This window comes from Haemaphysalis longicornis, unplaced genomic scaffold (assembly GCF_048455015.1).
Source record: "Haemaphysalis longicornis isolate Haplotype H1 unplaced genomic scaffold, Haemaphysalis longicornis Haplotype H1 scaffold_13, whole genome shotgun sequence".
Lineage (NCBI taxonomy): Eukaryota > Metazoa > Arthropoda > Arachnida > Ixodida > Ixodidae > Haemaphysalis > Haemaphysalis longicornis.
This window is the reverse complement of record NW_027526233.1, coordinates 72,108,541-72,177,357: the sequence shown is the minus strand read 5'-3', so window position 1 is coordinate 72,177,357 and position 68,817 is coordinate 72,108,541. Positions and strand designations below refer to the sequence as shown.

The following is a 68,817-nucleotide window of genomic DNA, read 5'->3' as shown; positions in this document are numbered from 1 at the left end:
TCAAGGGTTTCTAGATCCCAGCATTTCGGTGGCCTACCACCAGGGACCGTGACCCAGCTATAATAGGGATGTCATCTTGGGAATAAGCTCTCTGGTGAATTCCACCTTAAATGTGAGCGTTCGCCTCTCTGCACGCTACAGTGGAGCAGTCAACTCTAGAACCGCCGACAAAGTAAGCACTGCTCATCTCTCAAGTAATGTGTAAGCAGTCAAACAGAAAGCAAGTTTTCTTTCAATGTAGTCAGCACTGGAAGGCCACGACGAACTCGATAGGTGCGTAGGCCTACGACAAGGCCTTGCGATCACAAAATTGTCCATCTTGCAACGAGCATCAAACAGATTCAGCAAGCACCGGGAGCAAACCAAACTCCAAGGCAGCGAGAAGTCGCACCAGGTATTCATATTAATTGAGCAAAGGTCACATCGCGCCGTTCAGCAGTCCACCATTGCAACTTCCTCGGCTAAGAACAACAAGGCTGGCATTGCGCCGGAGGCAGCGAGGTTGCACGAGGCTACATTCTGCTGGTGGCCTGTGGCGGCAGTGTTGCTATGCTTGCATGTTCCTTCTTGGATGTATGCAGTGTCCTGTCATGCTTCAATGTCGAATTAGGTGGCTTAGGAACTAACTGTGGAGCGTAACGGCTGCAAACGACGACAACGTGTCAAAGACATGAACGGCCATCGATGTCGGCACCAAGGTGGACATCAGTCGCAAAATACACTCAGGGGAGACAAACACCCACGTCTCCAAGAAGTATGGGCTGTTGACATCTACAGTAGGTCACAGACTTGGCGAATCCAGTGATGATGAAAAAAGGAAGTGTTTACGTGAGGTGATATAAAAGGAGGTAAAAAACGCCCCGTACTCATGATTTATGGACGTCAAAGGGAGAGACACCCCTGTCACTGGTCCTGTGCTACTGCAGAGGACACGGGAATTGGCCTTCCTTCTCGATTACCCCATCTTGGACTTCAAGGCGCGTGGCTCGTGTAGTAGACACGCACGTCATACTGCATGCTGAAGGTGCCATACTCGGGCAGTTCCAGTTACCCGAGCTGCTGGATGTATGACACGCATGACTTATCGTGTTCCATGCCTCCACTGCACTGTCGGGAAGGGGGTTTCACTTAGTGTTGTAAAAAGTGGAGTAGTACAAGCAACCGATCGGTGCGAACGCTTCCATCGTCGCTGGTGAACCGTAGCATGGTGTCAGATCGAGTGACACACTGATCACTTCTCGCTAGTGATCGGTGAAGTGCGTAGCCTGCAAAACACTATGGCAAAGAAGAGACCAAGCCTTCTATCCAGGCCGCAGGGCTTTGAACCCCAGCTATTTGGAAAAAAATGGGTCTTCCTATTCGTCGTCTATTGCTATGCAACTGGGCTCTACCAAGCGTTGGGTGAAGTACAGGCCAGAACGCTTCTTTACGCCATAAGCTCCCAAGACGCCTGCCACGTTCTCGACACTCTAGCATTGTACGGCAAAGACTGGAGCTCACTAGAAGCGGTCAAGAAGTTCACCGACTAATTCATTCACCTGGTCAACGAGGTCTACGACAGTGTCTGCTTCCACCGTGGAACACAGGGTGCAGGTGAGACCTGAGACAAGTTCTGCACTGCGCTGTGTAAACTTCTCAAAAAGTGCAACAGCACCTCTGTGGGAGCGGAAGAACAACTCGTTCGAGGCAGGTTCATCGTTGGTCTCCCGGGGGGGACTCGAACCTTGTGGACAAAGTGTGGTGAACACAAAAGCTTACCCTTGAAAAAGCAAGACTACAGGCTCGCATCAACAACGATGCCATGAAAGCCTGTGCGGCAGTGTTCCAGAAGGAGCCGAATCTGCAGGATAGCCTTTCCAGCATTTTTTTTTTTTTTGATAAATCAGAGATGCGCTCTTCATCTCGCAAAAACAACGCCTGCAAAAAAAAAAAAAAAAAAAAAAAAAGCTGACAGGGCTATCCTGCGAAGAGTGGGGTCCCCCCTGGACGTACACTTAATTACTGACTAAGTGCTGACTAAGTGGACATGAACCGAGAAGTACAAACAAGACTGCGAAAAGCAAAAACGCCCGTGTGTACGAGATTTCGGCGCACGATAAAGATCCCCAGGTGGTCAAAATTAATCCGGAGCTCTCCACTACGGCGCGCCTCATCGCCTGCGTTGCGTCGGCGCGTTAAACCCCACAATCAATCAATCAACAAACAAGACTGAAAGTGCTCCCCCCCCACCTTGAAACATGGACACCTACCTGCACAAAAAGAGAAGAGCACGAGTAGCCTTCCTACGGAAACAACTTAAAAACAAGAAAACTGTCATCTACATCAACAACCTTGTGGCACGGAAGCCCAACACTGAGGCAAATACAGACAAACACTTACCCAAACAAACCCCGGCTATCCAAAACGTTCCTCATACACTCACAAACGCATGCAATAAATGCGGAAACCCTCGCAACTTACCGTAAAAACCCGCGTATAATACGGACCCGCGTATAATACGAGGTGTATTTCGGGGACAGCAAAATCAGAAAAAAAGTTTTCATCCGCATATAATACGAGATAAAGAGCACAGAAAACATTTATTTGCACTGCAGTTACCCTTCAGTCATAGTCAGTTTTCACTGGCACTGTCTCCCGACGTCCGTTCAGTCATAGCCAGGTTCGCTGCCGCTGTCTCCTGAAGTCGCCTTGTTGCAAATGTCTTCCCACAGAAACTGGTCCTCAGTGCCATCAAGGGCGTTCGAGATGCCGCATTTTTAAAAGAGCGACTGACGAGCTCCTCTGGGATGCTGGCCCACGCATCCGCGATCCAGGCACAAAGCACCACTGGAGAAGCCCGCGTCAGCCATCCGGTAGCAGTCACTTATGGGTCTCCTGACCTCATCCACTCTTGGTAGCAGGTCCTGATGTAGTCTTTGAAAGGCTTGTTGATGAAAGTGTCTAGCGGTTGTAGCTGGGATGTCATTCCTCCTGGAATGCAATGACTTCGATGCGGGGTTCGCGCAACAACTTCTTCACGGAATCGGCCAGGTGGCAGCGAAAGGCGTCCAACACGAGCACTAACGGGAACCCCAAACAGTGCTCCAGGCCGCCGACACCACACAGACTTTATCCAGTCAAGCACCAGTTGCTTTCTCCACCCGCGAAGACTGCCTTCGGTGACGCCGAACTGCCGTCCTGCGGCGCAATTACTGATGGTCTGGGCACATAAAATAACTTTTCGTTTAATTGCCGCTGAATACTGCCTTCGTGCACCCGACATCGTGATAGACTTGCGGTGAACGTGCCGATATTTCGCGTGGTCAAACCAATCAAAATGGCGCCGGCTAAGAGAAGCAGCAGCCAACTAACGTCACCGCAAGAAGGCCCACCCTCCGCTGAAACCGAAACCGAAAGTGCAAATTTTCGTCTGAAAACTTTGGGATCCACATATAATACGAGGCACAGATTTTACATAGTAAAATTTGGAAAAAAAACCTCGTATTATACGCGGGTTTTTACGGTATTTCATGCAACATGGACCTGCCCTATCACCTGGCCTTCAGTAAACACCACAAATACGCTTGCGCTTTGTAAGGCCGCTCTGGCCAGCTCTGACTTGGGGATCCAGAAGGACTCAATTCTTCAAACCTGGAGAGGAGCAGAAGAGTCTGGGGCCCTGGAAGAAGGGCACCACTCCTACGACAATCGCAACACCTCCTTTTTTCCCCCCTAATAAACGTTTCTCTCTCTCTCTCTCTCTCTCTCTCTCTCTCTCTGCTCACGTTATCATCGAGGCCAAAGTTAACAAACCCTTCCAAAAGCCGTGACGTGGCTCGGACTCTCAGGGGAGTTCTGCCAAGGGCGTTGCCAAGTCCAACACAAGCGACGGTACCATGAGCTGCAGATACTGCAGTCAAGCAATGCATCCTCGAGCAGATTGCCCGGCTACGCAAGCCAAGTGCAAAGGGTGTAATAGAATTGGACGCTTCAAAGATGTCTGTAAAAGGTAAAGTAAGAAGAGCATGGGTGTTCTCACATTTCACTCTGTATCAGCCATCACCAGAGCTAAGTTCGTTTAAGTAGCCGTCAACAGTTCCAACGCTAAGTTCAAGGTTGACTCAGGTGTGGTGGTGACAGTGGTACTGGACTGTCTTCCAAGCATACCGAAGCAGCTGAAAAGCCAGAAGGTGAGCTTGCGGGCCCAGGAAATTACTCCGTCACTGTTCTCGGAACATTCCAAGCAAAACTAAGCTGGAAAGGCAAGTCTCCAGTGCAAACAGTGTACGTTGTGCCTTCGCAAGACCCTTGGTTTCTTGGGATTCCCAGCGGTACAGGCTCGTGAGAGTTATATGATTCGTGGACAGTGTAACGGATTCTACGATCACTTTGAAGGATAGTCTCTTCGATGGCCTAGAAAGACAGATACGAGATGTGTCTTCAATTAGGCTCTAAACTGTTCTCGCTCAGGGTGCTGAGAAGAGTAGCAATTCCACTTTGGAAACCAATTCAAGAGGATCTCGGCAAGCTCGAATCCTAGGGTGGACCGTTCCAAAGGGTGTACCATTCCACACCACGGTGTTTCAGTATGGTAGCTGTTTAAAAAGTTGGGAGAGGCTACCAAGCATGCGTTGACCTCACCTGACTCAACGAAGTCGTGCTTAAGGAGCATTTACATGCTACCCTCAGTCGAGAACATTCTGGGACACCTCCGGATACCATTCAACAGGTGAAGCTACCCGAAGAGAGTCAGGAACTCACTACATTCATAACACTAATGCGAAGGTTCTGTTTCCAAAAGCTACCTTTAGGAATCTGCACAGCGCCAGAATATTTTGAGCAACAGATGACCAGAATTCTGGAAGGCCTGGATAGAGTTGTGAGCATGACTGACAACATTCTCGTCTTGGGGGCATTGCAGCAAGAGCACGACCGTCGTCTTCAGCAGGTGTTGCAGCACTTGGAAGAAGCAGGATCAAGCTGAATCGCAAGAAATGCACGTTCTCTGCAAACCAAGTCAAGTTTCTTGGAGTCTTGGCTAGCACACAAGGCATCAGTCCTGATCTGGAAAAGGTCGAGGCCTTGGCCAAGCTACCAACACCATCGGACGTCAGCGGTGTCCGAAGACTGCTGGCAATGGCGAACCATGCCTCATCCTTTCGGCATCACAGCAGTAATCAGGGCATTGCTGCAAATTAGAAACTTATGGCTTTGGGCACCACTCCCGCAAGCTGCTTTTAACAAGCTAAAAAGCTCGCTCAGTTCCGAGGTCTGCATGGCCCCGGAACTCATCATCATCATCATCATTCATCATGGAACTCAAAACCCATCATACCCCACGGTTGTGTCAGCTGACGCAAGCTCATTAGGTCTCGGGACTGTGCCCTGGCAGTCGGAGTAGCCATCACACGATGAAGTCCTAGCCATTGATAAAGCTGTCCGAAGCAAACAAGGCCATGACTTCAACTGTCGTCATGCCGCCCATCGACTCCACCCACTCTCTGAAGGCGAAGATGTGTGGGTGCACGATGTTGTGTGCAGTGAAGGCACTTAGCCCAGCAAGACGACCACGCTCATATGTCGTTGAAACACCAATGTGCACCGTTCAGCACAACCGTTGGCATTTGGTGCCATTCGACGGTGCGAGCATGCCTGATGGCCTCACGTCTGACACTTCAAGCAAAGACGAAACACCAGCAGTGACTGTCGAGAGCTCTGGATCTAAGAGGAGAGCTAAGCTCAAATCAACGCACCGAACAGGTAGGAGCAATGACTGCAACACCAGCGATGTCAGCATCATCCACGTGCGACAGTGGCTAGGTCCGGCCGACAGGTCAAGTACCCGAAAAGTCTGGACTTGTAAAACCACAATTCTCTCGGAAAGGGGTATGTAGTAAACACGCACTTCACACTGCATAATGAAGGTGCCTTTCCCAAGTTGTATTCAGGCAGTTTTGAGTTACCCGAGTCACCTGTTGTATGACGTGTATAAATTATCATGTTCCACGCCTCCGCCACGCCATCGGGAGGGGAGGGCTTCACTTCATGTAATAAAGAGTGCAGTCCCAGCAACCGATTGGTGTGAGCGCTTTCATCATCACTCGTCAACCAACAAGACAGCTCCAACGACAAAAAGGTAGCACGGTAGCACACCTCAATACTTGTCTTTCTTCTTCTTAATTTTAAAGGTAAGTCCAGATGTAACGAGATAGTGATATAACGATGACTTTTGTCAGAATTATCGCGTTTGTTACAACTGGGTTTGACTATACTGTGCATGCGAGACTTTGTTCCGTTGAAATGTTCAATCTTACCACTTCGTCTATGCATTCAGAGTCACCTACTCGTTTGCTTTTAACACTCCCCCTTTTGTTCCGAGCAATTACTGAAGGGGGTCCCGCTGTTCAAACGGAGTAGCCTAGGGGAAGAATCGCAGGTTTTGGCGCAAACAGCCCAGGTTAGAGCCCCAGCATTACCAAAATTTTTTCAAGACCCGTGATTTCTTCTTTTTTTTTTTTACTGTACAATGAACTTCCGGGTCACTTATACACATCGTTTTCGTAAATAAGGGTGGTTTGGCATCTCTCGCGTCAGTTTAGGAGTGGGTCGCAGCATGTGAACAGCTTTAACTAACTTCCTGCATTGCAGTGCAACTTCCTGGCTTGTACCTATCTCCGAACGAGACATTGCATTCTAGATTATCCCCTCAATGCTCCTAATTATTGGCCAATCCCCCAAGTTGGTATGTGCCACAAAGAAAGAAACAACCACAACTTCTGTTCTACCACTGGCAATGTGCAGAGGCAGCACAGTTGGTAGAGATCTGGGCAGCCACTGTGCGGACCGGGGTTCAAATCCCATTCGGCCACATTGTCATGGTTCACGAGGCAATTCCCTAAGGTGGTTTGATGACGAGTCATTCAGCAAGAATAAACGACGAAAAAGAGGAAGTTCAAATTTGCCGCCAGGCACGTGACCAATGGTGAAACGCTGCAAATAACCCTCGTAAGGCAGAAGCTCATGCGGCTGATAGAACAACAGCCAATGCAAAAATGCCGCGACCACGAGGTGATAGAATTTAAGCCCACGTTCTACAGTGGCGGCCATGTTCTTGGCCAGACGACGAGTTTTTTGCAGAACCAGGCACTTAAAGTTTAGGCCTCAACACAGAGGCCTGTGTGCCAGCAGCGAAAGGTACTGAGCAGCTTATTTCTGGGCCATGATGGTGTTAAAAGAGCACACCACACGATTTGCACGATAATATCTGGACTGTCTGTGGCAAGTGCGCTGGACTCGGACAAGGTACAGGGTGTTTGGGAGCAGTCCTGGGAGCAAAAGTGCCTTTTGTAACAAGCTTGGAGCAGCCAGAAAGGCCTTTCGGAGCATGTTTGGAGCACCGAGAAATGCAATCTGGAGCAGATGCAACACCACTTCGCACCATCATGATGCCTTCCTAACCTCCCTGCCGGCAGCTTTGCCAACCCCATCCAAGTTACGTTTTATCGATCTAGTATTCAGGCCCCAACCCGGGAACGCACTTCTTGCTCTGGAAGTTTTATAACATGCAGAATTACCTACCTTCGGCCTCAGCGAATGCACCTCATTATCACCGTTCAAAGGTCAAACCTCATGCGCAAATTCGAAGGGGATCAGTAACAGGCCTTGCTTGGTGTCCCGTAAACGGCAGTATTTTAGCGAGCTCACGGTGGCATTTCGTAAAACAGGGCGTTCACTTGCATTTTTTCTATCTAACAGCAGTTTTAGAGCGTGCAATGCTGAACACAGTTTTGTCTTCACCCGTCACAGGGTTGCAAGAGCCGATGAACTTACGGCGTAGACTACGTAACCAGAGCGTGTTAAAAGGCGCGATTTGTAGCGATACCATCGCCATCATCAGCGCCACAATCATCACCAGCGGAATGGAATAGCGTGCGAGTTTGGGAACGCATGAGATTGAATGTGATTAAGCAGCTGAGTGGTTCGTCTTCGCCGCTCTTCTGGCTGGGCCTATGCTCTTCAAATAAAATATAGAAAGCTGCATCCACGCAAACCGAGTCCGCTTCCTACAGAGTAACGTTGGACCATCGCCCACTAGGGAAAGCTTACCCCAGAGTTCACAGGAGAAAATGAGTAGTTACCTCACAATGAAAGCAAATCAAATTAACAAGCGAGGACAAAGTGTCCAAGAACCGGTTTGTTCAACACATACCCCCACGAAAAGTTGTGGGCAGCAAAGCCAGGATCACCAAAAACGTCCGACTAACTTTACCACTTAATAAAGCACAACCTTTCACGTGAATATTATTTTCTTTGTGACAAGCCACAAAAATCCTTTTACTTCGGTCATTTTTCATTGATTGTGGAGCAGCGGCCGAAATCGGCAAACAAAATTGTGCAAATGCGAAGCAAAGAAATGCAAAGAGAAGGCGGAGAAGGCACTTAGAGCCTGCGGCCTTACGGCTACACCAAAACCAACTTTCATAGCCGCTCATAGCCTTGATGAGACCAAAAACACAATGTTTGAGACAAGTTTTCGCACACGGGGCATCTTGGAGGTCGTACCTCGCGGCTCAATTCGGGCTCTGCGGTGAAGGACGGCACTGAAAAACGAGTTCGGCGTAACAGGGACGATTCGGCGCAGGATGACAGAGGTAAACATGACGATTCGGCGCAGGATGACAGAGGTAAACATACTTGGTGCTCAATGGCGCAGCTGTTCCACCCCTGCGCATAGTGGCGTTGACTAGGTACAAAACATCATTGTTTTTCAAAAACAGGTGTACGTAACATGTTTATACGTGCCAACAAAATAACATCAATGTTTTTCAACAACAGGCGTGACAACTTTACAGCTGCCAGCAATATATCACCGGACTGTGGGAAGCACAACTCCTGCTTTGGGTTCAATCGAAAAGGTTCACACTTGACTTCTCACAACAGCTGTTCTTGCAGCAGGCTTGATCAGCAAGTAGTTAAAAGAATTGAAAAAGAAATAGTCAACAAGTACCATTAACAGCCTATTGCACTGTCACTATTTTGTACTCTGTACCTTTTGAGCGTGTGCTGTGCTCAGAATCTTCGAGCAACATTAAAATAACCATACTTGCATCCAGAATCCACTTGTAAAAATAAAATTAAAAAGAACAACATCGTCAGATCACTTGACTCCGACCCAAGGTCAGTGTCCGCCATTACTTGGAGCAGAGCGTTTAAGCAGCACTGCCAAAGACTGTGGTGGCGACGGGTAAAACCCTCTGAGGCTGACCTCACCACTTTTGTCAAACGCCGGTATCCGTGCATCACGCGAGATCTCCGCTAACTGCGCCACGTCCGAAAGCACCAGCTTGGCACCCGCACAAAGCACCTTGGTGAAGTAGCTGGGCCTTAGTGGCGACGCAAACACGGAACCCCACTTGTCGCAGGTTAAGTACTCCGCCGTCGTGCTTGGCTCGGATTTCGCATCCTCCACCGGAGAGGAGGACGACTCGAAGGCCAGCTCTTCGACGACGGCGATGGTGTCGCACAGTCCTTGCGAGGCAGCTATGTCATCGATCAGGGAGTCGCCGACGTAGAGTACGCGGCGGTCGGGACCGAGCCAGCGGTCTTTCACGGCCGACCAGTTGCCGCCACAGTAGATGGTGTGGGCGTCGAGGCGTTCGCCTGGGCTGAGAGTACGCAGTGAGCCGTCCTCTTGGATAGCCTGCGGGTGGTAGAAAAAAAGAGGACTAGTAACACAACTGAAATATCGAGGACGACATCGTGTAGCCTATGACACATCCTTTATCATCGGTTGCTTGTGCTGTCGAGGTTCGAATCCCGCACCACCAGATCGTTTTTTTTTTTTCTTTTTTACAATGACGAGCTTCTTTTAAAGCGATCCCTCAATTACCGCATTTCTGAACATCATATTTCTGAGCTCAAAAGAAGTGGTGCATTTTAGGGTTGCTTTCGGCCCTTCGCAAACTCGCTCTTTCAACACAATCACTCAATTAATTGCACTTACGCGCAGTCCTTTGAGAGACTGGGGTGCTGTCACACACGGCATGCATAAAAACACTATGGAAAATAACAAAGCTATGCAAATAGCCACACAGGGAGAATTGCATGGTGCCATTCATTTAGCCACAGCCAAAAAACAAAACCAGTTGGCACAGGACCGAGGTAATTGGAGAATAATGGGAGAGGCCTTTGCCCTGCAGTGGGCGTAGATAGGTTGATGATGATGATGATGATGAGAAAACAATACGAGGTTGTTCTCTCAAAACGCTTGCAGCACGAGTGCCTTTCTGCAACAACTAAAGCTCCGCTTCAAGCACGCGTGATGTGTAAGGTCTATTTTCTTGACCCCGTCTTTTCGTAGAGCTCCCCAACCAGAGTTGAAAATATGAACACAACACTGAACAGGCCTGATATAGCCGATGCATTGTGAAATATACAGATGTCTTTACAGGAAAATGCAAGTTAAGCAGTTCAATGTCATAGCCCTTGTTGCTTTCACATCACTGCTGTTATTCACTTTGATGCACTAGTAAATCAAGAAAGAAATTAAAGGCATTACTGCATTGCACGTCTTAGTTTACATGTTTATTCAGAGGCGAAAAAAAAAAAATTCTCAGGTTACCTGTCTGAAGGGAAATAAAATCTACGGGGCCAATTTAATTCCATTTTAGTTAGTAGAAATATTTTGCTTTGGTTTGCCAGCGCAAAATTCATCCTTGAGAGAAAACCGCGTAGAGTGGTGAAGCCAGAAAGAATGTCAAATTCGACTCTTCAGTAAGACTTGTTATTCTAGGATCTGGGACACCATTTGCAATGGTACGCTATTATAAAATGGCTCCAACAATTGGGCACGGGTTTTTCTTTTTCTGACCTCATTAAACGTGTGAACAATTTCATTGAAATTGCTTTTAAATTAACACGCATTCACCGCACCACGAGCTAGAGACAACCGTGAAACGCATTGAGCACAGCACGAGATGTGAATTCGTGCGACACTTAATTTCTGCCCCTTAAGTATACCACACCACATGCAACTTCTCAAGCAAGAAGCAATAAATTGTGATTAACAGCATCAATGGCATTGCTGCAAACCAAACACACTGCCTCTACTTGCTGGTGTCAGACCGCACAAGGGCCCATGCCGCCAAAAGATAGGCAAGCTTTGACTCCAATGACTGCTATCAGCATGAATAGTGCAACTTGTTGCAGAAACTGGGCTTTCAAAAAGTGTCCAGATATTACTTGCGTCGTCCCATAGGCAGAGTTGCCTCGTCGCTTTCAATCACCCAAGTAAATTAACGGTCTGTGTGCGGGCAAAGTAACGATCCACAACTTTTTAAAAGCCTTCAGAAAATGATGACAGCAATTAAATCAATCTCGTTACGGACAAAAACCAGATTACAAAAGCAACTCAAAGTCGCACGATACATGCTCCGACTATGCATGCATGAACATTGAGTTTCCTCTGAATATGCAATTCATCTGCTGTTTACTTCAAAATTTTCAGAATGTTGGGCTGTAACATGCGCTGACGTTGACGATTTACTGTTTGTGCTGCATTCCTTATGCAAGACAGTTAAAGGGGTTATAAAGACATCAAATGAATTCGGTTCAAGCGTCAAGCACAACTTCAAGGAAAAAAGAAAAAAAAAGAATTTTGACACGATAGTTGTTCCTGAAGTTGTTCTTCGCGCTTAAGCCTAATTCATTGATGGCATACCAACTAGCTCGCGTCGACACATTAATTCAGGCCGTAAAGACAGAATACAACTTCATTCAGCTGAAGAGTAACTAGGCTTTAGTAGCTCACTCAGAGCTGTTTTAGCCACCAAGATGGTTTTTTAAGCAAAAAACAACCAAAGAAGAATTGAAAAAATGGCAGCATCTCCACTCCATAGATGATGGCGAGGGTGCGGAGTACGGGGACTCGAAATGACATCCAAGTTGCGCCCAAAGTGACATCCGATTTGCGCCCCGACCGTCATTCGATTTGAGCCGTGAGTTCCACCTTGATTATTCCCTAAATGAAACTGCAACTCACGGCTCAAATCCAATTTCGCTTGATGGTGGATGGACGCAGACGGACATTGGGAGGTCCTAAGGCACTCCGCACCGTTACAGGCGAGGGAATAAGCCGTTTGGCTCTCGTGTAATAACTCACAGTTGCAGCCCAATGGGTAGAACGACTGACATTAACTCTGTCTGGTCTACAGGCTCGAATCCTGCTGGTGCCTGTGTGATTTTTTGCAATTGTAAATGCTATGCGCACAGACGCGGATGGACATTGTGCGGTCGTAAGGTACCCCGCACCTGAAACTTTCATGTTTCCACGACGTAATATGGGCGGCAGTGACAGAACGTAAGCCAATAAAAACACAGTTATGAGTGTGTTAATTATGACCTGTACATTTGCATTCAGATGATACGATCAATCAAGACTAGAGGCCCCATTGCCATCACCAAATCCTGTGTACCTTGGCAGTGGCTTTGGTCAGTGGCTGTCAGCCACACAACCCAGATTCTCTGACGTCGTAGAAAAATTGCCAGAAAGTGGCCACTGCTGCACATGCTGTATTTTCATGCTTATAACCCGCACCAAAAATGCAAGAATTTCAGGGACGAAGTAGAGGTGCGGATTATGTGCGAGGTATTATCCTTTGGTGCAGCTGGTTTCGCAACGCGTGTTCAGCTGTGATGCCGCTACAGCAGTGATAGTGACTAAGCCACTGCTATCCCATTGACAGTGCTTATTCTGCACACGCAGCTGAACAACATACCAACCAGAAAAAACTTGCGCGGCAAGTCGTCTAGTTACGTAGTCAGCTAGGTAAGTTCTTTTCCATAAACAAACGTGTAATGTTGCTCGAGTCATCCTCTTACGTATAAAATATGCGGGCAATATGCGGGGGTTTATTTTTTTTATTCGTCGACAAAAAGCGGGTTATATGCACGGGCGGGTTATACACGGGAAAATATGGTGTTGTTTTAATTATCTTCATTACTTGTTCAAAATTTGCAATAGAGTTAGTATCCTCGTTATCCAGACAGAGCAGCCATTTTAATGAACCAAAGTTATGTCTGTTTGGTTCATTCGTTTCGTTCATTTGGTTCACCATTTGGTTAAAAAACCAAAATTCGTTTTTCTTCTCTGACAAATCTCCTAAGCCTTTTTTCACATACTAGTTGGGCTAAGCTCTAAGCTTATGTTCAGCTTGCAAAGCTAAATGAAAGCCTCATAAAAATGCAACAGCTGAGCGAACTGAATGAGACTAAGCTCAGGTGCTGCGACGAGAACTTAGCTAAAGCCGACTTTTTTCGTGGTTAGCAAAGATGTGATGAAATTGGTGCCTGTTAGGATAGAAAATAGGAACAATAAAAACACGTTTCTTTTTTGTGCTTGTTTGGTTAGTTTTTTTGATGATATGAATGCCAGACAACGTGAACCCTTTTCCCTACCATGCAGATTTGTATCATCGAGATTCTACCACGAATACCTAAGAATGAGAATTCTCTAATCAGAGAAGCTACTCTTGATGCACCATGACGTCAACACTCCTGAAGTTTCACCGAAGCAACAACTAGCAGCAGACACATGTAGTCTATGGTACACACTTGGTCTGCTGTGACAAGAACAACCACTGAAACGGTAGTCCCGGGTTCAAATCCTGGACCAGGACAAATTTTTCTTCAACTGCAGAGTTACTGAGAAAGCTGTGCAGCTTTCCTGTGTAGCCGTACGACTGCACTGAGGTGGAGGTCGAATTTTACTTCACAGTCTCGTATTCGAAGTTGCTAACATGGCAAACGTAGGAAAATAAAAAAATGTATTCATTCAAATGCTTCTTATAACCAAGTGTCTCTCGCAACAGTGTCTCTCGTTATGAGCTGTTTTATTGTACAGTCGGGAAAACGTGTGTCTATAACGCCCGAGCGGCGTGCTCCAGACTCCGTGGGAGACACCTAGTGATAACGCCTGGTTTGAGGTATGTACAGGGTTCGCACAGGTCCTTGAAAACCTTGAAAACCCTTGAATTTAGAGTGTCAATTTCAAGGCCTGGAAAGTCCTGGAATTTTCAAATGGTCCTTGAAAACCCTTGATTGTTCTGGAGAGAACCAACGGCCCTGTCTTTTCACAAGAATTTAAAATGTTTGTCACAGAATTTTAGGTGTTAACAATTCTAAAGATACATTGTAACAATCAAGTTTCAGTGTATTGCGTGAAACTACGAGTTTAGTGGATTGTCATTATTACGAGGCAAAATTGGCAGAAGCACTCCTCAATAGGCTCCATGTGACGATACAATCCAGTGAAAGCCGGCTTCTCTTCCCTACCTTCCATGTTCCATTTACTCTGTGGACGGCCACTCATTACATGTTTGCTGTGCCTCATACGCTCCATCTGCGTTTGCTTTTATGTGCAAATGGTAGACATGTACATAGTTCATCCTGCCTTGCAACAACACTTTCTGATTTAATTTCAGCTGATACTCTTGCTGACAAAGCAGGAGATACAGGCAACATTAATGAAGTTTTGAAATCAGACAGCCTCAGCAAAGCATCAAGGAAAAAGAAAAACCTAAATACTAACTGTGAAATAAAAAATAATGCTGGGGGAGCATTCACGAACCCATTAGCGCCTATCTAAATGTGCACTAATGTGCTTAGGTATTAGGCAATAAGAAAATTTTGCATTGCGTTGAAAAAGTTATACATAATCCCAGATAAAACATTAGATGGGGGCCTTGAAAATGTGTTTTCTGGTCCTTGAAAGTCCTTGAAAACCCTTCAATTTTTGCTTTTGAAGCCCGTACGAACCCTGTATGTAGAATGCAAGCATGCGCGGCCCGTATCAGCGCGATGGCTGTGTCTGTCCTCGCTGCGCCCGCCGCCTTGGCTTCCGTACCTTCTTTGACCGTAATAAGCGCTGCATGCCTGCTCTGCCCGGCCTGGAAACGAGATTGGAGATTACCCGCCTTAGCGCACGTTGTGCGAGTTTTTCGTCTGCACTAGCCTTGGCGCACAGCTGTTCATTGCATCATCCTTCTGGGAACATGCTGCACAAGTACCACGTGCACTGCTATCTGGTTTCTGCGCTCGGCTATGCATGCACTGCTGACGCGGTAACGCCACAATACTTAATGCACCGTGCAAGCAATCACGGACCGATGTCTAGTCACTGTAGAATGCCAGAAGCAACGCATTTTCAGCAATTGTTGTTCGCTTTCTAGCCTACAGGGAAAAAAAAAAACTCCAGTCTAAATTGCATAGGGCGGTGCGAAAATTAAGCGTTGCACATAATTAAACGACATAGTCGACTCTGTACTAACAATCGCTAATCTCCGCTATCGTTTCCCGGTCCGGCAGTGCAGGCAGCGCTTCTCACGGCGAAAGAAGGTACAGAAACCAAGGCGACCGGCACAGCTATCGCGCTGATGCAAGTCGCGCATGGTCCCATTCTACCGGTCTCAAACCAGGCGTTATCACTAGATGTCTCCCACACAGTCCGGAGCACGCCGCTCGGGCGTTGTAGACAAGCGTTCTGCCAACTGTACTACTAGAGGGACACTGTTAATTTGGCCAAAGGACGAAATCACAAAATTGGACAACGGGAACAGCTTGGCTACAACTTGACAAGTTGCAGCTGCGCTTCATCCCTGCAGCTGGTGCAAGGAGTGTGTTTCACTGCACGTCTCTTGGATGCGACTACATCAGTGGTCTCCATGATTTCTTTGAACTTAAGGGGGGACACTGCTCTTAGAAGAACTTTTTTAATTTTGAAGTAAACTCTGTAAAACTTGTCAGTCATGCTGCTTTTCCCCCACTGATTTCAAACATGGCATTATTTTTGTAGTTCGTCAATTAGTTCCGGAGGTAATTAGAAGTAATTTCCCATTTTTGGAGGAACAATAGACAAAACTGCATTGGTCGTAAAACTGTAATCTTTACATTTTCCAACACTATGAACCCTGGTGAGTGCAATAAGAGAATCAGTTTTTTGATGCATCGCTTGGAACTAATTCTACGGCTCATTAAACCATGGTGTTTGAAATGGGCACTGAAAATGGTTCCTCGCCACTGGTGCCACCAAGGTTTAATGAGATGCAAAATTAGTTCCAAGCGATGCATCAAAAGACTGATTCTCTTATTGCACTCACCAGGGTTCATAGTGTTGGAAAATGTAAAGATTACAGTTTTATGACCAATGCAGTTTTGTCTATTGTTCCTCCAAAAATGGCTAATTACTTCTAATTATCTCTGCAACTAATTGACAAACTACAAAAATAATGCCATGTTTGAAATCAGTGGGGGAAAAGCAGCACGACTGACAAGTTTTACACAGTTTACTTCAAAATTAAAAGAAATAGTTTTCTTAACCTGCTTATTACAAACGATTGTAGCAGCAACACACAAACCAGGTGAGAACGAAATCAGGCACAATCTCCTTCCAAAATGCGCGCATTGATTGACGTCGCTTGTCCGTTGCTTCAACAGTGTGATGCACTACATGAGCTATTGCTGTTCTTAATCACGTGATCACATTCTTATGAGAGTTATTAATCGACGACCTTACGGGCTTAAAAAGCATCATGCACCGATATGAAAAGTTTCACAAATACATAGAGATATTCCTAGCAGCCTAGTTTGCTTATTTTAAATATAGGTCACTTCTGTACTGAAACAAAGAAATATAACTGTTGCTTGCTAGACAGGTAACGCCATCTAGTGAAAACTAGATAACCTAAAACTCGCTCCATGTTTATTACTCAGAAGTCATATCTTTCCAAATGAAGAAAACTAGGCTGTTAGGAGCATTTTTAAGCATTTGTGAAGGTTTTCTTATTGGTGCATGATAGTTTTTAAGCCCGTCGGTTATAAATTAGTAACCACCGTAAGAATGTGATCACGTGAGTCCCCCTTAATGGGGTAAAACAAATGGTCTTAAACAAACTTCTTTTCATTTTCAAGTAAGCTCTGTGAAACTCACCAGTCTTGCAGCTTTTTACCCACTGATTTCAAATAGGGCACTATTTTTTCAGCTGGCCAATTATTTCACAAGATAATTAGAGATAATTAGCCATTTTTGGTAAAACAATAGACGAAACAGTGTTGGTCGTAAAACTGTAATCTTTCTATTTTCTGATATGATGAACCCCTATGAGTGCAATAATTGAAGCAGTTTTTTTGATGCATTGCTTGGAATTAATTTTAGTGCTCTTTAAAGGAGCCATGAAGAGAAAACACAAGTTTGGTTCATTCAAAAGATTGCCTCGTTAGAATCATACTGAGACCACTTTTACGTAAACTTCGCTCAAATAAGCTACATTAGGAAAAACGGGAATGGTCATGCGACCCACCAGCTCATTTCCCGCAACAGAACCTATGATGTCATTCGAGCCAGTTCTGTGATTGGCGGAGGCCGGCGAAAGTAAACGCAAATTAGGCAGAGCTTACAAGCTTGCCGAACGAGCTATTTGCGCTTAAATTTAGGGCACATTCTTTTTAAAGCCGTAAGAATGGTGGTAAGTGTAAGTTACGAAAGCACATGTAAACATAGAAGTACCGCTTCGTACTGCTGTTGTTGGTACTGTGCGCACTATGCTTGTTTAGCTGCACAGAACTGCGGGGCTTTGTGGTTGTCTCAGACGACACTGGCCGATTGATTGATGCGACGGTGTCTTACGTGAACATATTTGTCGAGCGAGCACTATGTTTCACGAAACCATTTTCTCCCAGAACGAAAAAAAAGGCAGAAAACGCCACGCCACGGTATGGTAGCGCCATCTAGGTTCAGTAACGTAAACAAACGCGTGAATCCCTCAGTGCCAGCGCCAACGTACAGGGTGGAGACACCCTTTGAATGGTCCCGTGCCACTGCAGTTGGGTCAACGTGCACAACGCGTTGTTCTCGTTTCCACGAGACCCAGCAACACGAAACAGATAAGATGATTCAAACTTCGCCAGTTAACCCCGTTGCGGCGATAATTTTAGCGCGGTTTTGATACAATGACTTGTTTCAGCAGCGAGCGAGTGGACCAAAATGGCGGCGCCAGCGCATACGTGTCTCCGCCCTGTACGGCGGATGCGTGAATCAAGGGACCCTAGGCTGCAGAGCGGTCGGTTCCTGTGATGTCATTTGGGACCACTAAAACGCCCGATTGAGCGGGAAAATCAAAATTTTTACCTAAGTTGATTAATTTCTCAGTGAATAAAGCATCGTTTGCATTCGGACAAGCGCTGGGGGCACTATAAAACACGAAATCTTTCGAATAACACAAACTTGCATTTTGTCTTCATGGCTCCTTTAAGCTTCGGTGTTTCAAATGGGCACTCAAAATGGTTCCTTGCCACTGGTGCCACCAAAGTTTTATGAGCTGCAACATTAGTTCCAAGCGGTGCATCAGAAAACCTCATAGGGGTTCATAGTATCGGAAAATAGAAAGATTATTTTTACGACCAGCACTGTTTTGTCTATTGTTCCTCCAAAAATGGCTACTTATCTCTAATTATCTTGGAAAATAATTGACCAGCTGAAAAAATAATCGCATATTCGAAATCGGTGGGGAAAAAGGTGCAAGATTGGCGAGTTTCACAGAGTTTATTTGAAAATTAAAAGAAGTTTGTTTAACACCAGTGTCCCTCCCCCCTTCACCTGTTTTCAAGCACTCTAGGGCATTGCAAAAGGGGAATGTCTGTAGGGACATAGCAGAGGCCTTCGTCCTGCAGTAAACACAAAAGGGACGGTGAAGTTGATGACTTCACTTGGCGTTCCTGGTTGGAATTAGCGTCGCGGGAGCACAGAGGGACCCACCTTGAAGGGTATGGAGGAGTTTGTGAAGAAGGCCGGCTTGCGGGCGTCCACCAGCACCAGGTCAAAGAGCTCCCGCCAGTTCGTGCCGAGGACATAAGCGGTCAGGGGCGCGGCCAGGTGGTGGTCGCAGCCCGTGAGCAGGAAAGTCCGCGTGCCGGACTCCTTCAGCTTCCGGATCCAGGAGACCACCGAGTCCGGGCACCGATGGATCAGGTCACCGGGCGAGTTGAGAAGGGTTCGGGCGCGGGGTCCATCAAGCCGGTAAAAGCCCATGATGCCCTCAATCAGGTCCGCCCAGAGCTGATCCAACGGGGCCTGCAGACAAGCATGGAACGGACTTTTTCACACGGACCTCTTCTTTTTGTTAACACGAAAGTGTTTTATTCCGGGATACACAAACATTTGAGTGACGTCATATCCGTTGCGGAAGTGACGCCAGTACAACGAAGCAAGTGGCCTGTAAAGGGTGCACGCCTGCACACAGGGTCTTCTTGTGGGGAAGCAACCTTTAGAACCAAAGAGTACGTTATACTCGGAGTTGTTCGTTCTTGGGTTTTATATTTTAACAGGAAAGTGCTTTATGCCGGGATACACCAAGATTTCACTGACGTCATATCCGTCACGGAAGTGACGCCAGTACAGCTTTGCCAAAGCGACCCGCCAGCAGGACGTCGCTCGCCAAGCACGCCCACAAGACAGCCGCCGACCCGCAAATGATGCTCAGCTGCAGATTTCGCTGCACATTTCACTTTCGTGTTTTACCGATTCCCATGACAGAGGCAACAACCACAGTTTTTTTTATATGCTTTTTTGTTTTATTTTTTTTTAACCCTTCCTTTAATTGCGCTAATACAATACATGTGCTATGTAACCCCCCTATGTAATACCCACCCATGGGGGGCCTTTAGGCATATTGTGAATAAATAAAAATAAAATAAATAACTTGGTACAGTGCCACGAATATTTTCTTCCTGTTTGTATAGCAAAGCTACATACAGCTCCAGCAGTGGTTAATGTTCATCCACCTAGACGTTGCGTTCGCATGAAGAAATCATCATTGCCAGCTTCTTGCAAATGCTACGTAGTTCTCAATCTAATGTACCGCATTTATTTGACTGTAAGGCAGTCACGATTATAAGGCAAGGGTGCAGTTTGGAGAGTAAAAAAAATCGCCAGCTTCAAATATAAGGCGGTGCATGACTTTGAGACTACATATTTCGGAAAAAAACAAAAAAAACTCGCCTTATATTCGAATAAATACGGTAGGTGTCCTGGAAGAAACCAACTTGGAATTAGCTGCTGGGACAGCTCTATCATTACGCCAAGTTTCCTTTACTTGTCATTATTATTTTGTTCGCAGTGAGGCTGCAAACGTTAGAGAAAACCTGTCTGTTGTCAATTCATGGCCGTCAGCATGGTTACAGCAAGCGGCTGTAACTCATGGTTTATCGAAACCATCCAGAAACAAACTATAGAAAAATTAGCTGTTACGACTGTAACATTACAACACCTAGTTCCAGCTACCTTTTGTAATTACATAGTTCACTGAAAGGGCATGAATACTGAGGAATCAATGTGGTGTCATGGTAACAGCCTTGAATGCTACTCCAGAGCCACAAGTTCGATTTCTGTACAAACTCGAAGGTAATTACTTTTCCACAGCTAAAGATTACGTGACGCCATTAGGGGAACACTAATATTGCATGCTGAAATTTCCATACATCCAGCCAATCTCGTATTTCCCCTCCATCACGGGTAAAAAGAAGAAAGAAAGGCTAGGCTGCTTGCAGAAATTTTGCTTATAAAATATTAAGTAAAGATATTTAGTGCATAGTGTAACAGTGTCATTTAGTTGACTAACAAAAAAGGTTTTTCTTCTGCTCGTCAACCAGTCTACGAGAACAAACACAAAATCACCGGCACTTTATTTTTGCATTTCATTAGTGCGCCAAGAGCGGGGCCCACAGAAAAAAAGGGCAGTTTTCACCTCATGTAGTCCCCTCACTTCCAAGTGCACTTTGTTTTATGTATTAACCTTCCCTGTTCTCCACAGCATTGTCCCAGTATTTGCTCTAGGACAGCAGAACGAGGTTCAAACTGTAATTATCACGACCAGAGGAACCACTTCGCGACGCTGGCATCTAGGCACCCATACGAAAACCTCTCCGTTCCTCGCAAAATATAGTGCTAAAACAGAACAGACACACAGTTAGGGAGACCGACAAACGTGCTGCGTGTGTGTCTGCATTCAGTTTTAGCGCTGCATTTTGTGAGCAGCTGGGCACCAACCAGCCCCATAACACAACCCCACTTTGGAAAGTGCCGGAACCACCACGACAGCCGAGAGGTAGGCCAGTTTCATTGGAACCACACTCCAGGGACCAAAAATCAATGACAACCAGAGCAGAGCCAGAAGACACCAAGAAGAGCTGGCAGCCTGCATCTGACAGGCCAACCTTCTTCAACTCGAGTAGCACCGAGCCTCTGTGCACATGGCAGTCATCGCCACCATCGACAGCGAAACTGAACTGTACAAAGTAGTAGCCAACCTACAACCCCGCAAGTTATGATCATCTGCCCCCTCCAACAGTTTACAAGCCCCAAGAACGATTTACTACTTTGGAGAACTTTGGTGTCAGCCTTGCCAGCTGCCGTGCTAGAAATGCAGTTCCTGTCTCGAGATAGGACACAGAAAAGACAGCTCTAGCCACGCCAAAAAGAACACATGGATCGCGGTTATGAAAACACACAGTAAGGACACTCTTGCCAACAGACGAGGCCATCACCCCAAACTGTCTGGCCAGATGGCAAAAGCCGTATCCCACCTCCTCCGAAAAAAATCGGTGTAGCTTGCGCTACTGGTGCAAGGCTGGAGAAACAGCAGAGCTGGGGTCGACCTGGCTTCTCCCCACGCTAACAGCAGGTCAGAGGAGAGAGGGTGCAGAAAGAGCAAGGCTGTGGATGTTCCTCGTACAGCGAGCGGCAACCCAAGACTGTCACCCTCAACATTAAAGGGGCCCTAAATAGGGTGCCGAATGTTACGACTTTGCATGCAGCCACTGGAGTACTATCCAAGGAACGTCATCCCGCAAAAATTGTTTAAATGCGTTAAGTATTAGCCGAGTTATCGCTCATTAAAAGGGGCCACCCATAAGGCCTGGGGCTCTCCTCCTCTAGTAGCTCCTCCGAAGCACTGTGGAAGCCACGACGTCATCGACCCGGCGCGAGACCACCGAGAGAAACAGGGCAATCCATCACCCTCCTTGATGTACGTGCAGTCATTGGCTGCGCTAAGCCCTGCGCGCGCTTTTTTTTCTAGCACTCTTCGCGCATGCTCCGCCCACCAGATTCCGGTTGCACGGTGAGCGCTGTCGCTGTGGTTCGCGTTCGCGGCACCGCACTGGCCAGTGTCTCGTGCGTCATAGAGGCGCGTCAGAGCCAGAAAGAACTGCATCAGAAGGCGGCTGCGTGGCGGCAAGGTATGGTTGGTGAGCCAGGAGAGAAAGTGAAATCTTTTTTTTTTCGTGTTTGTGCGGCCCCTGCTTTACGCAGAGGTGTAATATTTGGTATACGTTGTCGTGAAGAGGTACTCTAGCGACTGCGCGATTGAAATGGCAACCTTCGGAAGCCTATTTCGGGCCCTTTTAAGGGAGCAGATGGGTCTTTGGGGCCAAAAAACGGTAAAAAAATCGTTTTCTGGGAAATGGCATTTGCTAAATCCACGGCCATTTTTCTATGAGTCTGCAAATTTCCTCATCAAAAGGCACCATATTTTATTGTAAATAGCATTTTAAAGTGCACTCTACAGCTCACTTCGCGCAAAGTTCGATGGTGAAACGACACTTTTCTTGCAATGCGAAGCTAGCATTTCGCCCTCGGATATCTCTGCACCCAGAGCAGGTACAACCGTAATTTTTTTTGTTACTTCTGATACTTAAATGTGCGGAGAATACAATGTTGGAAACATATTTTTCAAGTGGAGGATTTGGAAAATTATTATTGTGTTGAATTGACACCGCCTGTGAGCCATTTCTGGTAGAGCGCGTGAGGAGTGAAGTTCAAGGGGCCCTGAAAGGCATTTTGAGCACACTAAATGAACTAGCGCAATCGCTAGATTGGGTCGCCAACGTCACCTGTGCCAAGTATTACTCTTTTACGCGCAGCGGAAAGCTCACACTTTTGTTGCAAAGTGTGTCGCTTTTTTCTCACCCTTTCCTTCGTGTTTTTGGACGCCGCCATCTTCACATGTCTACATCATCGATTCCCAGATGTTCGTCATGAGCTAGACATCCTGCTATTGGGCGGCTTTTTCACGCACTTCCGGCAAAGAGATGAGTCGTCTGCTCAGCGTCGGCTCGCCGGCTGATCTGCCAGCGGAGTGCCGGAGTGCTTTGACATTTTACGACAAACGAAACAAGAGTAAACAAACGCTTAACCGTTTGTATTGAATGCAACAGGGCCATAACACGACGTGGATTTTATCTTACGTGAGTACGTACCATAAAGAAAGTCCCGTAGCACTTCTTTGGTGCAATCGCAGAGAACGCCCTGAGCCGAATGCCCGGGTTTGACGCGTACATTTTATTCAACTTCAAAACAATCCAGAGATGCGTTTCGAACGAACGCAACGTCACAACATGCGTTGCAAGTCTGAACCGCGATTGACAGACGATGAGTTGCCTCCTCCTGCCCGTCGTAAATTCGGCACTCACCTCACACCCGGTTTGCGGGGACGAGCAGCAAGTCACAACTCTGGCGCGCAAGCGAGAAGGCTTTTAGCCAGGCACACTGCACATACCCCATGCGAGGTTGAGTGGTACGTCGTTCGAGAAAGATAATCCAGACCATGGGGAGCACTATCCACCCGCAGAAGTACAATGTCGCATTTCATCGCGAAACGAACGCGTCCACAACACACAGGAGGCGATGCACACACACACACACACAGCTTCGGTCGCTGCATTGGCTTAGCTGCAAGCTTCGTTCGGACAATCAGCGATGCTACGACGATACAGAGTTGCGTGAGGACGACGTGCTAACCACTTCACGTATTTAAAAACACAGGGGCAAAGAACTAGGTTCATCGGAAGCAAAAAATCTTTCCTCCATTATAGTGCCCGAAATATACTGGCTAGTGTGCCGAGGGCGGGCTCCAGGCGGGCGCCGGGAGCGATGTACGCGGCCGTCTGCCGCTTGGGGCGCTGCCGTGCGGGAGTGTGCGCGTTCATCCGGCCCGAGCAGATCGCGCGGTTACCTCCGAGCTGCGTAGCAGACGGCAGCGGCAGAACTTTCCATTCCCGCTTGCGACGAAAGCGAGCGAAAGCGACGGGAATTCTGTCGCGCAACCAAAATTTGTCCCGACCATTCGACAAAAACGATCGTCGCGCGACAAAGCGACGGAATTCCTGCCGCTCTCACTATCTTTCGTCGCAAGTGCGAACGGGCCTTTATGCGCAATCTCCGCCCCACATAAAACAAGCTCTTGCTTGTCGCTTGAGCATACGGTTGATATCTGACTACGTTACACTGTGCTTGCCAGTGTATTTAAACGATGTCACTAGGTTTGAAACGTACGCGCTCGGTGTGCAGCTTTGTAAACGCAAGCGGTTTCACATACGCACGCTATTTTGCTGCTAATAGAGTTTTAGTACAGCGTTTGTGGCCTTTGCATACGCTAAACGCTAAATGTTTGCGTCCCGCTACGTGACACCGCGATGGGAGTTTTAGTAGAGCGTCTCATCAGTTTGGCGTAGCGACACACTAATGCATACGGCGCCATCTGTCAAATGTTTTCCGAAATGTCTCGCCGGCTGATCTGCTAGCGGAGTGCCGGAGTGTTTGGACATTTTACGACTATCCAAACAAGTGCAAACAAACGCTTTCCCGTCAGTGTTGAATGCAACACATGGGTGCAGCTTGTCAGAACACGGGTTCTCGCTGATCGAGTGCAGCGTTGGTTTGCTCTTCGCCTTCACGTTCATCGCCGCTGATAAAGCGATCCGATCCGGCGCGTTTTGTGCACGGGTTCTGTGTCGGTTGAAAATGTCTTTTTTCACATGCCGCCGGTAGTAGGAATTACAACCACCGCAAAATAACACCCGGCACCAGCGGGGCCACATCTGAGACCGCGCTTTTTGGATAAACAGTGCGCGGTGCACCAAAGGGAACGAGCGCACGATTCTCCCCACGCGGCTGCGAGTTCGCCGCCGATACCAACTACAGCTACGTACACCGCGAAAGGGCGAGGCCAGGCCGCACACATGCGGCCAGGTCATTCGTTCGCTTTTCCAGCCTGTGTCCATGGTGTCTACAGAGATGAAAAAGCCGAAACAGCTGGCCCGTAGCAGACGGCAGTCTGTGGGAGCGCAATAGCGGAAGTACGTCACCGCTGAGGAGCGGAGCATCATGGGAGGGGAGGCCAACAGCGAAGAAACAGTTGAAAGGAGGAGGAAATACGGCGCGACGATAATTCGCGGTTTTTGATTTACGATTTCTCAGCTAATACTCATCGCTTTAACAAAATTCTTGCAGGAGGAGATTGCTAGTACATTGCTTTATTTGGTTACATGTACATCCATGCATCGGCAGAAGGCATTTCAGGACCCCTTTCAGTGTGTAGTAAAATGACCAAAAATAGGTCAATCAAAAAAGTTCTTCTAACGTTGCATCTTTTTAGTCATTTGTCTGCCTAGCCACGGGGTAATCGCCATTGCGTATGGAGAGGTTATTTTCTAATTGTGACCCAAGATAATGGCAATTAATCGTGTATTATCTACAAAAATATTCATCTTGCAATAAAAAATTTCTCCCACCTCCCCTCGCGGGAACCCCTGTGCAGATGCGACGCATAGGGGGTTCCGTTGTTGTTTCCGTTAGGTTCATTCTCGCATCGCGTGAAACGTGCCGTGAACCCTCTGCCGCGGCTATGATGCAACGTGGCGCGGCTATGACGCAACACAATCCAGCACAATCCACTTTAATCCACTCCAATTCAAATCTAATCCAATCCAAGCCAATCCAATGCCCCTCGCGAGAGAGTGTTCGCTATCAGAGAGGAGAGGGGGTGAGCGGCGGAGAGCGCAGCTCGCGCGGCGAGGCGAATGGGGGAGGGGGGAGGGGTGTGGACGGACAACAACAACGCCGTATGGAGGGACAAGGCGAGTGAATGAGATGCAGTCGCATCTAAAATCTAATTGCAACTTTGAAATGAGCACAAAGAACTCCGTAATGCTTTGCAGTTTCATTGAAATTGGTTAGTAAATGAAATAAAAAAAAAGCTCTAAGAACAGCCTGCCCCCTTAATGGTCAAGCCCGCTTACGTCGCCTGCCTCTGAACCAGCCAGGGCTTCCCCGTCTAACCCTCTGAGGCCCGGTATTGTTAAGGAGCAACAACTGAAACAATATTTTTTTTTCTCTCGCACTTCATGGTTTTTTCAACATTTTAACACCATCTATTGACAGACAAAGGATACCGGATCTTCAAAAATTAAAGAGAAGAGAGAGCAGCACGTTCTTTCATGTGCTAAAAAAAATATTGTTTACGCGTGTCAACTGGCATCGAGCCTAGGTGGCTCAAAGGGCTAGCGACAGGCAAGCGAAATTGTGCAATTCGGTTGTTATTACAAATGATAGCAACACAAACTTTACCTTATTCTCTTCACTTCAAACCATAAATCATGCTCATGAAGGTAGCTTTCTTGTTCAAGTGATATATGGGTAGCCACTGCCCAGTGTTTCCCAGTGTCCAGTGTGTCCTAGTGTCCGTCCTAATGAACCAAATTTTTTTCTGACTTCATATTTGTGATGTGAGAGGTCTTTTTAGATCATAAAAAACTTCTCACACGCTTAGGCAAAATAACAAAGTTTTGGACATCAAAGGGCTAAAGGACCCCACCCCAGAATTCCCAAGCTCAACCGACCAAAACTGCCCCAAGAGCCTTACAATGGTCTCCGACTCTACGAAGGAAAGTCCTGCAGTGACCTGTGCGCCGCGGTTCCACCACTTTGAAGGAGACGTCAACAAAGGCAGGAGCTCCTCACATGGCACAGGCCCATACGACGACGCCTGGTGCTCCTCAAGCGCTTGGTATTTCTTCTTAGTATTTTTTTTTTGCGAACGCCACTGGACCAAGCTCTACCTTAATTAAATTAAACAGTTCTGCTGTTGAAATGCAAGCTGCATTAACGCTACTGGAACCACCACAAACAACCAAAAACCTCAGAAGCCAATGTAACTGCTGGCCAACACACCAACCAAGGCAGAATGGGGTCCACCACTCCGACGACTTCCAAACAGAGGAGAAAGGTCCAGGTCACAAAGCTCCGCCCGCACAAAACCGCCCAGGCATGATGGGCACGGATTAGCAACAAGCAACCATAAACCGATGTCTAGGTCAACCCTCCAGTGAATGTTTAGGAAACTGAGCAAAGAACTTAGATTGAGAGCGAGACTTATGAATACAAGATGTGCTGCAAGCAGCTCTGCCTGTCCCTCAACAATACACAAGGGCACGGAGACTCACATGCACTGTACAAAAATCAGAACTGCCCGTCACGGCCACGAAATTCCAACGAAAAACCAACCGGCCACCACACATCAAGGTCACTGTTGGGCCAACCCATTAAAGGGGCCATACAGATAATGATAAAGATAGAAGTAGTGACCCCGGATCCCAACCATGAGGCAGAGATAATTAGAAGGATCAGAATGGGGTGGAGTGCATTCGGCAGACATTCTCTGATAATGAATGGCCGCCTACCATTGTCCCTCAAGAAGAAAGTGTATGACAGCTGCATCTTACCGGTACTCACCTGCAGGGCAGAAACTTGGAGGCTCACTAAGAGGGTTCAATTCAAATTGAGAACGACTCAGAGGGCAATGGAGCGGAAAATGATAGGTGTAACATTAAGGGACCAGAAGGGAGTGAAGTGGGTCAGGGAACAAACGCGTGTCAAGGACATATTAGTAGAAATTAAGAAGAAGAAATGGATGTGGGTGGGGCATGTAATGCGAAGGCAAGATAACCGTTGGTCATTAAGGGTAACAGAGTGGATCCCCAGAGAAGGCAAGCATTGCAGGGGGCGGCAGAAAGTTAGGTAGGCAGATGAGATCAAGAAGTTTGCGAGGATAAATTGGTCACAGTTGGCACAGGACCGAAGTAATTGGAGAATAATGGGAGAGGCCTTTGCCCTGCAGTGGGCGTAGATAAGCTGATGATGATGATGATGAAAGATAAAACACGGGTTTCGTTCACTGAAAGTACTGCTCTGTCCCAATAACAATGACCTCAGTTTTATCGCGAACTACGGAGATATAAGGGAAAAAAGATGAAGCAGTGGCAACTCCACAGCCTGTTTTTCACTGATTTCCATATGATGTCACGTGATCTTGTTTCCGTGATTGGCAGCTGCCAACCCAGGCCACCACAAAGAAACATGACATTTGATCATACCACGCAAACAAAAAACATGCAGTTCGGTTATAACAATGTTATAACAACGTTTTGTAGTGCTGCCAAATTACACCACACCTGCCCACACTGCGTCACTGTGCCGCGAAATTTCGAAGTTTTTCAATATTTCTTGTACTTTTTCGGCTGAAAACGTGTTTTTGTAGCTGCAATGGAGCTGTGTGAGCTTAGAAACGCTAGTTCATTCAAACTGAAAAAAGCTGTATTTTGTCTACATGGTAAACGGGCTATCATTGCTGAGTTTCCACGCACAAACAAATGCAAAGGTCCCGTCACTTTGGTGCTACTCGAAAAACAAATTAATCAGGAAGTCCCCACGATACAAAGCATCTTTATGTCTGAATTAATCAAAGATGAAAAAAGTCCCCCAAATGTAACGACTCAAATGCACTTTGACAGGCCATGAGGGTAGTACCAGACATCAGAATTTGCCCCACATGAGGTCAAAGCATAGCATTAAAATTGGGGCAAAAAATCACCCACAGTACACAACGGCAAAAGTGGAAAATTGTGCTAGTATAACAGTTGTCATCAGCACTCAGCCTTTGACAACAGAATAGGTACTGTATACAGTTGAACCTTGTTATACCAAAGCAGTATCAGCGCAGTAAATTACTTTGTTATATGCGATATTCGTTGTGACAGTAAGGTAAAAACCAGCTCTAAGAAATCTGCAATCTTGCTTGAGCAAAAATCATAGATACAAAAACACATTATTTTTGCGTTTGAATGCACTGTAAAAACAAGGTAATTCTTACCTGCCTCCTTGCGACGTATCAAACCAAAATGGACCAGAACACATGAACGTGAAATGCAACCAACCAAATGTGACTGAAAGACGAGACTTTGTAATTTTTTCGCATGATTAAAACCAATCCATTTGTTATATTTCTTCTTTTTTCATATTGCTTTTTTTAAGGCTAACTTTTGTGTTTTGAGCCTCGCATCAGCAAAATATTTCTTTGTTGCAGCCAATATCATGCAGCTCTCACAGTTTTTGGTTTGATTATAAAACGACCAAGTGTCACTGAAATGAAGCACAACCAACCTTAAGTTTGTATTTACTTCACCACAGCCAATAATTCGCTATATCAGTGTTCGCTACAATGAGGTTCAACGATATATCCAATTCATGAGAAGCCTACCAAAACTATGCACATCTCCCAACCCTCCATGACACTGTGTGCCGACACCAACATACGCCACTAGTCTGTGTGATGCCTACAGCTAGGCTTGTGTCTCGCCACACTATCCATCCCCTAGTCCTTCCTGGGAGAGTCTACTGCAAACCTACGTGCAGCGTTATGACTGAAACTCTTAACTCTTTCGTTACCGCGCCTATTCAAAATCGTTCAATTTGAATGACACTTTTGAACACCTTTTCATAGCGTTCCAGGCGTTGCTCGAACAAGTAAAGCTGTTTGGAGTTAGATCAGAAAATGGCCTTTCAAAATCAGTTTTCATTTTTGCAAAGAAAACATGATTTTTGACACGCGTTTGAATCACCTGGGTGTGGAAAAGGGGCGGGGCCATCGCGCGTCACTGCTACGAAATAAGAATGTGTGTCACTTGTACTTACTCCGCGTCAGCATTTGTTTTTTGTTATCAGGGCATGAATGATGAACCAGCAAACGATTTTCAATTGTCACCTTTGCACTCTGACAGTAATAATCCCAGAAATCAGCTGAAAATGTCAAGCAGTGCCTGCTTGCAAAGCTACTTTATGATTTTTAGGCAGTTTTATTGCCTTTGCACACGTTGTTCTTAGTTGTGTGGTAGTTCTACTTACCACGGGACCATTCGCGAACAGTTTACAACAGTTTCGGTTGCGTTTCTGCATCGCGTAATTCATATTTAGCGCTACTACGCAGTTACCCAACTTCAAGGCTACCTGCCATGGCGCCTTCAAGCGTCCGTGGCTGATCCTCGAACAAAGCATGCTGCTCCTGATTTCACTGAACCCTAACCCGATTTCTGTGATAAGAACTTCAGATGCAAGTCAAAAGGTCCCACCCAGTCGCCAGATATATGTTCCATCGAGGACAGCGCTTCAAACCGGCCTTACACTGCCAGCTGTTCGCCTTCCAGTTTCGTTTCCATATGAGAGTATCTCCGGGAATCTAGTGTTGCTGCTTAGTTGAACTGTCTATTCGGATGAAGTCGCTCCGATAAGTTTTTGTACTGTTTCATTTGAAAAATGTTAGGTGGCGCTACAATAGAGGAGGCTCGTTGTGCTGATCTTTTTTATCGCGCAACTGCTACTCGGCCAAAGTTTGGAGGGCACGATTCGAGTGCATCGCATCTAATTCCTGCAAGCAAGGCTACAACTGCGAGTAGGAAGATGATAATAAAGCTCAGCTTTATGTTTTGAGAGATAACTGACCGTGAACGTCAACAAGCATCAACCACGGCGTTCCGTTTTCAACTTCATGCATGTTTTTTGCCGCATCGCGTGCTTGTCCCAAATATTGTGCTCGCTGTAAATGCAAAGTCAGTCATTGAGAAGATGTTTTTACGTTACGTGGGGGCAAATTGGTGCCTCTGATAATGTCAAACCCCCAGATCTCTTGCAGAAAACCACTCGAAATAGCACATTTTGAAATGGAGGTTGGGCTTCACCGCATGACACGAGCACCACGCATGCTAACATTCTTTTAATATCTGAAGAACTGTTCCGCACACGTCGACATTTTTTCTAGGGCGTGTTTTTGAAATGTTTCCCTACAAAATGTATATTCTAATTTTTTTCTACTACTAGTGGTTTGTTATACATAACTCCTTTTTTATCATTTTATTTTTGACATTTTGACAAAAAATTTGATTTTGATATTTCTTTTCGCAACTATGATATATGAAAACATTAAAAAAACTGGTGTTATTGGAAAGGCCGTTAAATAATCTGCATTTTGTGTTCCTGTAATTAGTGCCTAACGAATGTTTTTATCAGGAAAAAAAATGTTTTCTTGGACCCCTAAAAATCGGTCAATTTTCCCGCGGTAACGAAAGAGTTAAAGTGCACAACTTTTGTCTTAGGCAGATGGCGCTTTCATTGCCGTATGCCCACGCATGCCCTTGTTTGGACGTAAATTGTGAGCATTAAAGCTCTCTCTCTCTCTCTCTCTTTTCCTCCCCTCCCACTCCTCCACATTTTCGTCTTCCTCCTCCTCTTGTCAATGCACATGTCCATGTGACAGTCCGCACCCTCCAGCCACCAGCAGAAGGCCAATGCATGTGCAGTGCAACGCCACCATCTATTCCATAGAACACATCTTCCACCACACGGCTCTGACTATTCGAAGAATTCTCTCCGCCGAGAAACGAAAACGGTCAGCCACAGGGCGCTTAGCCACTCGACACCAGCGAAGCTGCGGCCCGAAGACGCGCAGAAAAACGCAATTTACTGCCACGGCCGCGCCGTGAACACCCGAGCTCCGCAAGAGAACGAATGCGCCCCTGACTCAAGTGTGTTATGCCTGAGAACATAAGGCGACGCGAGACGCAACGCGAGTGTTTATGTTCAAGTTTTCACTCTCTCACGTGTACGTGCACTTCGCTGAGAGGGTCGCCCCACGCCTGAGCAGCGCGTGAGACGTTTTCTTTGTGTGGTCCTCTATCTTGGTACCATATATATGTAATCCCAGTTTTCTCAGTTAATTAAACGTCTCTTTAAATTCTCAAACCCCAGCTTCTTCCACTCAATATGAGCCACGACCAAGCTCACAAAACACATCCTCCACCACACGTGAAACTCACCCATAAAGAAACCAGGGTAAGAATTCATTGAAAAGTAATTACCTTCTCATTTTGTTTTACAGCTCAGTCATTGTGACTAACTACAAAAACAAAGTGCAGGCAACGTCCAACTTACTCTCCAGTATGCATGCCCGACGCGCAGGTAAAAGCGGCATTACACGCACCAAGCAAGGAAAGAACACAAGGGAAACACAGAGAGCGCACACAGTGCTGCCACGTTGGTCTCTCTCCTGTCTTCGCTGTTTTTGTCACTGCCTTGCACTAGTCCACGTTCAAAAACAATTCGCACACATGCAAACAAAGTAGGCACCTCTGCGAAACTGCCAAAGGGAACCTCTAGTGAGAAGCAAGAACTCAGCCGAGTCACATCTCACTAAAATCACCCCTCCAGTCCACAGCTGCTTGGAAACAATGCAAAAGTTTGAAATTTCTGGCTGTTCAGCACGCTGAAGCCACACCTGGGTTATGAAAGGCACTGTAGTGGAGGGCTCTGCATTAATTTGGCCACCTGGGATCTCTCCAAACAACGGCTGCCATTTGTGCAATCTGTGTCACACATCTTGTATTCTAATAAGTAAAAAGGCCTCCAGCCCCACCTGCCAGGGATGCAATACTGCACAAAGAATAGTAGTTCACCACTTAACCCGTTACACAGATATTATTTTAACCCTCTTGAGGGTCACGGCCGTACATGTACAGCATCGACAAACACTTTCCAAATGGTCAATGACGTACATGTACGGCATTGCTTGTATCTTTAAAGGAGCCATGAAGAGAAAACACAAGTTTGGTTCATTCAAAAGATTGTCTCGTTAGAATCATACTGACACCACTTTTAACGTAAACTTCGCTCAAATAAGCTACATAATTAGGAAAAACGGGAATGGTCATGCAACCCACCAGCTCATTTCCCGCAACAGAACCTATGATGTCACATGAGCTAAGCTCTGCGATTGGCGGAGGCTGGCAGAAGCAGACGCAAATTAGGTAGAGCTTACAAACTAGACGAACGAGCGATTTTCGCTTAAATTTAGGGCACATTCTTTACAAAGCAATAAGAATGATGGGACAAACAGTGGAAGTTATGAAAGCACATGTAAACATAGAAACTGATGCGTTCTGCTGTTCGTACTGCGCACAGCATGCTTTGGTTTAGCTGCACAGCACTACGGGGCTTGGGGTGGTCTCAGACGACACTGGCCGATTGACGCAAGCAACGGTGTCTTACGTGACCCCATTTGTCGAGCGAGCACTGTTTCAGGGAACGAATATTTTCTCCCAGAACAAAAACAAGCCAGGTTTAAATGCGGGCAAAAACAAACCAAACGCTTGCCACGGTATGGTGGCGCCATCTAGGTTACAGAACGTAAAGAAACGCGGGAACAAACCAACACCGCTGTACAGGGTGGAGACAACCTCTGAACGGTCCCGTGCCGCCGCAATTGGGCCAACGGGCTCAACGCGTTATTCTTTTCGTTTCCCACGAGACCTAGCAACGCGAAACAGACAATATGATTCAAACTTCTTCAGTAAACCGCGTTGCGGCGATAATTTTAGCGCGGTTTTGACACAATGACTTGCTTCGGCGGCGAGCGAGCAACCGAAAATGGCGGCGCCAGAGTATACGTGTCTGTACCCTGTGCGGCGGATGCGTGCATGAAGGTACTCTAGGCTGCAGAGCGGTCGGTTCCTGTGATGTCATTTGGGACCACGAAAATGCACGATTGAGCGGGAAAATCAAAATTTTAACCTAAATTGTTTAATTTCTCAGTGAATAAAGCACCGTTTGTGTCCGGACAAGCGCTGGGGGCACTATAAAACACGAAATCTTTTGAATAAAACCAACTTGCATTTTCTCTTCATGGCTCCTTTAAAAAGCGCGCCTTTTTCGCCAACTTCTCTTGCTTGGCATGTGCTGCCACACTTCGGAAATGCGTAAAATTTTTCTCTTGCGCCGATGGCTCGTTTTATTTTTTTTTTATGATTTACTTCAGCGGCGCGCCGGCTATCGCTTGTGCATCCGCTAACGAGGGGGCGCGCTGGGTATCACCCACCGGGCGCCTCTCGCTTCTTGCGCCTGCCACAGACCAAGATCGCCTGCGAAACTGATGAGGCTCTTTTCTCCTTTTTTTTTGTATTTTATGAGCGGTGCGCCGTCTATCGCTCCTGCATCCGGCTGAGCGCGGCCGTGGCTGGTTTTGGTGTCGTCCTCTGGGCACTTCCCACTTTTTGCGCCCGCGAAACTGATGTCTATTTGATTTTGATTCACTCAAAAGGTGCAGGCTTGTTACTCTCTCATTTTTATTTAGAATTTTTCTTGTTACTCATGAATAAAACCACATATATGTAACAACATAAAATATTTTTTTGTCACTTTATGGTCACCGCAAAAAAAATTACTATAATTTTTTTCTCGAAATAGACTCACCCAAAAAATTTAACACAGCAAGAAAAAAAATCGACCCTGGGGGGTCGCATTTGGCGAAAAAATGAGACCCTCAAAGGGTTAAGGGGGCTAGACTTGGCATCTTAATAAAAAACAAGAGGCCCTCTTTCAGGCCATAGCTTTTAGCGTTTGCCTCGCTATCGACCGATGGTAGAAAAACAATTTACCAAACTTGAAACATGCGCTCATAGCTTTTGTTAGCTAGGTGTAAAAATTTTGTTAATTCGAAGAGACATAAAAATTGGCTCACTGTGAGCTACCCATTCAAGGTGTGCCTCTCAGCCTCTTTGAACAGAACTGGCTTTTGTAGACAGCACTGTAGCTTTAATCAAGGAAATATCAATACATCTTACAATTAGAACTTTCCATTTCCATTGTAAATCCCGATAATAACTGATGTTTACACTGAGTGACATTTATACAAGCCAGCTTAAGCCATGAAAATAAGGTTCCCACCTTTCCCGAAAAAGAAAAAAAAAAAGCCCTCATGGGTTGGGGGGGGGGGGGGCGGTGGTATATAGAAGGTTGAATTTGTGTTGAGAAACAGACGTCATGTTTCTTTTTTTGATATGCAATGCCGGTTATTGTAGCGCTTTCCTAGAGAGAAATCAACAAAGTTTGTGCAGAAAGTGACAGATTTTCTGAAAAGGAAATCTGAACATGATTTCCTGGAAATACAAACTAAAAGAAGTATTTTCTTTGATCAGGTGTCTTTATGCAGCTTGTCAACACATATTTATCGTCTTAGTTGCTGAATTGATGCTTATAAAATGCCAAAACAATAATAATCACGGCACAATGACCAAGAAACCAGCCAATGACGGCCGGCTTCAGATACGGACCGGCAACCAGTCCGCTGTCTAAAAAATCGGTCGGGCCGGTCAAAAACTGGGCAGCTCGCCACCCTACATGAAAAGTTCCCACAACAGCAATTTTTTTTTTTTCCGCAGCTCTGGATATTAAAGGAGACTTTGACAATGTATCACATCAGGCTATACTCGAAGGACTCCAATTAACTAACTGCGGCACACGTACATACAATTACATACAAAATTTTCTTACCGATCGCACAGCCAACCTCAACCACGGCCCCATCCGATCCGTCTCCTTTCGTGCATGACCGCGTGGTACACCCCAGGGGTCAGTCATTTCCCCACTCCTCTTTAATCTTGCCCTGCCACAACTTCCGCCACTTCTACAACAAATTCCACACATACAACACGCACTTTATGCAGACGATCTAACTATTTGGACCACAGGGGGTTCGATTGGGGAACAGCAAGACGCCCTCCAAGAAGCCATTAACACCACCGACAACTACCTTAAAGCCCGCGGCCTCAATTGTGCACCAGAAAAATCTGCCCTTCTCGTCCTCCAAAAACACACGCAAGGCCGTAAACGACAACCTCTCCCAGACCCACAATTAAGCCTACATTGTGCTCCGATCCTAACCACCCCTACAATTCGTGTTCTGGGACTTACTATCCAATCAGACGGCGCAGGCATTTCTACTATTCATAAATTACAAGGAATGCTATTACAAATCACGTACCTCATCAAACGCATTGCTAATCATCGACAAGTACTGAAAGAAAATGACCTCGTGCGCCTAATTCAAGCCCTCCTAATTAGCCGCATCACATACGGAACTTCATATTTGGCTCTCAAAAATAGTGAAATACAAAAACTCGACAATCATCCGGCAAGCCTATAAATTAGCACTAGGGCTGCCGCCGACAACTTCAACTGCTAAATTACTACAGATGGGACTTCATAATAACTGGGACGAACTTCGAGAGCCACATCATGTCAACCAGATCGAACGGCTCAAGCTCTCACACACTGGCTGTCGTCTCCTCCGTCGCCTCGGCTACCAACCACCTGCCACCCATCACCCCCGCCAACGCATCCCTCTGGAACTACGCGATTGCATCTCCGTCACTCCAATACCCAAGAATATGCACCCCCTTCATAACTAGGGTCGCCGACAAGCCCGGATTCGAATGCTTGGCAAGATGCTTCAAGTCAAGCCACGAGACACCCGCTACGTTGACGCCGCCAAATATGCCGATAAACCAGCCTTCGCAATTTCAACAGTAGACCACCGAGGAATTGAATTGACTTCCGCAACGGTAATTCGCAACGACTCCACAACTGCAGAAGAAATCTCAATAGCCCTCGCAGCCACTACATCTCAAGACATCATCACCACAGTCACAGATTTGCAAGCTGCATGTCGCCATTACGCCGCCGGTCACATAGCTCCCTTAGCCCTCCGCATCCTACAGTCCATCCCTAACCCTCCTTACCTCTACATTCGCTGGACCCCGGACATGAGTCTCTGGAGGGGAATGAGGCGGCTCATGCTGCCGCCCGCGTGCATATCTACCCTCCAACACTCCAGCATCACCGTCGGAAGTCCACCATTCTGTACCTCCAAAATTCAAAGACATCCTCGAACATTACCACCTCGAACGCCGCATTTTTCCCCCACCCCACGACAAGTTGACTAAGGAAGAAGCCACCACCTACCGCCGCCGCCTTCAAACCAACACCTACCCGCACGGCACCCTCCTCCACGCCATTCATCCCACCTCCTACTCCGCCACCTGCAAGTACTGTCCCCAACCCTGCACGCTCTACCATATGATTTGGGCGTGCTCCCACACACCATCCCTACCCCCTATTCCCTTCCCCAACCATGAGCAGTGGGAAGGCATGCTAGCCAGCCTGGAACCCGGCGATCAGCTTCGGCTGGTTGAAAGGGCCCATCTGGCCGCGACCGCTCAGGGACTTCAGGAGTGAGAAGACCCCCCCATTGCCACTACTACAAAAATGAATATAGAAATAAAGTTTATTCCTCCTCCTCCTCCTCCTCGCAGAACAGTGCTTTTGCAATACAACAGCATTATCAGTAGGAAGAAAAAAAAACTGTCCTGATTGCACAAATCCTGGAAGCGATCCTGATTGCACAGCAATAAAAAGAATATCCGGAAATCGTTTCACAATTTTAAAACTTCCTTTTCTGCCACTGAATGCCTATGAACAGTTTTTCCAACGCGACCTTTGAGTGCGTATGCCTGTGCAGATTTTCCAAAGCAAAAGTGCATGTTTCAAACTTGATCAGAAGGTATCGTCACACCAGCCAGGTGAAAACAGCCCACTAACATCATTCTTACTTGTAATCTAGAGCACCTTTCAGTCATGACTCATCCAACAACTTGTCTTAGTGATGCTTGTAAGGGTATTCAGAAATGCCACCCCTGTTTTCAATGCTTTTTTCTATTTTTTCGCATTTGACACCATGATATGTATAGGTATTACTTCCTCACCAACAGAAATAAAGCCAGAATGGCTCGAAACCAGCATTAAACTCTATTTCTTCTCTACTTGCAACTTTCAATGCAGCCCTACATTTCAGTACAGTCAGGAAACCCCAAAAAACGAGGACCTAATTTGCATCCAATTCCCAAACGTCCAAAATTGCAACCTTCAGCAACGATTCAAGTGCATATAAAACTGAAAGGTACTGCCACGGCATCAGCCCGTTCACACCTGACGGCTCACAAATCAGCCAGTCAAATCAATCAATCGATTCCCAGGTGCTTTACCTTGGGGTCTGCCCTTGCCACCATGTCAGCGTAGATGACCTGCGTGGGGGCGGTGAAGTAGTCGGCAAAGTTGAACCACTCCTTGGAGGGTCGCAGGTCGCTCTGGAAGGTCAGCCCGCCATACTCCCCGTCCAACGCCTTCACCTGGGGCAACAGACGGCAGGTTGTGTGCGCATAGCAGTAGTAAAAAAAGATGTGGGTGTGCCATTCTAGTGACAGGTAAAAACTTCACTCATACAGGCATCTCACAAAGTTCGCTACATCGAGGCTTAAATGTGCACCCCAGGGCATAGCACTAATTTGAGGGCTTCTTTTAGTTTCTTTCCTTATTTGTTTCTATCTGTTATAATCATATAATACAGTATAAATATATTATTGTTTATATTTATAGTAGTCTATTGGCCCTTCACACCAATGAGGCCACGTGTCATAGAACAAACAAAATTCATTTGGTTTGGTATAACTATGTGTACATATGACACCACCAGTTGAAACGAGCTCTGCAGTTATGGGGGCTCAACATGCCAAGGCTGCACCTAGGCCCGCCGTAGTGGAGGGCTCCAGATTATGGAGGGCTCCAGATTAACTCAGACCTCCGGGAGACCCTTAACGTGCACGAAAATTGCGACCACACGGGTGTTTTCGCTTTTCACCTCCATCGGAAATCTGAAAAGCTGCTGCCAGGAATCCTACCTGTTTTTTCGGCTAAGCAAAGGCGGACATTAACCATCACTACTGATGACGTGTACTAACTCTTAACATTTGTGTTTTACTCACCAAGTTCTTATTTCGTGCGTTCGTACACCTCAAATACACAACACTGGGCGTGCATTATTACCCTGTTACACCTTAAAGTAAGATCTTGGTTACTTTTTTTTTTTTTACTTTAACAGGTATCTTAATCAAGCAAGACCTGCTGTAGCGCTGGTCTGTTCGTACACAAGCAAAGTTACCGTGAAAAAATAACCCAACACAGTCACTAGTTCTGGTCACTCCTCATCTGGTTGCCTTTTTTCACACTATTTCATATCAACCTGCTTTCTATTTGTTGTCACATATTTGCATGTTGGCCGGAAACCGTTTTTTTTTCTCTTTTCTTATCAATTCTGTTGTGTAAATTATCTGATGAACTATACAGCTATTAAACCGTATTTCTTTTTGTGTCACTACGTACTACGATGAATCTAGCCCGCCCCCCTTCCCTCCACCTTATGTAATACCCCATTGGGGCCTTTAAAGGTTGAACAAATGATGACAGCTGACGATGTGATTATAAAATTAGCGGGTGGCCATGTTTCGAAGGGGGTGGTGAACATAGCACCTGTCTCCACGACCACTCCTACATGAGACAATAGATATTGGATATTGATACCGTCGTCATTTGCGGTGATACCCCTGCAGTCTTTCAGCTTTCATTTTTATTCATCACTTTCCACGAGAAATTATTAGAAATAATTTAGTTATTTTATTTCATTTATTACACATTGCAGACCACTGACGGTCTATGCAGGGTCGGTATTTACATAGCGATCAAAGCAAGGAATACAATGGGAATGCAAGCACACTGAAATCCAAACGACAAACGTCACTGCAGATGACATATGGGTCCTGTTAGGGAATTGCAATAAGCTATTGTGCGAGTGAAAAAAGAGAACTTAAATGAATCAGTTCTAGCGAAACAAGCTGTTAGGAATTGAGTGTGGTGGTGGTGCGTTCGCCAAGTCATTAAAGGGTTAAAATACAGGGTGATGTCAATGGCTAGCTGGTTATTAATGAGATCCATGAGAAAATTGTGGCAGAATTTCTTTCTTTGTAGCTGAAGGGGTGGGGTATTGTTAGCTTGCATAAGGTCACACAGGGAACATCCATTTTTTTTTTAATTCTTCGAATTTAGTTTGACAAGGAAATTTATTATGCTCTCTCTCTCTCTCTCTGTCTCTCTCTTTCTCTCTCTCTCGAAACACCGGACGCCTAGCCTTTGTCCCGTGTGCCTATTTCATCCCGTGTCACAATCCAAAGCTTGCAAACGGTTCCCTTGACCTCACGACAGCAGAACTGCAAAACAACTTCTGTCACTGTCGCTAAAAAACAGGGACTGTGCATGTGGCATGGCTTTCAGAGAACAATCCTCAACGCACAGGCTCGCAGGCACAGCTGTCCGCTCCCCGTCAACTGTACGTTATAAGGCAGACAACGTGTCGCATTTCTACTCAGCCCAGTCCACAATTTTTCCCGTGGCTGTTGCTTTAGCTGTGTACCTTTCTTCATATCTCTCTTTGTACCTACGCTTAAAAACGATTAAGCAAAACCACTGCTTACTCATTAAAGTGAGATATTCATTACCTATTAAGAACTTGCTCAAATACTAACTTTGTTTCTATATTTTCTTTTTCATTTAAAGAGGGCTCTATGAAGTGACCTACAACCTCGTTTAATCTAAAAAAAAACTAGCTTTTGGTGTTTCACTCTGCTTCATTCAAGCCACAAAAAAACATTTCGTAACCCGAGAAAATGCAACACACACTGAGAAACTCAGACTTTCAAGTGTAGCACTGCATGTCAACAGTGATGCAATACAGGAAACTCTTAAAACATAACTTAGCGCTACCATTCAAGTGATACAATCGAATGGAGTGAGATGGACCACTACAATCGCACAGTTATATTTCTTGCCAATCGCATAAAAAGATTCTGTGACGTAAAAAACGAAATCACCGCAAAGTGGCTGGGGGAGTCGCCACATTTGTATCCCTTCATATTTAGCTTAGTTGTTGGACAATCGTATAATATGTAGCTGACGTAAATGTTACTGGGCCAACATGGTGTTTCGAGCGAACCAAACCTTTATTTTGGCTTCATGGGCCTTTTGAAAACAGTCCAGGAAAGCCGCACTCACTCAAAACGAGACGTCTCTCCACTTTCAAATTGCTTTCCCACTATTTGTTTTCTTCTGATAAACGATTTCGTGAAAAAATTACTTTCAACCCGACGATCTCACAATGTACCAAATGCAACAGAACATCTGGAATGGCTTGTCAACTGTCTATGGCTTCACGTATGCACACGCCTTTTTCCAAAAGAAATAGCTGTTGTCAGGAAATGTGCCGACCATGTCACACAAGAGGTAACTGAAGCTGCCAACTGAAGTCACTAGCAAGACACATCACTGGGCAATTGTAGGGAGGCCTTTAGTTTCATTCCATTGTCTCACTGGAATGCCAGTGGATAGTTAACACACTCAAGGCTGTGTTTTTAGTGGCAACCCATACTACATGACTGGGGCGGAAGATCTGAAAGTTTTTCAATGTTCCTTCCATTTTTTCAGTTAACAAAAACATCTTTGGTGCTTGGGGTGAAACACTTACCAAAGGCTAGACCTTTCAAACTGAAAAACATTATTTCATCTTCATGGCCACTTTAATGCAGATGATATACCACTAAAAATTGACTCGTAGATTTTGTTCTGTGCATGCTGCTCTTCTTGCATGTGTCTAGTATTTTGGCTAATTAAAGTGTAACTTCAACTCTTGTGTGCATCATGTCTTTCATTCTCATTCTAGCTCAGCTATTATAACCCTGTCACACGGGCACTTTCATTTCATTTCATTCCATTTCATTTCACTTTATTTCGAATTCCAACATGATAGCTCACAAAAACTGCTTGGACCCATAGTCAAAGGCTAGTACGGGGTCCAATGTTGTGATACAAGGCATTGTAACAGGATACAGAATACAAGATGCAAAAACGTTGCAAATACAGAAAATAAGATTAGGGAATTTTATAAACATATATATTCACACACTCAAACTTGGGTGGGATAACAGAAATATGCAATTTGTATACACAAACAAAAGAAAGGCAATGACTAATAATGGCTTCACAGTCAACTTTCGCTGGACGTAGTGATTTGTAGTCAAGAGTTTAACGATTCTGTTACTTTTTGGGGAGCCACTGCTGGTCACGGAGACTCATTAAAGAGGGCAAGGAAACATTTCCGGATTTTAATTAAGGGGAAAGTTGACAGCCGATTTTATACCCTGGAGCAAACTGCTCCAGATTTCAGTACTGATGAACTCTAATCGTCGATCTCCATATACGTTATTGGTGGAAGGTAGGTTGAAGTTACCAGCAACAGAATTCCTGTTAGGGCGGGATGAGGAGCACAGAATGGACGAATGAACAGGGTGGTTACACCTTACATGATTAATGGCAATGGCTGTTTTCTGTTGACGTAAACTGTCCATTGGTAAGACTTGCAGTTTGCTAAACAGGGGTGCGCTGGGGTGATCATGGCTTGAATGCATTGTTATTCTTAATGAGTGCTTCTGCAATTTTCGTAAAGGTTCGAGGTATGTAGTGTAAGTCCAACCGCACGAATCAATGCAGTAGGATAAATGACAATGGACGAGTGAAAAGCACAAAATCCGTAATACTGCAATCCCGCTCGAACTCAATCCCGCTTTCCCAAGCGTGTGATTGAGGTTTCCAAGCACAATTTGACGGAAGCAGCAATACTCGTCTCCGCTGACTAATCGCACAGAAGTTGACAACTTCAGCTAACGCCAGAAACTGTATCAAATAACTTGACCCAAATACGCGTACGGCAACATTCATATAGTTACATATACCTACGGCCGACCGAACTACGACTTAGCACTTCTTCAGCGATCCCCGAATGACAACCAGTATCTAGTTGGCATTAAGCCCGGCATCCCTACTGCATCCGTCAGAAACGGTACCTACGATAACAACGACCAACCAAAAGTAATGGTAGTAATAGAGTAGTAATAGAGGTAGTGGATAAGGTCTATTGCCGCGAGGAGACACCAAACCTACAGCCATCATGCCAACTGCATTCAAGCAGTGCGTTAAACATGTGAATATGCAGTCACTCCATTTTCAAAGCCGGCAGGGCACGATTCCCTCCTAATTAACAATACACATGCCCTTATAAGCGCTGAAAAATGCGTTCAAAAAGGTACGTGGCACCAACCAAGTAGTACGTGCTTTAACTGTTGCGGATATTGCGGACACACACGCACTCACAACATCGAAGTCGGTTAACAGCGTTGCGTTAATTTGGGAAGTTTGCAAGAAATGCGAGTCCTACAAAAATTGAAACAGCTGCAACGCCACAGCTGATTGTATCATCAATTTAGTACTTGAAAACATTTAAACAATAGTACGTTGAAGTATTTTTACGGTAGGGATCTTGTAGGCGTCAAAAATGAACGACCACCCTGGCAACTTTTCGAGCCACAATGTCCGCTTCGCAAGTCGCGGTGAGAGCAGCTCGTCATGCGTTTCTCCCAACCTAACCGGCCAAAACTCTGAGGATCCTGTAGGTGTAAAAAATCTGCGCCCACCCTCGCAACTTTTCGAGCCACAATGTCCGCTTCGCAAGTCGCGGTGAGAGCAGCTCGTCATGCGTTTCTCCCAACCTAACCGGCCAAAGCTCTGAGGATCCTGTAGGTGTAAAAAATCTGCGCCCACCCTCGCAACTTTTCGAGCCACAATGTCCGCTTCGCAAGTCGCGGTGAGAGCAGCTCGTCATGCGTTTTTCCCAACCTAACCGGTCAAAACTCTGACTCGAGTACACCCGGTTTTCACACACGTGCACGTTCGACTGGGAGAAGTAATTCGTTTCCGACTGTACTTAATAAGTCAACTGCTGAGAACGATCGTGCCGTTTTCATTGACAACACAAGTACAGGTACAGAACCTCACCTCGGCCTCAGACAAGCGGGTGAAACCCCGGAATGCGCGGTCCACTTTCCCTTCGGCGTCGAACTTGACGAGCAGGCCGCGCTTTTTGTCGACGAGAAGACCCTTCTGCGAGAAGCCCCGGGCGCCCGGCAAGGCGCTTCCTTCAGGCCGGTGCCTTCGCACGGCCGGATGGTCGGCCACGCTGGCGTGGATGAGGTCGAACAGCTCGGGCAGGCGGTAGCGGGCCAGCGTGTTGTCCAGGTCGAAGCCCACGGCGTCGTAGTCGGCCAGGCAGAAGAAGCTGCTCGACATGGACCCATTAGTGACAGGACCCGTCGACCTGCGGCAAGTAGTTGCCAACGTCGGGTTACTACCGCGCCGACACGCCGCTCGACGAGCACCGGCGATTAAAGTAGCGATCATGGGTGTCAATTAAGCCCGAACGTGGTGCGCCAGCGCAATTTGAGGGTCGTACATGCGTTGATCCGGAGGCACCATGACGACTCCGGACTCCTTTTACACGAGGTCGGAAGCTGCGGAAGCTGGAGGCTGGAATGAAAAGAAAACAAACCGCGCACGGCGCGCATCGCACGACATCCGCGTCAGAAAAAAGTTCGTGTTTTCAGTTTCGGTTTCGGATGTTGCGCGCGTAGAGTCTGTGGTTGCGCTCTCGAAAAGTTCGGGATGAGCTGCCTTGCGCTATGCGAGGTTTGTTGTGTCTCAAACTGTTGTATCTATGTTTTTGCAAAATGTACAGCGAAGGTTACGCTGGTCAACTACACAAATGACAATGCAATAACGCATTTTTTCACGGAACTTTTTTTTTTTAACCGACGAAGCCGCGCTCGCCTTGTGTTTGCCTGATATTCTTGAAGTGCGGTGTAGCTCCTTGTCGCGCTGTCGCCTACTGTGGGTTATTAATTCCCACTGTATCCTTTCGCAGTCCCATAGTAAATGTTTACATGCTGGGTGTTATTGTGCTACATTTATTTGTAATTATCATAAGCAACGGGTTACTTGAAAGTGAGGGAGCTCGTATTTAGAAGGTAATACTGGTCACCAATAACTAGGCCGTAACCTCTTTAATATCAATTTTCTCTTTTATTTTCGTTAAACTTACTTTATCACCTCCAACTAGACCACAGTTAACGTTTTATCACTGGCCACCCCCCCCCCCCTCTTTCTAGCACACTTGCTGATGAGGGCACTATCTTCATAGTAATTATCAAGCGGCCATTCGCTGCAATACAAAAATTGGCGCGGACCAAAACCCGTTGAAAAACAAATAAGGGAGAGGATAACGGAAGATTAAGAAGTGAAGCCATGTACTAGATACTCGCGTCACCTTGAAAAAAAGCTGTGGCGTGGTCAAAAGAAAGTGGTGAAATGTTTCTGGTTTGTTGCAAAAGGGACGGACATTTGTAGATTGAAACCAGAGCGCATTTTATAAAAAAAATAATGACTTTTTGTGAGGGATTTCTGCCACCAGCTAGAGTCGCAAAATCGGAAATCTCAAGAAAAAAAAAAGCGATTAAAATTCCCACACTAGGTGAGGGCGCAGTACAGACAACTTTGAGGGGCTAGAAATGCCTGCTGAGTCTAGCCTCAGCGGAAAAGAATCGAGCTTCCACAGCGTACGAGCACCCTACCCAGGGATTTATACCCACCTCCCCAACCAACCCCCAACACCCCCCTCCCCCAGGAGAAATTCGGGAGCCCCCCCCCCCCCCAAAAAAAAAAAAAAATTAAATTCTGGATATACCCCTGACGGCCGCGCTCCGTGGATATCTCGGTGGGTACGGTATGGTCTGAGTGATAGCATACGTTGATAATGAAACCTCCTCTGCTACTCAATTACAGGCATCAACATGACGACAGGGCCACGTGGTCTTCAAGGCTACCAACTGAAAGTTAAACTGCAAGTGGTAGCAGTCTCTCTCTCTCTCTCTCTCTCTCTCTCTCTCTCTCTCTCTCTCTCTCTCTCTCTCTCTCTCTCTCTCTCTCTCTCTCTCTCTCTCTCAAGTAGTTGCTTCTGTTAATTGTTTTATTTTGTTCGCCGTTGAAATTTCCAATGGCATGGGTTCTCGGTTTTTGCTTGTATTAGGCTGCAAACTTTCTGTGCTTTTCACGAATGGTGGTTAAGGTTTAGTTGGCAGTTGCATGCGTTGCTTGGTGCGAGTTGTGACACCTGAGAAACAAAAATGGCGCAGCTTGCACGAGTTGCGCAAGGCTGGAGAAACAGCGGAGCTGGGAGTCGACTAAATCCCAGGAAAGAGGTAACCCAGCCGAAAAAAACCATTGGCCGACCAATTGGTCCAATTTGCCACCCAATGGGTCCAAATGGAATCTCAATGGGTCCAAATGGAAACCCAATGGCCCATTTGGACCTATTGGAGCGATTAGGATGGCCAGTTGGCCCAATTGGACCCATTGGCTCCAACTATAAAGTTAATACTATACTGCTCCAACATGATGACCCAATCGGGTAGCCATTTTGGATAGTATTTGGATAGTGTTCAATTACGACAACAATTGGCTGAAATTTAATTCTCTCTCTCACCCTTAATTTGAAACCTTCAGAAATGTTCAGAACTTCAACCTTTACAAATGTATATTTATGAGGCAATTAATTTTGATATTACAATCAGCAATTCAAGATAAAGTTCTTAAAAAAACATACCAAACAAACACTAATGAAAACTTTTCGACACGAGTAGCAAAATTGTTTTGAAATAAAACCCCGATCCAATCCAATCGAATCCAATCCATAGACGGACAGTGGATAAGTGGTATTCAACGTGGTGTTGGCGGTGTAGGTTTAGCAGCTGGACCCCAGCAGTGCAAAGCCATTTTGAACGGCACTGTAAAGCAAAGACCATTAAAGTATGTACAGCGGTTTCTTCGGTAGCAATCGTCGTCAGCCCTTTCGTCGCCGTCTTCGGACGGCGCAACCGCGTACGTAGAGAAAATCCTCTTGTAGCGCGTCCTCGCCTCGGCGGACCTCCGCTTCTCCGTCAGCTGGTCGCGGAGGCCGTCTCCACGTATGGGTTGTGAAGGGATGGCTTGACAGATTCATCGTCGTCATTTTCGGCGTGGCGGTTCCGTGGCGCGCCGGTCGCTACACGACGACGAAGGCGGGAGCTCTTCCTGTGGCGTATGGCCACGCGCAAGCCTGGAAATTTTTTTCGCCTTTTAGATGCAGAGCATCTCATTCACTCGCCTTGTCCCTCCGGCGTCGTCGTCGTCGTCGTTGTCCATTCGTTGTCGGCGTTGTCCGCCCCTCCCCCATTCTCCTCGCCGCGCCAGCTGCGCTCTCCGCCGCTCACCCCCTCTCCTCTCCGATAGCGAACACTCTCTCGCGAAGGGCATTGGATTGGATTCGATTGGCTTAGATTGGCTTGGCTTGGATTGGATTAAAGTGGATTGTGTTGCGTCATAGCCGCGGCAGACGCGCTGGGGCCGGCGCATGGGCAGTACTCTCTCTTCCGCGGTTTCCTCTCCTCCGGGCGCGCTGCGCATATAACCGGTGTGCCGTTCTCCGGCGAAGCAACATCCACGCTTGGCTCAAACACCTAGAGTCCACGCCGCTTTACAAGTACGCCAACGTCGTCATCGACTGGGACCGGCTTACGCAGTCCCCTCAACGTTATGCGCGCTATAAAACGCGGTGCCTGCGCCGCTCCGCTCCATCGTTCCAGCGCCGTTCCTCCGCTGTCCAACGCTGCAACGTGGACCCCCTAGGCGTCGCATCTACACAGGGGTTCCCACGAGGGGAGGTGGGAGTTTTTCTCCCAAAAATGACATCATTCACTGATTCTTCTTTAGATCTATTATATAATTCGGTAACCGTTTCCCCAATTCCTAAAGGCTGATTATATAGGGCCATGAAGTGGGCGCTTTAGCCCAAAAAAGCCACCCCGTTTCTTGGCCAATCCCCCACATGGGTATGTGCTACTAGAAGAGGAACAACAACAACAACGACGCCGGGCGGTCGCTGCGAGACACGCGCTCATATGCTCTCGGCGGTTCTGTCTACGCCAGACGCATTTGCGTCGGCCCAAACAGCTCTGGTGTTACAAAAAACTTCTCAGTTTGCGCGATGAGCACAATGTCTGGTGCACATCAGTCCTGGGGATAAACCGTTGTGGTTAAATTTAGTGTCACTAGATAAGGTCTAGTAACCCTAGCTGTCACTGCGGATTAGTTAGATGCTGAGCGCAAACATACTGGTTCCATCCCAGCGTGTAGTTGTTCCTAAGCAGACGTGAGAGGAAAGTAGCATCACTAAATTAAAGCTTTTAGAGTATCGGCACTCTTTTCTCTCATCTTTTCTTCATTTCATTAATGAAATATGCAAAAAGAAATTCGCTCCGCAGAGCCGCGCGTCGATTCGTCAACACAAAGCGCTACAGAAGAACCAGTAACGACAGAATGCAGACAGCTGCCAGATGGGCCTTCGCAACGATGCTGACGTTGCCATGGTGACGATCCAGCTATGTATCGTCAACTGATTTTGTTTTAGGGGCGAAGCCCCTCAGGGGCTGGGGCTCTCTGCGTCTTCTGCCGTCGTCGTAATCGTCGTCTCATGTAGTCACACTACTAAAACATCGGGAAACTCGTTTACGCCTCGCGCTAGAACGTAACGCGTACTAAAAAAAACACCGAAGCACTCGCTTACGCCTCGCGCTAGAGAGCTTCGTGCTTCAAAGAGACTTTTACAGCAAAACTGTATACCTCTACCTCCCAACTGTTTCATCTCCGTTGACAAAAACGCCAAGGCGTCACTTATACACTGCATGCTTCGCCCCTCCCCAGGCTTCAGGTTAGTGGAGATGGCCCGGGATTTTTTTTTTGTTCGTTCAGGGGCGTGGCCTTTATTATAGCTTGACGGTGCCGCGTTGTCGGGGTTACTGTTACGTGAGATGACTACACACGCTCAGTAAAGAAGACTCCTGCGCATGCCCAGTTATATTGACGGGCTGCTCGCGGTAACACTAAAGGAAAAAAAGAAAACCGAAGCCCCTTTCGTCTAACGAGAAGGATGGTGAAAACGTGAAACTTTCTCTCAAGCAACCCGAGTCAAAGTCAACGTCTAAAATCCAAATAGCGTCGATCGTGGCGGAATGGCGCAGTCGGATAGACCTCGGCTTCACAACGCGAAGGAACCAGGTTTGATTTCGACCGCGGGAAACATTTTTTATTGAGGCACTGGATGTGCCTTCGCTTATATCATCATCATCGTTTTGTGAAACCTATTGCGTAAAGTTGGCTTTCCTGCAGTGCATTATGGTGTTGCGATCAAGGGCACAAAGTAAGCTTCGCTTTAAAAAAAATCAGTATAGTAATAGGAGACGCTGTACTTTACCACAAAATGACAGGCCCAACATACGTAAAGAATAAAGTAGCTAATATGACCTGGATGATGAGTAACTAATTCTACTTAGCTTACAATATAGTCATGTTGAGGACAAGGAGAACGCAACCAAGGCCTCGTTGGCGTAGAAGGGAGACCTGCACGAAAAAAAAATGCATGCATGTACAGAACACCGAGCGCGCACACAGAGCGAGAACGCGGAGAATTGAATTTCTACTTGAAAGGAATTAAAAATATTACTCCGGATCACCGAGTAAAATGAGCTCAGCACCCATTTTTGCAAAATTCAACTCTTTTTTTTTTGATGCGTTCACACTTCGCTTTCTGCTCGGTGTACACTTTTTTTTTTGTCTCTCAATCACGGCAGCGCAAGGTAAAAAAAAGCTTTTTAGTGACATTTCTCAAGACTAACGGAAGGACGCGTAGTGGTTACATGGAGATTATGTTCGACGCATTCACAAAAGCTAGTTAACGTGATCTCTCATAGGTTTTCTGGGATGATGTGAAGGCGTGATGTGTGTGTGTGTAGCATCCTTTTTTGTCTCCTGAGCGCTGGCTTGTTTTGGTGGTGTGAAGGGCCGGTTTACGCAGCCTCGTAAAGATAGTCGCCGATAATGGCCGGCGAAGTATAATAAAGCGCAATTCTAGATAACCTATGCGAGTTTTCCGCGTGGAGTCAACCTTGAACTAAGCCAATCAAGAAACACGGGAAGCAGAAAACAGGCAAATTTGGGTGGGTTGACGCTCCAAGGCTGATAAGATGCAAAGCATCTCTTGCTCGGGGCTATGTCCGGCGTCCGACCGTTGTCAGCACCTCTCCCCCTACACTATAAAAAAAATTGTTAGCGGCGCCCGGTTTCAATCTCACGACCCTCTGGCCGCAACGGGAGGTACGATGCGCTCTTCCCACTGCGCTACCTGCACTATACGAGGCTGGCCGTGCTAGATGGTTCCAGATCAATTTCCGCCAGCAGGGGATCTTGAACGTGCGCACAAATGCCTCCTACACACGGGCGTTTGCGCTTTTCGCATCCGTCAGAAAAGCAACCACCGCGGCCAGGAGTCAAACCCGCGTACTATCTTGATCGCAGTTAGGGTGTACACGGGAGCGCGTGTCATTCCGTGCGCGGGAGCCGCCTGTCGGCCGTCCGGGGTAACTTGGCACGCATGCGCAGTTTGTTTGCAACGAGGCTATGTGATGCGCGTGCGAAGTTACCCAGAACGCGCACGGAATGACACGCGCTGCCGTGTTCACCCTATAACTGCGATCAAGGTAGTACGCGGGCTCAGCATAAGAAGCCTCGGCTGGCAGCTGAGTCACCGCGGGGGTATGGTAGAAAACTGTCATCACGGGAGCGACCGGAGCAACTAATTCATTTTTGTTTGTTAAATATACATATGCAATTATGAATAGCGTGGTTAGGAGTACGTGTGTGTGTGTGTGGGGGGGGGGGGAGGGGGTTGCAGCCTGCCGGTGACCAATGCAGCCATTTCACTCACACTTTCCTGAATCCTCAGACCTGGGCCACCCAGCGCCGCCTCCCGTTGTTGGTGCTGTTACGATTAATGGAAAAGAATCTCTCGGACATGCCCACGTGGTATATAGTGGAGAATGTCCCCCAAGTCACATGCAGTGCAGTTGGGAGATTGATGCAGGGGGAAGTGAATAAGGTGGGGTCTGGCGCAACAGTGCAAAGTGGTCGCTTTAGTGAGGCGCCATGTGCGTTCTTCAGGGTCGGAAAGACCGAAAGCAGCCAGCGGGAATGTGCGGCAGGCGAGGCGTTAATTTGCAGACACTGAGCCAGCTCTCTCGAGCCTGATGGGAGCCCATTTAAGGGGCCGAGAAGTAGCCGACTCAGATGTACAGTCTTTGTCAAAATTTTGTGGGCCACGGCGACCGTGGGCGGGGCAGGCGCGCGGTCGAGCAGGGGCACTGCTCTTGCCGCTGTCGGCTGGTTGTGGGGCTAAAGAGAGCGAGAGGAATTTTGGCTCTTGCTTTTGTAGTGTGTCCGGGGCAACAAGGGCTGCGCAATGTGCCTGCGCTGAAGCGAAGTTCGCCTGCTGTGAAAAAAATGCTCAAGGAGAACCCCAACGACGACTACAAGGAACTGCTCCGCAAGCTGCAAGTGAACGTGCTCAAGGGCGTGGAAATGTCTGCGCAGGAGGCCGCCTGGTTCTTGCTGCGGCAGGAAACTAAACATCCCCCTCACGAGGGGCACGATCAAATGCAGAGCATTTCCGGGGGCGCACGACGTTAAGTAGTTTGCGTTACGTTAATGTTGTTGCGCTTGTTGCTGTTGGTTGTTGTATTGTAATGAAATGAGGAGACGTAATTACGAGGTCACGTGACATCATTTATTAGCAGGTGGGTATGATTATTGTGGCGCAGTGGGAAGAGCACCATGTACCTCGCGTTCCGCCCACAGGTAGTGAATGCGTTGTATCAGCAGCTTCTTGACGTAGTTTGAATGAGTCAAGGATATAAGGCGCGTTCGTAGCCCTCCATTCTATGTCGGCTTTGTGGCGCAGTGGGTAGAGCACCATGTACCTTGCGTTCCGCCCGCAGGGTCGTGGGATCGAAACCAGGCGCCGGTAAGTATTTTTTTTATATAGTGTAGGGGGAGGGAGCGGACTACTACGGATTTTTTTTATATAGTGTAGGGGGAGGGGGGCGGACTACTACGGATAACTAGAACGGGTGACATCATGAGCTAAAGAAATGCTCTGCATTTAAAAATCCATATCAGGGTAGCGCGCGCATTGGGGGGCGATGTTTTTTTTATAAGTACTTATTTGTCTTTGTTTACTTGAAAGACAATGTGAAGGGAAAAACATAGGTTGACTGACAGATTCTAGAAACAGTGTTCTTTGGTTAATTACTGAACTCTTTCGTGTAGCGACACGCCAGTGCTGTGAAGAATATTGATTCGGCTCGAATGTCATTCGGAATTAGCACCGAACTAATGACATTTAGAGCAAATGACATTTGCTCTAAATGTAAGTAAATCTGCCGTCTGACAGGGTTATTATACGGTTTGGTCACCTAGTATAACTTTATGAAAAGTCACTGTTTTCCTGAATGCGCATTACGCTCCGCCATTGTATAATGGCTGGCACCTCTGGTTTACATTTTAAAATAGGTGTCGCTAGTGTGCGCAGACATACCAATGCGACTCTGCTCCCAGTTACACTGCTCCTCTCGCTCTAATTCTGTATGCAAAGATATATTAAATGACACAAAGTTGAAATGTGAAATTTAGCGTTAGTAAGCGATAAATATGTTTTTAGAAGAAAGGCCTTTATTTTGTTTACAGCAGCCCCGACATCCGTTACAACAGTAGCAGAACAAATGTAGGTTGAGCCAGTAAGTGAATTATATTTAACGAAAAGAAAGCAGCTCTTAAAGAGACAAAACCGCCAAAAAGGTTCAGGGATAAAGTACTGGAAAAATAGGACTTGGCATGTTCTTTCAACCTTTTAGCATATTTCCTGTCTTTAGTGCTTTTTTTATGGCTAAATATGGGAGTTCATTTTTTTAAAGACTAAATAACACTCTCTGTTGTACGAAAAGACGGGTTTTGTGTCATTCGCGATTTCATGTGTTGCACCTGCTATTAGTATTTGGTTTCATTAAAGAAAGTTCGTCAACATTTCTTGCGTTTCTTCTTCGGTTAAAGAAAACACCCTTGGTGTTTGGAAGGGAGCTTTGGGAATTACCGAAGGCTAGTTATTTTGCATTTTGCGTTCACGGCCCCATTTTTGTTTCATTTCTCCTCTCTCGTCCCCTCCCCGGCGAAACCTGTGACCTGCAAAACTTCGCCATGTAAACACTACCCGTTCAATAAACACTTCCGCTCTCGGGAGGGCTCGCTCCGATCACAGCTTCAACTTTTTTTACTTCACAAAGCGCGTGGTTGAATCATGGAGCTCTTAGGCTTTCCCCGCAAAAACTGCTGGAGTGTCTGCATTGAGCAGCGAAAGAGCGCCGCTCCCCCGAAATGTGCCGAGCTCTCCTTTGCGCTAAACAGTGTCGATGATGATGATTAGAGGCCCTCCCTTTGTATCGGGACGTCGGGTGTCACCAACCGACTTGCCTGTGTTATTTGAAACGCCATGAGGATTGCGCGGAACGACAACACAATGAGGAAACAACAGGACGAGCGCAACTAACAACTGTTAGTTGCGCTCGTCCTGTTGTTTCCTCATTGTGTTGTCGTTCCGCGCAATCCTCATGGCGTTTCAAGTATCAGGCCAACTAGCCCGTCAACAAATCTTGCTGAGCCTGTGTTATACTTGTTGGCCCTATCCTTAGCTAACCTAACGGGTTATCCTCTCTCCCCAGGTTTTAAACCCCCATCGCTTCCCCCCACCCTCCTGCCCTTGCACCCGTGTTTACCTCCCCCTTCCCTCCTGTTCTAATTCTATTTGGTATATCACTCTTCCTACGTCTCACTCTCTTCCCCACTTTTCTTCCACCACCACTAGTCTGTAGCTGCCTCTTCGTCACCTCTATGGCCCTGAAGCTGAGGCTCCCCCTCACACCGAATCCCAAAGCCGCCGTCAACGTCGCACGTCGCTTCCCCATTGTCCCGCTGCGATCGTATCTGTTTGCAGTCTATGACAATATGCTCTACGGAACCCCATCCTGCCGCAGATACACAAGTTTCGTCCTGTTGCCTGTAGTTAGCCCTGTATGCCCGTGTTCTCAGACACCCCGAGCTTCAAAGAGCAATGCACTGCCTCGCGTATTGCCATAAGAAACCTTCTTTCGTGATTTCTAGTTTCTCTCTGGTATAAGTCTCCAGGGTTTTTTTTTTCACTGCCATTATCTGTACCCAATTCGACATTAATGAACAGCGCCACTAGTGTTAGGCGCTGTGAAGTTGTTTGCCCTGTATATATCGTGTTGAAAACTCGGTATTGCAACGCAAGGGCTTGTGCCCTAGAAGAACCACGCAGGCGAGGCTGGCTGGTGTTCACAAGTATAGTTTTCCATGACGTGCTCGCCTAGACCGGGAGGACTCAGCACGTCAATGGCATTCACACGGTCTTGCCACCACTGCTTCCGAAAACTGCATGCGCGTGGACGGTTCGCGTGCTGAAGCGACTTCGTCGTCGCTTTTGTTCGAACCACCCTGGCACATAGGAACACCGTACAACAGGCTTTTTTATTTTTATTTTTTTTTTGCGGGGGGGGGGGGGGGGGGGGGGAGGGGAGAGATACGAATCCAGTGTACAGCATTCGGCCCCGAAAAAGCGACGCTGAAAATAAAAACTTAAAGCCGTTCCAGTCAATGTGATAGCTGTCGGAAGTGCAGAGCAGTGGTTCGTCATAATGGGCCGTAGCGGCGTTATGCCGTGACTGCTACCACCCAACGCATTTCAAATTTCCCGCCTTCGCATTGGTCGCGCGCCCCCTGCCTGAAACTGCGCCAGCGGAGTTCTGTTCTTTTTGTGCTTGCTTTTCCTCCCGCACGTGCCGGCGTTGCACTGCCACTTTTTTTCGCTTACATCGCAAAAACCAACCCAATGAGCATTCCTAACAAAATGAACACGGGCGTTTCCTGTTAATTACGTATATTTTGCCTCAAATGCACATACAGTTTTCTTTGCGCTAAACAACGAGGAGATGTATGACAAGCGCCAGCGGCTCACGAGTTTCGAACGTTTGAGACTATATACACCGCTCTGCTTTCGAAGCCTTGAAGTTACGCGGTGACGACAGCCGCTACGACGTGTGGTTACGACGACAAGGCAAGCCCCTGAAGTGTTCTGCACTTAAAACGAGAATAGAGGCAAAAAAGCTGCCGCGGCTCGCCATGGTGTGGTTAGCGTAGAAAAAAATCAAGGCATACGTCTGCTTACCCCCAGCCGAAGCCGTGCAGACTGTGTGGTTAGATGCCGGAAGAATTACCTTTGAGCTGACTGAAAGCTGTACTCGCGACACGTAGAGACAGCAGCTATAAATGTTTGGTAATCGCGCCGATTGCACAGCACCGGCGGCTCCCGCTACGCTTTTTCAGGTACGCTCATTGGCTGACGCAGCGGGGGGCAGCGCACCTACGCAACAGGCACGCGGAAGGCTCGTGTGGGAAGGGCTAGCCTTGTGTTGTGCAAAGGACAGCGGCGATCTGATAACGGTCGAGCCTCCAGCCTCCAGCTTGCAATCGCCGATTACGAGGGAGGCAAAAGCCGCCTCAGCTGCTGCGAATAGAGCGCTGATAAGCAGGAGGGAACCACGTCATCCGCGGGTGTATATAGCATACTTGACGGCCGCGAAGTACGACTCGGGAAGTACAACCACAGTCCTTCTGGTACAACGGTGTACGATATGTCTCGCGGGGTCGGCGAAATGGAGAAGTACGCGGACGCTACTAAACGATTTAGCCACCTGATTGAGGATCAATTCGTGTACCTTTAGGAGTGCATGGCCATCTCGCCCGTCTCCTTCGCGAACTTTAGGTCCGGCTAGGGTGCCTCGATTCACGCGTCCGCCCGGCGCCTCTATCGAGGCACCCTAGGACCGGCGGTACGCGCACGCCTCGCTCCGGCTTTAGCAGTCCGCAACGCGACCTTCCTGACGCGTCCGTTGTACACCCTGGAAACTATTATTTTCGCATCTAAACGCCTCGGTGGTTGTGTTTGCACGCTCTAGCGTTGGCTGCCTCCGCTCCTGGTGTGTCCTATCAGTACCGGCATTCCCTTTCAAATTCCTTCCTGTTTTAAAGGCTGCCCGCGCTGGCTCCATACTTTATTATCAACGCCTTGGAGCGGTGATGGGAGTCGCGCGACCTGTCGAGGCAGAGGCAGCTGGCGAGCCGCGCTTCGACTTGTAGTCTTTGCGGTCGCTCTCTCCCCTCTCGAAGGCAGCTCTCTCTACGCACTCTCTCTACTCTGTCTTCCTGTGCTTTTGCATCGCTCACTCTGTTACAGATGGGCGCGAAAACGTTGCCGACATGCGCCATCTCTACCTAACTCAATAACAATAGGCGTTCTAGTATGGGATGAGGGAGGCATGCCTTTAATGATGAAGGGAAGTCAGCCTGGCAGCGAGCTTGGCTTGCTACACCATATGAACATGCGAGGGGTGAAAATGAACGAAGGAAGCGAACACACAAAAACTCGCACAAACACTAACAAATGCAAATAAGCACACAGAAACCGACCAACACAGAAACGCGCACACACACAGCACACGCACAGTAGTAAAGTTAAAGCAAACGTTAACAGGGTTTCGTTCAGGCCGGAGTCACGGAGAAATGTCACCAAGGCCCTTGTGCTTCGTGTTGCCGTGGCAGTGGAGTACCATGGACCGCGACGTTGTAAAGTTTCAGTGGTGCATCGGCACGCAGTCTCGAAGTTTTTTCAAGGTTTGCCGTGGGGTGTCAGCGGGGTCTTACACACAGTACATGTTATATGTCCTCACTAACACTGCAAGCGTGACAGTGAGGGGAGGCAACTCGGCGCGTCTTGTGCAAGTAGTGGCCTGTAGAAGCGGTGAACAACTCCTTCGTCGCGTTTTCCTATGCCACACGGCATTCGGAAAGTGCAGGCAGGATCAATTCTGTACAGTGGGTGATAATGTTTTGATCCATCCTTCCATATTGAGAAATGTGAGTGCCGCGCCACTGAGTACGCAAGCGTTGCGGCATCACGCCGACAGAAATGAATCGGAATGATAACGCTAGATGTACACAGGTTGACTCATATAATAGGCGACAACACTTCGCACATGCAGTTCGAAGTACTGCACTTGTACCGATACTTCTCGCAGCTAACCTCGGTTACTCGTGCAGATGGTCGCCTATACCATACCACTGGTGGTACGGCTCGTACATCATAATTCCATAGCTTGCGGGTAGCCGTGCGCATATTTAATGTGACATATGTATACAAGTACAGTCGGTAAAACGCTTGTCTATAACAGCGATTTCAACTTCAACCAGCTACATCCGAAAACTGCCAAAACATACTCGTTTCAAACATGTCGGAGGCAAAAGCGAAGGGCTAAGACTTCAGAATTCCACAGTAGTTTTATTGAAATCCCGCCCCGGCGGGGCAGGACAGGGCTGAGAGTACGAAAGCTGTGTTATAGACAAGCCTTTTACCGGCTGTACATATAATCGAGCATCGAAGTGTTGTTTCTAATAAAAGTGTGCCTTTTCTGGGCATAAAAACGGACGATTCTGACACACCGTTTGTAGTGGAATGTATGTAGCTCTTAGTTTTCGTCGTGCGTGTTGTGGTGTACCGCTTTGTTTGGTTGATTGTAGGGTTTAACGCGCCGACGCAACGCAGGCGATGAGACGCGCCGTATAGTGCAGGGCTCCGGATTAATTTTGACCACCAGGGGATCTTTAACGTGCGCCGAAATCTCGTACACACAGGCATTTTGGCTTTTCGCCTCCATCAGAAAAGCGGCCGCCGCGGCCGGGAATCGAACCCGCGACCTCGTGCTCAGCAGCGCCACGACGCTGAGCCACCGCGGCTGGTATCGCTTTGTTTTATATTTACAGTTCCACAGCTAAATCTAAAGTTGTTTGTGCACGGTGCACCGCTTCGTGTAGTGCGAAGTTGTCTCTGGATTACTGTAATGGGGGTCAGGAGGGTGTACGACAGTTCGCGAGGCCGTTCTCCACCAACCCGCACCCCTGCAGCCAACAATGGCCGTGGACGCCGGGTTCTCTAGGCAACTATATAATAGCTTTGCGGGGACTAAGCACCGCTTGACACAATTTGTAACGGCGTCTGGAGGCGACAGTTCGTCTGAACCATGATGCCGGTGATGCAGTATAGGTGTATGTTGAGTAATATTGGGAACATGATGTGCAGGGGGGGGGGGGGGTGCGTAGGAATGTATGTGGTGTGTATGTTTGTGTCATACACGAGTGATCGGCTTCGCGTGAGAGGCGGCGACAGATCATCTTTGCTTAAAATGTGTGTCTATGTGCTTCCATTTGTGCAGGTGCGTGTTCAGGATATGTTGCTGCACTCCAGCGTATACAAAGAGGTCGATCTGCGACGAGCACAATGTCCAGTTAAGTCGAATACGCAGAAAGAACCAAATAAAAAGCGTTAGTTTAAAAATATAACTCCTTGAAGAACCTACTTATAAAACCCATTAACCCATTGAGCGAACTTCAAATGCAGGCTATATTTTCTTGTACACGTGTACTCACACGTGAAATACTGCTCTGACACAGTTTCCGAGTTTCGTTAGGCGCATGACGTCACATAGCAATCCTTCTTGCTTCTAATCTCTGCAGGCTTTGAGTGCCAGGTTGAGCGCTTCTTAAGAGGGTTCAGCAGTGCCGGCCTCCCGTAGACAATACATGGACACTTTCAGAAGCTATAGGGCGCCTAATATTTCTCCTAACCCTATGGGGTTCGTATCAACTTTTTCCGCTTTCAAAAACGGGGGGAATGTTGCGGACAGATTTTTAAACTGGGATCTAGTTTTTTTTACAAACGAGTAAGAAATATGAGCAAAAACATGGGTTTTCGGGGTGCCTGTGTTTCTGCACGTCGCATTGAAAAAAATCTCCCAATATCGAAATTCTGTTCGCAACATTCCCTCCCTTAGGCTCTTCTGATTGCATACATGCCGGTAGAATTCTTCTGAGGCGAATAGTTTTAGCGCTAGGCTTTCTGAAAGTTCCGCAGCTCGAGAACGCTCGCAATCAAATTTCCCACTCTTGTTGGTGGCTCCGTCTTTCGTAATCAGGAGGAAACATTATTAGGCTCTACCACTCCCTGCGTACACGCTGCGGTCTTGCTATGTTACTGCGCAGATAGCCGGACTTTTGGCTTATGCGGCATGCGCGCGAAAGAGCGAAGAAAAGTTTGCCGTCACTCTTGCGAGTGGCACCACCGCTTTGATTGCAACTATGCATTGCAGCGTCATCTCTTGCGAGCCGGGTTCCACGCTTATCAGCGCGCGGGGAAGAGCACGGTTAGACCGATGGCGTTGGTCGAAGCGGTGAATATTTTGCTTTTTCACCGAACGACGGCTTGATTCGGCAGTAATGCTGTTTAGTTTTTTTATTATTAAACTCTGAGCCGTAGCAAGGACGAAGCGCTTACTCGAAGTGACGCGACCTCAAATCTTGCCGATAAAGCTGTTGCTTGTGTAAATTGCATAATGGTGGTGTCACGGTGCAAAAATGCGGGAATAATATTTTTCTTGCAGGCTCGAATGGGGGAAGAGGGCAAGGGGGTGGTTTCGCACTTGAGCGGCTAAAAAAACTTTAGTGGGGCTTCCTGAACGGGAAACGCCACCTGACTTCTTTATTTTTCTGTTTGCTCATTAAAACGTTTTGCCTCCTCTTTCGGCGCCTGCTGCTCCTCCTTCTCCTCTCTCTCTCTCTCTCTCTCTCTCTCTCTCTCTCTCTCTCTCTCTCTCTCTCTCTCCTTCGCGTAGCATGAGCATAGACACTTAGGAGCACCCGTTATTCAGATTACAGGGACAGCTTCTTCTTCATCTTCAACTTCGGCATTCCTGCGAACGGAGACTTAGCTTACGCAGCCACTTGTATCTGCGTACGCGTGCGTTAGAGGAGTAATGCGTTAATATGAAGCAGGTGTACCACGTTATTGTATTGTTCAATTAGCGTAGCAATCTTCCTAAATGTCAGGGTGCCTTTATAGAAATCGTAAAATGCAATGTTTTTATTACTTGATTCCTTGTTTATATCCATTCAAGGCGGAAATTGCTGAAAGTTGCAGACTGAGGTAACTGTGCGAGCGCACAGAATGTTCACCTTACTTGAAATTAAGTATATTAAATCAAAAGTATCACTCTCCTTGTACTGCAATTAATGGAAATTCTTCAGGCTTACGTTAATTTTTCTGCAGTTTAAATGTGCCCTTCCAAAATTTCTTCCAAAATCCTCCTTCAACCGCTCGATTTTCAGTCCCCAAGGCAAAGAAATTCACTGTGTGCTGTAAGATGCACTGATACAGCGTAGAGATAAGAAAGCCACGCTCGGAAGTTTAGCTTAGTCTTTGAAAGAACGAAATATGATTTTTCTGTTTTTTTTCCGTTTGCTTCTTTCATCTTCTTTTCCATCCCTGGTAGCGCGGTCTTTGTTTAATAGTGACTGTTTTTATTTCCGTTCTTTTTATTACGTTTAGGGTTCATCGCTCATTTTGAACCCTTTAAAGCATGGATAAACGATTTGTCGTCAATGGCCCTTCACCGGTGTTCGCCTTCCTTGATTTTTTTTTATTTTTTTTTGTGTCAGTGCACGCACATACATCTTTTATTTATTCTCGCAGTATGGTCAGTTTGTGTACAAATGAGACACGAACGTTACAATGTGTTTTCTAGTATCAGCGCATAATACGTATTTTAAAGCGAATGTGCCGCTTGTATGTAATTGTAACTTGTATCAACGTGTTGAAGCGCAGCACAAGACGAGGGACAAAAATGCCGAAGACGCACATCGCACAGTGTGTCTTCTCAGTGTTCTTTTCCCTCGTCTTGTGCTGCGCTTCCACACGTCGTTATGTACCAACTCGTCAAAACCACTACTCTGCTGTAACTGGTATGCATTCATGTGTCTAGTGGGTTGGCTACAACAGCACTTGCCTTGTTTTGCGGCACTTTTGTCGTCGAACCGATTAACGGCTTTAAGATTTTAACCGCCCCCCCCCCCCCCAACATCCAGAATCGGTGTTGTTGATGCTGAAATAAAGATTTGAGTGATTCGCATTTGTTAAAATGCTCTTTGGTGGGTACTTGGTTCATTTGCTTTCATTTATATTCCATTGGAGCATGCTCGGCGCATTTTTGTTACAGACGACCGATATAGACCAACCACCGGCAGGCCACGACGGTGACTTGCTTGATCTTGTCCCGCCCATCATGCTGGCGCCATAGCTTGTAATAACTCAGCGAGGTTCTGTCCTTTTACAGCTACATAAATGATACTATCGTCGTCTTAACACTTTTATGAGAAAAATCCTTAAATTGTATTTTGGATGAAACAGGTTGGAGCTATTCCATATTATATTTCCCTTTTTCCCTTTTTTTTCACTCTATTTCTGGTCACACACATGGATGTTTAATTTACGCTGTATGTTAAACTAGGGATTTGGGAAGCCAGGCATGTCCTGCTCAGAGAGATGATTTCGCCTTCACGTAAAATAAGTGGACTTGTTTGTTTTATTTTTTTTTTTTGAGGTATCACACATTGCTTCTTATTTTGTGCATGCCCCCATGCACAGCTCTTCGATGTTTTTTTTTTATCGCTTACTCTCTGCATTTCATCCGCACTTGGGGCGGCGAGATTCAGTACCCGTAAACATTCAGATTTTTAGCCCGTTTCAATAATTCCGCCCACAGTAAATACATTTGTAAATACATCTGTACCACACACGTGAATCTGACAATCTGACAACATCCAGCTTACAGGGCGGGCCTGTACCTGATAATTGTACGATGACGCACCCATATTCCGGTGGCACGCTTCACAATTATCGCTCTCACACACACAGAGACACGCACGCACGCACGCACGCACGCACGCACGCACGCACGCACGCACGCACGCACGCACGCACGCACGCACGCACGCACGCACGCACGCACGCACGCACGCACGCACGCACGCACGCACGCACGCACGCACGCACGCACGCACGCACGCACGCACGCACGCACGCACACACACACACACACACACACACACACACACACACACACACACACACACACACACACACACACACACACACACACACACACACACACACACACACACACACACACACACACACACACACACACACACACACACACACACACACACACACACACACAAGCACGCACGCACGCACACACACGAACACGAAGGCACACGTAGGTGCAATCCAGAGCTCTTTGATGTTACTTGCTGTTCCGTGAGTTATTTTGATACAAAGTAACTCGGGGTGCAAGCATGCCAGGAAAATTTGACGCCAAAGTAGCATCGCGATTTCATGCAATTTATTATCTTGCATTGTATTTTCTGCAGATTCTTCACACTTTTCTTTTAGAATTGCGAAATCAGTTTGCCACGGCCATATAACTCACGAATAACCGTTGCGGTCCGGAATAAATCAGAATGCTACTCAAAGATTCTTGATCAGTTCCATAGCAAATTCCGTGCCTTGCCTGTACCTTGAAATACTTCATGGAAAGATACGCAGCACGCCCGTCCCACTTCGGGGAACTATACGTTATGCAGTGTGGCTAAGGCGCACCACCCGTGTGTACAGGAATAGCGACGTCCCTTGCTCAGTGGTACACCGCCGTGATTTCAGGGTTGCGGGCAGCAAAAACACAACTACCCAGGCTACAGTCATCACACAACGGCAACGCAAAATTTAGCAATTTACCCGCCGCGGTGGCTTAGTGGCTAAGGCGTTGCGCTGCTGAGCACGAGGTCGCGGGTTCTGAGCTTTTCTGATGGAGGCGAAAAGCGAAAACGCCCGTGTGTACGAGATTTCGGTGCACGTTAAAGATCCCCAGGCGATCAAAATTTATCAGGAGCCCTCACTGCGGCGCACCTCATCGCCTGCGTTGCGTCGGCGCGATAAAACCCTACAATCAATCAAAATTTAGCGATTTAAAAAAGCGCAAAGCAAGCACTCGGGAAGGTTCCCATAGCAACCCTGCAGTACCCGTGCACAACCGGACAGCCTAAACTAATATGTCCAAATACCAGTCACTGCGTGGCTGCGACAAAAGCGCAGCGAAGATGCGGGTGCCATCCCAGCCGCTCTTCAGATGGAGGCGAGAATGAACAACGTCCCTGTGTCGAGATTTCACAGAACGATCTGCAAGTGGTTGTGATTCATCCGGAGCCCCCCACTATCGCGCGCTTATATCCCAGGTGTGGCTGCAGCGTGTTATAGTCCCAAAATTTCAATTTTTTTAAAGCGCACAGAGCTCAGTCCAGGCCGCGTTGACCTCATGCCCGTACATGGTACACCACGTTCGGAAGTCGCCTTGTAGTCGCAGCGTCAGCAGGCGCATATTCGTTATCTCGCCGCTGCCTCAGCTGGCTGCGACGCGCGTCTGTCGCAGCCACGTGAACGCTGCGACTATTGATAACGCTGGGTCATGTAGACTTGGACAATGCGTGAGACTGCCCAGTTCGCGTCATCTGTTACAGTAAAAGGTTTATTTTTTTTCTTTAAACGTTGTTAACGGAACGTTGAAAGGTAGTTTCAGGAAGTGAAAGAAATCTTGCTTTCGTGGCAGGCATTCAATTAATCTGCGTGGGTTTTTCAATGGTTCGAAAGAAAGCAAGAGCGCATCAGACAGGACGGAAAGAGAAGTATAAAAAACACTTGCGCAAGTGTTTGTCAAGTTCTCTTCGTGTTCCGCCTGATGCGCTGGTTTCTTTCAAACTGATGTTTTGATGAGCCCAACTTTTCACTCTTGTTTTTGGCCTTTTTTTCTGGTAATTAATGGGGTCATTGCTGGAGGTTAATTTTTACCAATTGCTTTAAACATTTTTTGGACATGTCCATTTCGAATAGTGCACAATTGAGCATTCATTGTTCTTCACGTTGTCTGTACGTATTAACATTGAAGCTTCTCTTTCGCAGCACAAAAAGTGCCCAAAACTATTCATAAATGATCACACATACGGGCAAAATCTTTGTTAGCTGAATTCTTCCGTTTTCATGAATGTTTGGTTTATTTAGGAAGACGGCTACGTTCACGGCCGCCAAGGCGTGCAACCACGCACTGTTTTATTTATTTATTTGAAGCGTTCACCAACAGTGGTGTGCCTTCTCGGGTGAGGCACTGGGTAAATGAGGAATATAGGGCATACAGAGACAACACATAAGCAAGGGTAGTAAATCAAAACTGGGTAAAATAAATGTGTGGGTATAAGGGGTGTTTCATCGAGACTAATTAATTTTAAAAAAATTGGTTTTGGAAGTAAAGCTGTTTTTCCTGCGCCAAGTGATCAGGGGCCGTGGTAGGTGCCAAGTGCTATTTATGGAAATAAGTAACTTAACTTGGTTAATCACCGTTTCAATTATCCTAAGTTAGGTGCTTGATTGTAATGATTAACTTGTAGAGGATCATGAGTCCATCTCGTATCGATTATTACATTTCCGAAATTGTAACTGCGGGCAGAGGTACAGCGCTCAGAACCTAAGCTCACCAGATGTGCGTAAAGTGCTCCGGGCGGAAGCTGAGCGCCGCGAAGCTGCGCCCTCAGGCTCATGTCACTCGGAGCTGTACATGCCACACGCACGCCGGGCTTTATCTTCGGCCCGAACAGAGGCAAGGGGCACCTGAACAGCCGAAAAGCATCTGATAGCCGGATTTCTAGGTTACAAAGTTCCCAGTCAGGGAGTTATTTCGTCAAAACAATCTTCGGTCGGCTCATGTGGCCACCGATACAATAATGATAAAAAAAGCGCTCTGATATTGAGAATGAGCGTCTTGGGTTACTGTGTTACTGGGGGGGGGGGGGGGGGGGGGAGGGGAGGAGGGGGGAGGGGGAGAGGAGATATACCACTGAAAGTGAACTAAGGGAGGGCATGTTTTGGCCCAAACGGATAACCGTTGGACCACCGTGGTAACGAATGACTACCCTGAAATGAGAATAGAAAAAGCAGAAGACCGCTAGCGCTATGAAAGAATGAAATAAAGAAATTAAGCGTAAATGAGTTATTCGGACGGAGCAATATAAAAGCAGTTGGACTTCCACGGCCAACGCCCCTGATAGGCTGATCATTCATTCATTCATTCATTCATTCATTCATTCATTCATTCATTCATTCATTCATTCATACATACATACATACATACATACATACATACATACATGTATACATACCTGCGTATGCACATACGTACGTACGAATACTACTCAATTTACGCAGTGTTGACGTATTATGAAAAATTGAGAAAAAACGTGCGATAATTTAAGTAAACCGTCATCACATTTCGTTATTCACATTTAGCTCAATGTATAACATATGACTTTAGCGTTACGGTAACGTTTACCTAAGCTGTAACCTACGCATTGTACTTGTTACGTGCGCTTTCGTCGTTCCGTAATATTTATGGCCACAATAATTTGTTATATTTCTTTACAAAAATAAACAATACCACAAAACCCCTCAAATAAGTGCGCTGCGTAGGGTTTAAAGCCGTCTAAATAGAACATCTTGGTACACCAAACACATATCGCGGAAAAGAACAAAAAGAACGAGCTAAGAGAGAAATCACCATTGTTACGTAGAGCAAGAACAGGTCATAAAAGAGCGTTCAAAGCAGAGCCATGGCTGGATCCCATCCGCAACACCCCGTTTCCCGTTTCACTTTCATGCTAAAGACACCAGGCAGCTAGCCAAATTGAATTGTCCAAGAACTCGCAAGTCGTCGCAGCAATGACCACAATTACTACCGTTCGAACCACTATGTGCGTAGCTTAGATTGGGCTTAACCGCTTGCATAATAGTGTGATCGGGAAAGTGATAGTTCTTCTTGTTTACTGATTTTTGATGACAAAATGTTATCTCGTCGATACTACGTACAATCGTGTGCTCTTACTTCAAATCCCATGTCGCATTGCACGAAACTTTTCAAAAGCAATACAGCGGTAATAAATTCCAACTAAGCTGTTCCACTATTCGAGAAATGTTATAAATGATGTTATCTCGGCTGCGGAAAATATTAAGGAAGAAATTCGCTCAGAGTACAAATATATTTGCACGTTAAAAGCGCAGCGGGTGACAACTTTAGGCACCCTTCTTCACCTAGAAGGGCTGATAAAGCTGCAGTTATTGCCGGCACAACGCCGCACAGCGTGATTTGCTCGCCCGTAAGAGATGTGTTTTCAGTTTCTGCTCTGACATTGGTGCGATTTTCTTCATGCGTAACACTCGCAATCGTCGCTGCAGTAATTTAACACGCATAAGTGGGATAGAATTCTCCTTGAAGAAGTCACGTTTCGTGGCTTCCACAGAAGCGCAGCGAACCAAGCTTCTATCCGCAAACGGCAGGATCGACAACGAATGCTGAGGGAAGCCTGCAGCCCAGTAGGTCCACACGCACTCCTTGCCGCTTCCGTAGCTCGCTGCAATGCTCTTCTGTCGGTCGGAGCCATGTAACCGCCGCCGTTTATGCTGGCGCGAAAGTGAATTGTGTATACGCGCTGTCGTATTTCTGTGTTCTTACCTGTGCGCGTAGATTGATACCAAAAATTTAGAAGACCTCTAAATACATTTTCTGTCGCCGCCTTAGACGCTGTGGCCTTATCTGGGGGTCGGAGGAAATGAATGTATCTTTTCATTCGCACCACGAGAAGCACCCTCCTCGCCCTCTTTGCAAGTCGCCGACTTCGTGTTCTCCAGAAAAAACAACAGCATGCAAAAACGCAAAAAGAAACATCTGGGCCAAGTCATGCCGGTATTCATTCCGTACTGATATCTGACATTCTTGGCCACGATCTTCGGTCGTATCAGGGAACGCTCGTGTCATCGCACGACCGATGCATGCCGTCATCGGAGCTATATTTCCTTTCGTGCGGCGGAATAAAGCGTGCTTCGGTGTCCTGGTTGTTTTTACACTGCTAGATTGCAACTACCTGACGCAGCTTTTTGGGGGCAGTACGTGATGCCATCTATGAAGCGAAAAAGTGCGAATCTGAGTTGGCGCCGAACTGCTGAACCCTCACGCTTGGTCAACAGCCTCGCTGGCCCCGTCGCACAAGGCCGCCTTCTAATATGCACGAATACGCATCGGTGTGAAGTAACTTCCCGGACTTCAACCACAAAACTCACTGTCTGCGATATATTCATGGGGGCAACACAACTTGAAAAATGCTCGACGCAGAGACGCCCAATTAGGCTTTGCGGAACGAGTGGTTTGGAGACGACTCAGGAACAGAATTATAACAAAAAAAAATTCCCCGCATTTCCCCGAGGGGAAGAATGTGAAAGTGCGAATGCACGAGTTGAATTTGCGCGGTTCGGTAATGTTCGCGAAAGAGAGATCACACACACACACACACAACTACAAAGAAAGAAAGATGCATTTATTCACAGACACCTATTTGTGTTGTCGTTGTACTTGATTGCTAGAGCGGATCTCAGCTTTGAAATTTCGTGTCAGTACTCCTTTAAGCGGGTGCATTAGCCCTTCTCACGCCCGATTCCTGGCCAATCCCCCACGTGGGTATGTGCCATGTCAGCGGCCAGGCAGCGCGCGCCCATCTCCCCCCGTTGCCAAGGAAGACGAGGAGATTCCTGGCCAATCCCCCACGTGGGTATGCTATGCGGACATCGCCGGTGGACGCAGGTTCAGGGTCGCTTAAGAAGTGCATCGCACTTAAAACACCGGAAAGCATATTTTATAGGCCGAAAATGCGTGGTGTAAGAAGTTTTTTGGACAGATGAAACATGCTACACACAAGTCGGAAAGCACCTCAACCACAGGTTGAGAAAACACGCCAACTAAAACCTGCGCCATTTCTTTCTTTCACTCCATTGCTCGACGTGTGGGTGTTTCCTCTTCTTTCACCACACCGTTATTATCAAAACTGCTGAGGCAATTTCACGCGAGATGTAATTTAGGCTTTCGAAATGCATATATTGAGGCATGCAAGCGCTTGCTTCCACTCTATTGTTATCCCCAACAAAGAACCTGGGTTTCTCAGCGAAATGTGTTGTTTCCTATAGGTTCGCAAGGCTTTCTGCAGCGCTCTCGGTACCCAGAACATTGGGGCGTCAGAAATTTGGCTGGTGGCTGGAGCACATTTATTGTGGGTGCTCGACTGTGACAGCGTCTCTTTCAAAGACTTCATTCATCTGAGCAGCCCAAGAAAAATTGTTGAAGCATTGCGAGTAGTTACAGTATCCGCTCTCAAACACTAAGCAACAGTTTACTGCTTTCCGTACAAATTCGCTCAGATATACCGAAACCTACCTAGTTTTATACCAGTGCTACGCGATAGTTTGAAAGGACATCTAAGTAGAATGACAATCTACATTTCAAATGCCATTTGAACTGGAAGGAGTACGCCGATCTATATGTGTATTGGCGACAATTCTCAAAGGCAGTTTGAGTTTCCGCATTCACCCGCCATGTTCTTGTGTTGCCTGTGCTGCCTAGTTTCGTTAATGTTAGAGTTAAACTGTGCCAAAAAACACCATTAATAGTGACAAAATTTACAACAACTTACAAACACGCGTACGCATAAACATGCACAAAATAGGCAGCTTCTTTTCAAAATTTTTCACACCTCGGGTTTTGAGTACCAAACTACCTTGTAATGGTAGATAGAGTGATAAGAAACAAAACAAAAGTGAAGAATTAGTAAGAGGGTGCTGTCTGAAAACCAAGTTTTAGTCGTAAATAACTATTTTTGTAAACACGGCACGCACAAACTGCGCTTGAGATTGCGTTCGCGCTTCAACGGAGTTTGAGATGCCGTTGGTGGTGCTCCTTTGACTCAAACGGCATTTCAACCAAATGCCTTTGAAAATATTCGCGTAGCAGCTTAAACGTGGCCTTTGAGTCCGATGACAACATTCGGTTCAAAGGCCTTCGATACGCCCGTGTAGCAGGTGCATAAATACAAAAGCGCCGTGCAAAGGACGCATCACCTCGAAGTGACAGCAACCGAGGATTTGTCACACATAAATTGCGGTC

At 46.9% G+C, this 68,817-nt stretch overlaps 1 protein-coding gene across 3 annotated transcripts; it reads right to left on the bottom strand.

Annotated features, from left to right (window-relative positions):
• Positions 1-8,752: 8,752 nt before the first annotated feature.
• On the bottom strand, positions 8,753-49,284 carry LOC144164341 (5'-nucleotidase domain-containing protein 1-like). Of its 3 annotated transcripts, none has more exons than XM_077694849.1 (5): positions 49,224-49,284; positions 43,796-44,114; positions 38,068-38,211; positions 18,788-19,102; positions 8,753-9,679 (listed from the first exon to the last, which is right to left on the bottom strand). In XM_077694849.1, the coding sequence occupies exons 1-5, from the start codon at positions 49,232-49,234 to the stop codon at positions 9,158-9,160; spliced, it is 1,311 nt and encodes a 436-aa protein (XP_077550975.1). In that variant the 5' UTR covers positions 49,235-49,284; the 3' UTR covers positions 8,753-9,157. The 3 variants fall into 3 exon arrangements, with proteins under 3 accessions (XP_077550975.1, XP_077550974.1, XP_077550972.1); XM_077694848.1 differs by lacking the exon at positions 49,224-49,284 and adding an exon at positions 44,250-44,395; XM_077694846.1 differs by lacking the exon at positions 49,224-49,284 and having other exon boundaries at positions 43,796-44,333.
• Positions 49,285-68,817: the final 19,533 nt, after the last annotated feature.

Excerpts from the sequence above, each read along its gene's own strand:
- LOC144164341 (XM_077694846.1), bottom strand. The coding sequence starts at position 44,197 with ATGATCGCTACTTTAATCGCCGGTGCTCGTCGAGCGGCGTGTCGGCGC. Across the intron at positions 38,212-43,795 it reads CCCGCTTGTCTGAGGCCGAG|GTGAAGGCGTTGGACGGGGA; the intron begins GTGAGGTTCTGT and ends CTGTTGCCCCAG. Across the intron at positions 19,103-38,067 it reads TGGCAAGGGCAGACCCCAAG|GCCCCGTTGGATCAGCTCTG; the intron begins GTAAAGCACCTG and ends GCTTGTCTGCAG.